The sequence below is a fragment of the Lepus europaeus genome, unplaced genomic scaffold (assembly GCF_033115175.1).
Source record: "Lepus europaeus isolate LE1 unplaced genomic scaffold, mLepTim1.pri SCAFFOLD_491, whole genome shotgun sequence".
Lineage (NCBI taxonomy): Eukaryota > Metazoa > Chordata > Mammalia > Lagomorpha > Leporidae > Lepus > Lepus europaeus.
This window is the reverse complement of record NW_026909367.1, coordinates 1-67,000: the sequence shown is the minus strand read 5'-3', so window position 1 is coordinate 67,000 and position 67,000 is coordinate 1. Positions and strand designations below refer to the sequence as shown.

The following is a 67,000-nucleotide window of genomic DNA, read 5'->3' as shown; positions in this document are numbered from 1 at the left end:
GCGGGCGCCGGGCGGGACGCGAGCAGAGCCGGTGAGGAGGGGGAGGGAAGGGCAGGGGCCCTGGCCGCGTTCCCCCGCGGCTGCCCGCGCACTGTGCGGTCTGGGTCATCGAACCTCCGGGCCTCAGCTTTCCTATCCGCGAAGTGGGGCTGCGGGGAGCGTACACGTCGGACACCCTCTAGTGCGCTCTACACCGTGGTCTCATCAAGGACGCACCCCTGGGGCCGACGGCCGCATCCTAGACTGGGAGCGGCCTCCTGCTCGCTCCCGCCGGCCGGGTGTGACCCCGGGAAGCGGTGTCCGCCTCTGCCCGCCCCTGCGGGCTCCGCGCCGGGTGCCTCGGTCCGCGGCGGCTCGGGCGCCGAGCGGGTCCGGCGGGCGCCACCTCGCGGCCAGCGGCCACCCGCCCGCCCGCCCGCCTGTCCCTATCTCTGTGATAGCGGCCAGCTTTCGCTTTCGCCCCTTTAGCCCTTCCGGCGAGTTGACTCACGTCGTCCCCAGCTCCAAGCTCGTGGCATCCCCGGGCGCACGCCGGCGCCAGTGAGGAAGCCGACGTCCCGAGGGCTGAGCGCCCGGCAGGAGCACGCTTGGAGCCGACGGCTGCGGTCCGTGGGTTGCAGGGCAGGCGCCCCAGAACCGGTGCAGCGGACACAGCGGCTGGAGCCCCGGAGAGCCGCGCGCTTGTCTCTCCGGGACACTTTTTACTGCGGTGTCATTGACACACAGCTTTTCAAACGGACCCACTTAAAGTGCACAATTTGATGCATTTTCGTTTTCTTGGATTTTTCTTTTTCTGTAGCGAAATCCACAGAACACAAGGGTATCAGTTTTGGCATTTTGAGCGCACAGCTCAGGGGCACTCAACACATCCCACGCGTGCAGCCGTCAGCCCAATCCTTCCCAGAACTTTCTCACAGTCCCAGCTGAAACTCGACTCACCCAACAGTAACTCCCCACGCATTCCGGCCCCTCCCCTGGGAACCACTCTACTCTGCGTCTCCGTGAATTTCACTGTTCTAGGTACCTCAAACAAGTGGAACCGTTCAGTATTTGTCCTTTTGTGCCTGCTTAGCTCACTTAGCATGTCTGGTACATTCTGACAAAAGTGTTTATCTGCATAACCACCAATAAAAACATTTTAATGTCCATTTCCTCTCGAAGTTTAATATTTTCAAGATTTTTAAAAGGCAGAGTGACAGAGAGAGAGGGATCTCCCATTTGCTGGTTCACTCCTCACATGCTACAATGGTCGGCTGTGATCCAGACTGAAGCCAGGAGCTCCAAACTCTATCTGGGTCTCCCACGTGGGTGCAGGGGCCCAAGGACTTGAGCCATCTCCTGCTGCTTTCCCAGGCCATAGCAGAGAGCTGGATCGGAAGTGGAGCAGCTGGGACTCGAACTGGTGCTCAAATGGGCTGTCAGCAGGACAAGTGGCTGCTTAACCGGCTGCACCACAGCGCCAGCTCCCAAAGTCTGCCTGTTCCGCTCTGCAGACAATGCCCCGAACTCCATTCTCATGCCCAGCTCACCGGAGATTCGTTTGTTCTAGAATTCCCACATAAATGGAAGGATACTGCGCGTGCTCACTTACGCCTGGCTTCTTGCACTCACATAAAGCTCATCCGTGGCTCCCGGCTCTTTTTCGTGAGCAGTGTCCCGCCGTAGGGAGGCTGAGCCTTATCCTCACACCACCCGATGGGCTCTAGGGCTTCTGCACCCCGGGAGCACTGTGAATAAAGCTCCTATTCACAATTCGTGTACTAGTCTTTGGGTAGCAGTTAGGAACTCTGTATTCCAGTCTCCAGCCCTTTGCTTACTATGGTACTAATAAGCACCGCGATCTGAGAGACACACAGTGTTTAGTTGGTGCTTGGAGGGCTGGGGTGGGGTGTGTGTGTGCGTGCAGGGCACGAGCCTGGCAGGGCGGCTGTGTCTGAGCAAGGGAAGACAGCAAGGTCCAAGGTTGACTTCCGTGCCTTCAAGACTGTCCAGCAGGGGGCAGCAGACACCAGAGCGCAGCTCGAGGGCGGGCGGCCAAAGACCATAGAGCTGCAGCCTGTCAGGGGCCAGAAGGGCCTTTGGAGTCATCGGATCAGCACCTCGGAGGAGGCGGACGGGAACACCGAGGCCCAGAGAGGCCGGGGGACGGGCCCTCCTCCCTCCGGTACTCAGCTCATCGGCCGCTTCTCTGGGCGCCTCCGCGGGCCTCGTCCCCGCTCCCCACCCCCGTCTCAGTCCTGTTTAAACTTACTTCCCTCCCGTGGGTGGAAAGCATCTTTGTGCCGCGGGGACTGGCACGAAGCAGGTGCTCAGTAAACACTAGTGCGCCTCACTGCCACGCTGGGCCTCTCTCGGCGGCTCCGTGGGCCCCACTCTGCCGCGCGGAGGATGGGCGTCGCGGGAAGGCGTCCCACGTGCTCACTCATCCCTCTGTCCGTCCGGCATTGCCTCCTGCTTACCTGCGCCCGGGACTCAGAGCAAATGGCCGCGATCTGACAGCCACCGCTTCTATTAAAGGAACGCCCACACATGCCCAGCCCCTCCGTTCCGACGTTCCTGTGTAGTAACTTAGGTGATAAAAGCCCCTTGTCCTCAAAGAGCCCACACACTAATCGGCGAGAGCCAATTACGCGTTTGTTCTTTCAATAAAGAGCTACACGCAGGCACTTGGGGCTACAACTGTGAACGAAATAGACCAGACTTCCTGTCTAAATATGGAAAGAAAAAAACAAATGAAGCTTACATTCTGGTGCTGGTGGTGGTGAAGGGATGATAAAGGGACGAAATCAGTAAAATAATGAAAAGGAAAATCAGGCCAGAAAAATAGTACAGGAGAGGGGTTAGGGGGTGCTGGGGGTGTGGGTTTTTGGAAAGGTAACCTCCAGGTGAAGGAGGGAGCCAAGCAGATTTCTGGAGGGAGAGCATTCCAGGCAGTTGGAACAACAAATACCACAAGTACAAAGGTCCTGAGGCCACAGCATGGTTCAGCCCAGAAAACAGTGTGGGTGGATGTATAAGACAGCTTCAGCAGGGGTCATATCCCGCAGGGCCTGTTAGGCTGCGGGAAGGGGAGAGGGTGGAGGGGCTGCTGTGCAGGAGGTGGGGAACCATGGGGGGATTTGGAGCAGAGGAGGGATGCACTCCAACTCGGGTTTTCAGAGAATGTGGCGAAGCAGGTTGAACCACTGCCTGCAGTGCCGGCATCCCATGTGGGCTCCGGTCCAAGTCCTGGCTGCTCCACTTCTGATCCAGCTCCCTGCTAATGCACCTGGGAAAGCAGTAGAAGATGGCCCAAGTGCCTGAGCCCCTGCACCGACCTGGGAGACCCGGAGGAAGCTCCTGGCTCCTGGCTTCCACCTGGGTTGTAGCCATCTGGGGAGTGAACCAGTGGATGGAAGATTCTCTCTCTCTCTCTCTCTCTCTCTCTCTCTCTCTCTGCAACTCTGACTTTCAAATAAATAAAAATTAGAAAAAAAAGAATGTGGTGTTGAGAACAGGCAGAGGAAAAGGAAGCAGGGGTGGGCACAGGGGGCCACTCAGGCTGCTGGCGAGCTGGGTGAGCGGCGGCGGTGGCTGGGCTGGTGGAGGCGCCGAGGCGTGGACACCGGGGCAAGGGCCAAGGGAAGGGGTGGGAGGAGTCCTAGAGGCCGCCGCCCGGAGGAATGGGCCAGAGCGGCCGGCTCCCGGGTGAGGGCCAGAGCTGCTCTCCCCTCCACAGGCTGGATGCCGAGGCACTCCCTGCACCCCCCAAAGAGACGCAGTGGCCTGAACGCACAGAAGCCAGGGCGGCCTGTGCCCACACGGCACAGGGCGGGGTGCAGGGTGGCTGGCCAGGGGCCAGGCTGCAAGGAGCAGGAAAGCCCGCGGGGAGAGTGCATTCTTGCTGCTCCCCTTCCCCTCCTGCCAGGCTGGTGACTCTTCCCTGGACGCTGCACCCCTCCGGCCCCTCCCTCGCCCTCCCGGGTCTTACTGTATGTAGGGGTCCCTGAAGATAAGCCAGGACCCCCAGCTGCCCACCCTTTAGCCAGATGCCCCAGCCCCTGCTCCTGGGTGGTCCCTGGTCTGAATCTGCCCACAGGCCCCCCAGCCCCACCCACCCCCGCCCCGTGTCTCCCCCTCCCCCACCCCAGCCTGCCTGGCACTCCCGCTCCCATTCCTCACCCCCCACACACACACACTCTAGCTGTAATCACAGCTCAGCCCGGCCCTCCCTCCTGTGAATAATTGGGGCTGATTTAGGGGCTATCAGGGGAGGGGGGCTAATGGAGTTCGTGGGGGGCCGCCCTGGTGATGAGGGGAAGGTTGAGAGGCAATTAGCGGGCTGACAGCCTCGGGAGTCACCTAATGCGCCTGTCTGTCCACAGGAAGGGCTAGCAAGGGGCCGCCCGCCCTACCCCCACACCTAGGGATGCACTTGAACTTGAGGAGGTCCTGCCCCTCCCTCGGCTTAGGTTGGAGGCTGCAAGGCAGGAGAGCCTTCCAGGAAAACAGGGCAGGGGCAGGAGAACTGGAGAAGGCAGCAAGGGGCACTTTGGGGCTGAGTCGGGAGCTCCTGGGCCCCCACAGTCACGCACCCCAACACACACACACATGTGCGCACACACACACACGTGGCTCCAGCTGAATCCTGTCCCTCGCTGGGGACCAGCTCTGATTAATACCAACATTAGCCCTGAACCCGCGCCCCTCCTGGCCTGCCCGTCATTAATTACCTCCTCTCCCAGCCCAGCGGAGGGATGCTGGCTCCTCTGGGGCCACAGGACCGGAGCTTCTGCCCCCTCCCCGAGAGGCCCCCTGCCCCCTCCTCCCTGCTTCTGAAGAAGGGAAGACAAGAGAAAGAAAGGGGGAGGGGTGGGGGTGAGCTTGTACCTCGGTTCCCATCAGCCCACATCCCCAGCTCCTGCTGCTGCCCCCACAGCTCCCTCAGAGCCAGCCTGGGGCACCCACACAGGGGCCTACCCGGAGCCCCAACCCCCTCCAATGCCAGTTGCGGACTGGGAACAGGAATTCGGACTGACCCAACCCTTCTCCTAGGGGGCGCCACACACAGCAACAAGCAGGTGACCCGGGGCTCAAGTGGCCCAAGGTGGGCAGGATTGATGCCCTCCGCTTCCGCAAAGAATGCCAAGTTCCCGGGAGCCCCTGGGCAACCGGCAGAGCGCGGATCGGGGCTCAGGGAGCGTTTGTGTGAAGCTGGGGTGCTGGCTCAGGAGGGGGCTCCTTCCTCCTTCACGTGGACAGCCATCTTGGATCTCCACGCCCACGCGCGTCGTTTTCCCCCTCCCTTCCTCCTACCTTACAGCAAAGTGCAGGGATCTGAAACCAAGCCCATGCCAGCCCCTCCGCCTCCTCCCACCCCCGTCCCCGCTTCGTCTCCACACGCCTTCCTTGGAGCAGGCCCAGTGCCCACTGCAGGGTAGGGGCCCTCCCCACACCCCCATGTGCCCTGTCAGGAGGCCCAGCGAGCCCAGAGACCCGACAATCAATAGCCCTCAAAGATGAAGACGCTAATAACTTTATCCCCTCTTGTCCTCTCACTCTCGCCTACATTAGCCGTGACCACAGGCCCCAGGCAGCTGGGACCTGCAGCGGCCGGCCTGCAGCTGAGTAACCCCTTCAGATCCAGCGAGGGAGCATGAAGGCAGACTGCAGGAAGGACTTCCAGGAGCCCGGGAATGGAAGCCCCCAGGGACAAGGGTTGCAAGGCCTCGGAAGCACGCTTCCCACTCCTGTGTCAGTCCTACTACAGCTGTGACATGGGGTCCCTGCAAGAATCTGTGGCCCCAAAGCACCCTCCAGGGTGCCAAAGTCGCTGTCCAATCCCTGAGGGCTGCCCAGAGGAGGTAAGCCGGGAGGGAAATTCCCACTAGGGGAAATGAGAGAGTCAGAGCCTGGCCCCGCCCTCCCTAAAGCACACACAGGCTCTTGGTCCAGCAGGGCCTCCTGGGACAGTGCAGAGGCCTGCCGCCACAGGGCTCATGGAGCGGCAGAAGCTGTGTCCGCACCTTGTCCTCCAAGGTCCCAGGAAGCCCCTCCCTCTAGAGCCACTGCAGCTGGCAGGGGACAAGAAGATCCTCTTCGGCAAACACTGTCCCCCCAAAACAAAGCACCTGCCACACCTCCAAACACCAGGACCAAGGCCTAGGCTTGGGGGACCCGGAGGAGGAAGAAGAGCAGGAAGGGGAGGAGTGGAAAGAAGTGGACGAAACCAGCGAGGCTTCAGGCCCTTTGGGGAGCGCTTTGCCTCCAGGCCTTGTAACAGCCCAGCGAGACTAGCCCTAGGGTCATCCCCATTCTGTGCGGGAGAATACCTAAGCACAGAGAGGCTGAGTGACTTCCCCGGCATCACACAGCTCGTCAGTGGCAGCAGCAGGCTCTAGAGTCTAAAAGCTTAACCACCAGGGAGCACAGCCCTGCAGGGTGAGGAATAGGACCCGGCTTAGCGGCAGGTGGGCTGAGCAGCCTTGGGTGCTGGCGGATCCCAGGAGGCGCTCGGCGGGGAGAGCATGGGCCAGGGGGCTCTGCTCCTGCGGGTCTCGGGCTCCATCCATCTGCGTCTGGAGGCTCTCTGCCTTTCCCCCACGCCCTGGGCATGCAGGGCTGGGTGTCTGCACTGCCTTGGGCCGGCTCCTCCCCTGGATGTGGGCTCCCCTGCAGCCCCAGCCCTGCCTCCCGTCTCTCCTGGCGCATCGCTCTCCCTCTAGCCTTGTCTGCTTGCCCTTCCCATCTCGGCGCTAGGTGGGGGCAGGGGACAGAGAGTAGGGGAAGAGGCTGAGGCTAGGAGAAGTGCAGCTGCTTTCCCCACCCCCACCGTGGTCGGGGGAGGCCTGGATTGCCTGGGGGGTCAGCCTCAGAGTAGGCTCAAAGGTGGGGTTGTTGGGTCCTGACTCCCTGGGGAATGACCCCTCCCCAACACCTGCAGGGCAGCAGGGGGTCTGTAGATGGCCCAGGGCCTATGGTTTCTCTAGGGTCCATCTAGGGTCCACCTAGGGTCCGAGGCTCCAGGATGGGCCATTCTCCACCCAGACCATCCCAATGCTCTGCCTGCCCCGATCCTGGAAACCCAAACAGATGCTCTGCTCTCCTGTCAGGAACTCAGTCCCTGAGGGAGGGGGGTGAGAGCAGGCAGGTGGCTCGGGCCCTGGGTTCCTTAGCAAGGCCATCCCAGCTCTGGCTGCTGCCTCCGCTCCAGCGTGCGTGTGGAGGCGCGGGCAGAGGCCTGCTGCAAAGGGGGCTCCTGGCTTCCTTCCTCAACACTGCTGTTCCTCGGGGCCTGCCTGCCGCCTGCTCTGAGCCCATCTTGCCGGCAACACAGCCCTCTCGGAGAGAGAGGATGGAGACAGAGGCCAGGCCAGGTCTCTGGGACCCAGGTGCCCCATCCCCACAGCCTCCACTTGCTGTCCTGGTCCCAGCACACGCCCCCTCCATGAGGTCTTCAGAGCCCCATTCCATCCATCCCCCTGCAGCTGTCCATCTCAGCCCCTGGGGTATATGTGGGGACAGGCCCAGCCAAGAGGTAATTAACAGGGAGGGGGCGGGGGCCACGGCAGGGCGGAGGGCGGCACTGTTAATGGAACCCAACAGTAATGGGGGGGCGTGCGTGTGTGTGTGTGTGTGCCTGCTCTGCGTGGGAAAGCCCAGGGTGCCTGTCCCTGTGCACACCTGCATGTCCCCAGTGAAGGGGAGGAGGGGAGAGGCTTCCAGACCCCGGAGCTGACAAGGCAGGTGCGAGCCCTGTCTCTGTCCCCCAGCACAAAGCCCCTGGTCCACACTGCCCAAAGGGGTTGGCGTGCCACGCCCCAGCTCCTCTTCCAGGTGGGTGGAAGCTACCTAGTACCCTCTCCTCGGCTACCCCAGAATCTTCCCTCCCTGTGAAAACCTGGTTCCCAGAACCCCTCACCTTGGCCGCTCGGCTTTTCCAGCAACACTTCTGGCCATGGCGTAAGAGCTTCTGCCGCCCTGATGCTCTTGACCTTGGGAAAGTTCCATAGGCCCTGGCAGCTCCCTTCTGCTGCCTGACCTCCAGCCCCTCTGCTCCAGTGACGGCCCCAATCCTGCTCATGTGGGACAAACCCGACACCCTGAGTCTCCACTCACACGGCTTCCAAGTCTGGAGGTCCCACCCTCTCCTGGCTCCCGGCTCCAAGGGCAGAGGAGGTGAGGGGGATGGGAGTGGAGGTGAGTGGGAAAGCCACCTGAGGAGTCGTGATGTTCTCCAGGACATACCCTGATTCAGCACTGTCCCACCTGTGAGCACTGATAGCATCATCTGCCCCACTGTCTCCACACCCGTCTACACCTGTGTGTGTCGCTGCTTCTCTCTCTCTCTCATTCGCTCACCTGTTGGATCTGATCCCCAATCTCTGCCTCCCTCGCCACACACCCAAGCCTTCTCCTTCCAACCACTCCACCTGCTTTAAGCACCCTCCCTCACAGGGGTGGTGCAGCACCAGCCCTACCCACCCCAGGGCAGGAGAGGAGGGCCATGAACTTGGCCCTTAGGGACCAACTTTCTCCTCCCCCTCAAACCCTACCCCCCCCCCCCCATCAATCAGCCTGCAGCCCTGGGTCAGATCTCCATTAGCACTAAGCAGCCTGGACAAGAGGCAGACACACCAGCGGGCTAGGCCTAGGGGCGATAAGACCCAGATTGAATCAGTGGGGGCGGGGGAGCGGGGCACCCAGGGACATGAGGCAGCCTTGTGATTAGCCCCGAGGAGCTGTGCGGAGCGTGCGTTATTGCAGGAGCCGGGCAGGTGATTGGAAGTGATGGGGGTGGTGAGGGTGTGGGGAGCTACCACTTCCTGGCTCTAGCCCTTGGGTTGGGGAAGAGGGAAGCAGGGTCCAGATCCCCCTCCATGAGGGATGGACTGTGGCACCCTTACTGGTCTCTGTGCGGTCAGAAGCCTGTACCACTCAATGAAGGCCTGAGGGGCAGCGAGACCCCACCTACTCCTTTGGGCAGAATGGGACCAGGAGATGGTTCTGTCCTTAGGAAGAAGCCACCTTGCCCAGGACTCACTGGCCTCCACGTGCTAATCTCAAAGCATGCAGGGCCAAGAAAAAGGATGGAGAGGAAGCAACAGGGGGTCCTCCATCCTGCACCTCCCCGGTTCCTCCCCCCCACACACACACACATACACGCACACACTCACAATCCATTCGTTCTACGGAGTGTGTGCTCAGTCCTGGGCACACCACTACAAGGAAAACCCACCCCACCACCACTTCCATGCTGTCCACCAGGACTTTTCTCTCCCTTCCCTGAAGGTCTAGGGAGCTTGCCAGTGAGGCTGCCTCCCCACCAGGTAAAACAAGTGGCCCCAGGTCCGAGATCTAAACCACAGCCACAGGGTAGGGGTAACAGCTGCAGGGCATAGGGGTAGACAACGAGGGGGAGCTCAAGTGCAGAAAGACCCTCAGAGAGCCACGCCCCTACCTGCGTGCCAAAGCCCCCTCTCCCAGAACGACGTCATCCCAAGAACCGGCAAGAGACACAGCCAAGGGGTAATAAATATAATTGCTATGACAGAACCTTGTCTGGAGAAGCGGAGCCTCCTCTCCACTCCTGGCCCCTGCCTGTCCCCTCCCGCATGCTGAGGGAGCCTTAGATGCTTTGATGACCCTGGGCTGCTGGGAGCTCTGGGGGCTGTTGAGGGCAGGCCCCGGGGGTGCTGGCTACCCCACTCCCAGCCCAGGCCAGCCCCCTAGCCCAGGACGTCCAGGTAGACGGGTGGCGCCTGGGCCAGGGCTTGCAGTCGGGCATGTACATCTTTGATGCTGTGGCGCTGCTGGGGATCCCACTGCCAGCAGCCCTGCATAATGGCGTAGACCTCCGGCGGGCAGGCACGCGGCCGCTCCAGCTCACGTCCCTTCGTGATGCACTCGATCACCTGGGTCGCCAGAGACACGGAGGAGAGGGCACAGAAGAGTGTGGGCAGGACAGCGAGGCCGGCCCTGGCGCCACCCTGCCCTGCGGAGGCCTCCCAAAGCGGCCGTCACAGCTTGTGGGGGTCTCTTGGTGTCTGCTTGAAATGTGCACGGTGAGCCCCAAGGCTGCTTTGTGCCCTGATGCTGGGAAGTGGGAAGGGTTAAGGTTGGACTCCGGGAAGACTGGACTGGGGCCAGTGTTGCCGCCGGGAGGCTAGAATCAGACCCGAAGGAAACTTGCCACTTGGGTTGAGGAAGGGGAGGGGCCACACATTTGTCAAACCCAGCGGCTTAGGGTTGGAGGAGAAGGGAGGAGGAGCAGGGTCCCCAGCCTCTCGGCTCCAGGGGAAAAGTGGAAAATAGAGCGAAACTGCAGTTGAAGGCTTTGGGAATGGCTGGCATGCAACTTAACGTGGACAGTAACCCCCACTTCTTCCCTCTATGAGAACCAGTCTGAGGGGCCCCAGCTCCTCCAAAAAGAAGCTGCAGCAAGAGAGATCAAAGTCAGACTCCGGGAAGGACGGCTGGAGAAGCTAAGGGATCCGAGGCAGCAGAGAGCCGGTGTGAGGGGGCCTTGCAGTCTCTCCCCCGCTTCCCCCTCCCCATCAGCGAACTTGGGTCACGGGCGGCACTAACTCCAGTGCTCCTCTCAGCGCTTGAGAAAATTAAAATCTATAACCCTCTCCCCCCCGCCCCACCAGCCTCCGGGGACCAGACTGCATTAGGACAAGAAATGGAAACTGACAGCTGTGAGCCAAGGCAGGGTTGGGGGTGCAGCTCTGGGAGACAGAGCACCTGGGACCTGTTCTGGCTGTAGCCAGCCAGCCAGGAGGCTGGCCGAGGAGAGGGGTAGTCCTTCTGACAGTCTAACCTCCAGCCTTCCTGCTACAGAGCCAGGCCCTCTCCCCATGTCTCTCCCTTCCATGCTGATAGTGCCCACCTCCTAGGTCTACAAAATGCAGCTAGGGCTGGGGAGGGGTGGTCCTGAGCTCCAGTTCCAAAGTGCTTTGGGGTTCCCCCAGGGGCTAACAGGGCCCCGGGCACAGCACGGTCAGTGAAGGCAAGACAGGCCAGACGGAGAGAAAGAACAGCGTTGCAGCGAGTAGGGAGCATGGTGCCCGCGGCACACTGGGAGGGCGCCCCCTGCAGACCGCCCCCGGGCAGAGGGAAGGCCGAGCCCCGAGGAGAAGGGAGCGGAGACCGGCAGGGGGCGGGGCTGACCTCGGTGTTGGAGAGCTGGTACCAGGGCTGCTTGCCATAGGTGAAGATCTCCCAGAGCACCACGCCGAAGCTCCACACGTCGCTCTCCGTGCTGAACTTGCGGTAAAGGATGCTCTCGGGCGGCATCCAGCGGATGGGCAGCATGGTGCGGCCTCCCACCTGCCGCGGGGCGCGCTCTGTCACTGCCAGCCCCCCGCCCAGCCAGCCCCCTCCTCCAAACCAGACAGATGTGGCTCTCGGTGACAAGGCCAAGAGGGGAAAACCGATGGTGCTGTTCCTTCCCCCCTCCACCCCCACCCCGCCACCCTGTAGAGGCCCCGGGGGCCAGGGATGGGAGGGGTTAAAAACCGGGGCCACAGGATCTCCGATCCCATCCCGCCCGGCCGGAGATCCTTACGCGGTAGTAGTCGGTGCTGTAGATATCTCTGCTCATGCCGAAATCACCAATCTTGACCACGAGCCCCTGACCCACCAGGCAGTTGCGAGTGGCCAGGTCTCGGTGCACGAAGTGCAGACCCGCCAAGTACACCATCCCCGCGGCCACCTGGCTGGCCACGGCCAGCAGCTGGCCCAGGCGCAGGGGACCTGGGGCCACGTCCTCCCCGCCAGCCAGCAGCTTGGCGTCAGGCCCATGGGAGCTGTGGAGGGACAGGGAGAAGGGTGGGCTGGGAGAGCAGAACCCCCAGGGGGCTGAGGAAGGGGGTGTGGGGGCTGTGCTGGGGGTGGGGAGAGCCTGGGGGTGTGGAAATGGGGCCGGGCTTTGGGCCAGAACAGGTATGCCCCCCTGCCAGGGCTCCCACAGAGCCAGTCCAGAGACCCCATGCAAGCCTGCCTCTCAGGCAACCCCTGGAGCCCCAACCCCGCTGACCCCTGCCCCTCTTGCCACAGGCACTGCAGCCTCTACCCTGGCCAACTGGGCTCAATAGGTTCCACCAACACTGGAACGAGCTGGGAGCCTGACACCAGAGGGTCCTCCTGGACTCCCCTCCCCTCTGCCCTCAGCATGCAGCCCATCTGGCGGGCCCCCCCTTTCCTTCTGGAGCCTCCCAGAATGCCCTTCTCCCCACAGCCCCCACTCCAGGGCATCTCCATTCCCCAATATTCCTCTCCTGGACCTTTGCCAGAGCCCCACTGGCCACCTTCCCCTCCTTCACCGGTCCCAGCTGCTGGTTAGCCATCACCAGGGCCTCTGCCAAGCCCTCAAGCTAAGGTGGACAGCATGATGTAGACAAACAGGCGACAGCGGTGCAGGGGGACGGCCACCTCCCGGACACCAGGGGTGGGGATGGAGGAAGTCAGGGAAGGCTTCCTGGAGAAAAGGACACCCAATGGAGACTCAAATCCCGAGGAAGGGACCAAGTGCGGCACTCAGTGGGGGCCTGGGCAGGGGAGGCCGAAGTGGCTGGGAGGGAGACCAGGGTTACAGGCAAAGGGAACAAAGGCTTGGGGGGAGAAGGAACAGGTGGCCCCCTCCTCGGAGAAGCCCTCCAGACTTGCCCAGGGGCCTTCACGACTCCTGTCTTTGATTCTCCCTTGTTCCAGCCCATGTTTGGGACAGCTTGTCCCAGAGCGAGGCCCTAGATGGCACTATCTCCTGCCTGCCCCATGTCCCCCCAGGGCCCAGCACTGAGTCTGCATCGAGGCTGGCAAGGAGACGGGCACCTCTCTGCCTTCTCATGGCCTGGGTTCCTCCGTGCAGCCCCCTGTGTGCCGGCCCTGGTGTCTGGCCTGTACCCCCTCCTCCACCCCCCAAGTCTGCAGGATGAGCTCAGACCCAGGGGTGTCTCCTGGCTCATCTGTGCGGCCTGACTGCGTGCCCCATCACCCCCAGGGGACTGACCGAGGAACACATTCCCCCTTGCCCTCAACTGGATGACCCCCCGGGCAGAACCCCATTCCTGGTGGGAAAAGTGAGAACTACCAGGCCAAGAAACAGCCAAGAAGTGGCAGCTGCCTACCGACATGGCCCACCCTGGCAGGGACTACCTCGTCAGAGCCAGCCTCAGGGAGCGTGTGCCCATGACATTGAAGTAGGGGCTCTGCCTGGGGTCACATCTCCCCATCTCCCCCACCCCCCACCCCGGGCCATCTCCTACATGTGTGGCCCTGGGCAAGCCACTTAACCCCTCTAAGATTCTTCTGTGAAACAGGCACAATTTCTTGAAATTACTAAAATTAATCAACAAAAAACCAAAGAAACAAATTTCTGGTCACCTTCTTGAAACTGCCATACGTGCTTAGAGACTATGAAAATATAGATTTGGGCGCCGGCGTTGTGGCGGAATGGGGTAAGCCACCGCCTGGAATGCTGGCATTCCATTTGGACACCGGTTCGCATCCTGGCTGCTCCACTTCTGTCCAGCTCCCTACTAATGTGCCTGGGAAAGCAGCAGAAGATGGCCCAAGTGCCTGGGCCCCTGCACCCATGTGGGAGACCCAGAAGAGGGGAGTAAACCAGTAAATGGAAGATCTCTCTCTCTCTCTCTCTTTCTCTGTCTTCTTTCTCTCCCTCTCTGTAACTCTGCCCTTCATATAAAAATAAAATAAATCTTTAGAAAAAGAAAATATAGATCTGTATTACTGTACAAAATATATACGTGCAAGCAGAGTCGCAGCAAGAGTGAATTATAAAGTACCCACAAAGGATCTGATGAGTGTTATTGCTGTCGCTGTCACCATGGCTACCTAAGGGTCCCACTTCTGCCCCCTCTCCCAGCTCGCCGATCCTCAGGGGCAGGCGCTGTGCCTTTCTCTTCTCTTCCTTCTAGGGGTCCTCCCAGGTTTGATGGCCCAGCGGGGACGTGCGGGCGGGGGAAGCGCAGAGGGTGCTCAGAGCCAGGGGCCCGCGGCGCCAGCGGCTCGTACCGGAGGAAGCGGTTGAGGTCTCCGTGCCGCATGTACTCAAAGACCATGAGCAGCGGGCGGCCCTCGGTGCACACGCCGAAGAAGCGCACGATGTGCTGGTGCCGCAGCATGGTGAGCAGCTCGGCCTCGCGCTGGAAGTCCTGCCGCGCGCTCTCCGACGCCTCCTTCAGCGCCTGGGGGCAGGGGCGGGACTGAGCGGCCCAGCCCCGCCCCGCCACACACCCCCGCTCACACCCCGCCAGTCCTGGGCAGACGCCCGCTGCCTCTAGACCCGGGTCTCACCTTGACTGCCACCAGCGTCTTGTCCTGCTCCGGCAGCAGGTGGTGGCACTCGGCCAGGAAGACCTTCCCAAAGGCGCCCTCGCCCAGCTCCCACTTGAGCACGATGTCCCGGCGTTTAATATGATGGACACCTGGAGGGGGCTGCGGGGTCAGGCAGGGCCCAGGTTGGGGCGGCACCGAGGGAGGGTTGGAGAGGACGCAGGGCCATCAAAGGGGTGGATGGGGACTGAAATCCAGCCTGCACTCTGTCACCAAGCCCCACGTGCTGGTGTGGGGCTGCCTCTGCCCCCAAGAGACACGGTGTGGGCCTTGGGTGGCCCCGGGTAGGGTCTGCAGGTGGGAGTCAGGTTGATCTCTGCCTGGGGAAGATCTGATGTTGCTGGGGAAGGAGTAGGGGAAGTGGGAGGCAGGGAGGGCCTGGAACAGGCAAAGACGATGGCCCAGAGGCCTCTGCTACACACATGCATGTTCTCTCTCTCTCTCTCTCTCTCTCTCTCTCTCTCTCACTCTCTCTCACTCTCTGCTCCCATCCTTGACCCAGCATAGCCCCTCACAGGCATCGCTGAAGTACTGTGGGTTCTCAATGATGTGGCCTTGGAGCCCGGAGCCTTTGCCGTCAGTAGGGGACAGAGAGCTGCCACCCAGTGTCATGAAATGCAGGGACATGGCCAGTCCATCTTCTGGAGCCAGCACCGCAGGCCCTGGGGAAGAGACACAGCCGGGTGGAGGGGTCACAGCCCAGGTACAGACCTGGGCCCTCACCCACCTTGTTGGCAGGGTGAGAGGACACCCCCAGCTCCTAACTGGCCTGAGACAGACAGCGGAGCTAGGGAGCGAGTCGGCAGGCAGGGGGAGGGGCGGCATCACAGCCTCTCTTCTGTCTGGCTCCTGTCCAACCCCTGGCCCCATGGGCACCAAAGAACTCCCCCACTGCCACCCCCCCACCGAGCCCAGGCCTCCCAGACCCACTTAGTGCTTGAGTGCGATCCAGCCGCCAATTAGCAGCTGCTCCCGACGAAACTACGGCGGCACCAGCCCCGCCACACACACACTCACATCCACGGGCCCCACAGCCAGGCCCTCGCCTCTACCCCAAACACACCCCCTGGAATGCCACATGCGCAGAGACAGACAGAGGCCTGAGCCAGCAGGAGACAAAGCCTGTAGGACAGACAGACAGACAGACAGCCCTCAGCAGCCCCAACTCACGGTTGATCCCAAACTTGTTTCTCCGTCCACATTTGTTGAGGACAAGGAGCAGCGTGGAAAGGAAAAGGCAGGCAAAGACAGCCAGGCCCACAGCCACCGAGACCTGGGGGCGGGGAGGGGAGCTCCAGGGCCTGCCGCACTCCAGGGCGCACCCCTGCCCCCAGTTAACCCCTTTTCCATCCTGCATAGGAGCGCAGAGCCAAGACCACCACTCCCCGCCCCCAACCACACACCACCTGCCTCCACCCACCCCACCCCCCCGGGGACACAGGCCTGGCTGTGAAGGTGGCTGGCAGAGCTCAGGCCAGACCACAGGTGACCTCTCTGCTCCTCAGCCTCCCGACCCTGTGTCCTAGGCCAGCAGCCACCGCCGTGCTCACCCCAAAAGGCGTTTCATCCTTTTTCTCCACCGGGTCTCCAGAGGTGCTGTTGGCGTCTGTGAGGACACCGGGCAGGAAGGGGGCACCTTGGCACACGCCATGTCCCTTCCAGCAACTCCCCACCCTATCCCAGAGCGCCTCTCTGACCCAGCCTCAGCTCCAGGGATCACACGGCACCTGCCCTCCCCCCCCCCCCCCCCGGGCCTGGGCTACTCACCCACTGGCGAGAAGGAAACTGCAGCAGGAGGACAGGAGAGAAAGCAGTCAGATGGAGGAGGACAGCAGTGAGCCCCCACCCCACCCCTGGGACTCCACCCTGCGTGGGGTGCGGGTGGGGCTACTGGGCCTCAAGGGAGAAGGTCCAGGTGGTCCTTTTGCGGCTGAGCCATGGCTGCCTGGTGGCTCTCTCTGCAGCCCACCCAAGTGGAGGGACCGGCTCAGGGCCTCCGGAGCAGCTCAACACTTCTTTGGGGTACTAGCTATGGCAAGCCCTGGCATGGGGGAGGGGCAAGGAGGCCAGCATAGAGCTGGACACCAGGACTCCAGGCTCCTTTCTCTCTGGGACCAGGCACTCCAACTTCCAAGGTCAGGGTCATAGCCCTGGACACCTGGATCTCCACCCCCGATGGCGTCCAGGAATGGGGTCAGGGTGACTCTCGTACCAGGGATGGGGTCCTCAGGGTTGAACTCGAAAGGGTTGTCCATGAAGGCAGCCATGATGGAGGCGGCGGCCTGGCCCGAGGGGTTGGTGGCCAGCAGCGTGTAGTTGCCATTGTTGACGTGGGTGGGCTGGTTGAGGCGCAGGCAGCCGTGCCGCATGGTCTCATTTGCCGCTGGCTCCAGGAACTCGGTGAAGATGAAGCTGGTCTCGTTGAGCACGGAGCCGTTGAAGAGCCAGTGCAGGGAGGGGGCCGGCTGGCCATCCACGGAGAAGGGGATGCACCAGTGGTGCATCTCCACCGCCGTGTGCAGCTGCACGCTGGCCGGGACTGTGGGCGGAGAGCACATGGTGGGATGCTGGGGCCAGCAGGAGGGGGCCCACCACCGGCCTGCAGAGTCCTGGGGCAGGCGGGGTAGAACTGGAAGTCAAAGGGCCCAAGGGAAGCTGGTGGGCAGGCCCTAAGAAACTCACAAGGAGCAAGGTCTGGAAGAGGTTCACAGTAAGTGCCCAGTGACTCTGGCAGAGGAGGGAAAAATTCTGAGAGTTGAATGCCTTTGGTGAGAGCTTTATACATATAAATGTGTATATATGTATACATGTATACACACACAGTTTGAAAACTTCTTGAAAAAAGTTTGAAATAGACTCAAACTGGAAAAAGCAAAGGCCCTTCAGTAATAGAAAACAACACGAATGTGTGCATAAACCTAAGTTTACACTGGAATTCCAGCCACAATGGAATATTACTCAGCAGTGAGCCAAATGAACCATTATTCTCATTATCAGGGATGAATTTTACAAAGACAAAAGATGATGGCATTCCCATGCGAGTATAATGGAGCTGAGAAATTGCCTGTCACCTGGATTTGGGCTGGATTTTTCTGTATTTAGATCTGGGCGTTCCCTTTGTGTCACAACCGTCCACAGTGTTTAGGACAGTCGCACGCTGTACAGCGTTGCAGCCTAGGTCTGTAGCAGGCTACACCTCCCCGGCTTGAGCAAGCATCTAGGATGTTCACACAATGGCAATCACGGAACAGTGTGTCTCTCAGAAGGCGTCCCACACATTCCTCAGGTGTTGGTGGTGATGCCGCTGTAGACACACCTGCTGCACTGCCTGCCCCGTAGAAGCCCAGCTCACAGGCTCGCCCACACCAGGTGTGGAGTGCGCTGGCCCACCCAGGCTGCTGTGAGTCCCCCCTGTGACATTCAGGTGACAACGAAATCCCCTAACGACGCAGCTCTCAGGCTGCGCCCCCCACCCCGCCCTGTCATTAAGCAACACGGGACTGTTATAATTCCGCTTACGGAATGTACAGCAGGGGAAACTAAGCTGAACTCAAAGGGAAGCGTACGTGAGTACGACTAGTCTGAAAGGCAAGCAAACGGTCATCGCCCAAACCCGGGGGCGGTCAGAGCAAGGCCAGGGCTTTCGGAAGGCGAGGGGCACCTCCCGGGTGGGCGCTGGCCAGGTCGCTACTGTTTTCTGCGCAGATTTCATGTGCATTTCTGATCCATTTCACAAGAGAGGAGAAATGAATGATTCAGAGTAGAAGATGGAAGACAATTTGCTGACAGACTTACAGAAATTAGGCAGCGGGCCTAAAAAGGAACTCAGGAGGGGAGTTGCCTCTTCTAAGGCCTGAGGAGGGGCTGGCATGGAGGGCTTTGGGGCGGTGGGAGCAGCCAGGCAGCTGGCGCGGAGGGCCTCAGGTAGCGAGGTTTGGGCAGGGGGCCAGAAAGAAATCTATCTCGCCCCTCTGGCCCTGACGAGCCCCCAGGACTGTCCCCAAAGGATCGGGTTTTCATGGGAATCTGGAAACAGCTGGGAAGAGCAGCTGTGGAGATCCACATCCCACCCTTTCCTCCAGGCCCCAACCCACATCCTCTTCTGGGGGAAGAAGGGTGGGGGTGGGGCTCAGGGACTGCCATCGGAACTCACAGGAGACGTTGACCTGAACGGAGACCTCGGTCCGGCCCACATCATTCTCCGCCCAGCAGGTCACGTTCTTCCTGTTAAGGTCACTGGTGACATTGGCCAGAGTCAGCCTCAGGGTGGGCAGATCCTCAGATTTCTGGATCTAGAAAGAGAGGGGGAAATTGGGATGCATTTCGGCAGGCTTGGGGCTGGGGCCCCTCTAGCTCCGGATGGAAGGGAGACGAGGCAGGGGGAGAGGGACGAGGGGAGTAATGGAGTGATGATACCAGAGAACAAGCTTCCTCCTTCAGAGCTTGTCCCCAGACTCTCTCCTGGGTCCCAAACGTGACCCATAACCTCGACATAGGCACAAAATACCCTAGGCCAAAACTCAAACCTCCAGCCACCCGAGCAGCGAGAGTGGCGTGGCAAAGCCCAAACACCCAACTCAAAGCACAGCTCCTTGGCAGCCCGCTAGAACCTCGCCAGCTACTCGTTCTGGCTTCACACAGCTCTGTTCTAACACACTTGGACTCAGAGACAGAGAGATGCTGCTGATAGCAGGGCACCGGCAGACGAAGCCAGGGGCCAGGTGACAGAGGCCACGTGTCTCGATTCTGAATCATAGTCAGGACATGGAATCAGGTTCAGTCTCTTCCTAGAAACCGCGATGAGTCATGCGCAAGGTATACAACCCTAAGCCGATGCTCCATCTTGCTGAGCCCTTCGGGCCGTGCCCCCTCTTCCAGGCACCCTGGGGTCTGACCTCCCAACAGCTCTCCCCCATGTGCTGCTCTGCCATCCCTTACTCTCCTAACAGGGTGGGGGAGAGACAGGCAGCCTCTTGTCCTCTCCACACAGTTAGGGTGTGGCTTTTCTGTAGGAAATTTCTAGAAAATGCAGGTGTTGGGACTGGCGCTGTGGTGTAGCCGGTAAAGCCTCCGCCTACAGTACCGGCATCCCATTTGGATGCCAGTTCGAGACCCGGCTGCTCCACTTCCTATCCAGCTCTCTGCTATGGCCTGGGAAAGCAGTGGAAGATGGCCCACGTCCTTGGGCCCCTGCACCCGCATGGGAGACGCAGAAGAAGCTCCTGGCTCCTGGCTTCAGATCAGCTCAGCTCCATTGCGGCCATCTGGGGAGTGAACCATCTGATGGAAGACCTCTCTCTCTGCCTCTCCTTCTCTCTCTGTGTAACTCTGACTTTCAAATAAATAAATAAATCTTTAAAAAAAAAAAAGGAAAAGAAAAGAAAATGCAGGCGTTAGGAAACATGCAAATCTCCCTAAGAGAAAACAAAACCCTGGCATCTCCTCAGAGTTGATCTACGAGTAGGCTTGGCCTCTGCCTTGTCCCGTTCCCATCACTCTAGTGGCCTTGACCTCTGGACGAGGAAGTCTGCCTGGGGCTCCTTTGAATGTCCGGCCCCCAGGCTCAGTGCTCCAGTGCTTCCTTCTTCTACACCGCACCAGGGCCTCCAGCAATTCTGGGGTTGGTTCCCCTCCAAAAGTGAGGGCCTCCGGACTGAAGGCCTCACTCTCTGCCCCACCGGCCCGTGCCCCTGCTCCCTGTGTTGCCACCCAGGTGAGGCCAGTTTTCTTGGTGGGCAGAGCCCCTCGTCAGCCTCTGCTGGCCTTGTCCACAAACTGGGGGGCGACTCCTGGCTGCCCATCACCAGTCTCAGGACAATGGGCAGGGCTCGGGAAGGTGCCCAAAGGCGCATCTGGGTGCCAGAGAAAGAGGCCAGAGGATGCCCAGGGGCAGGCAGGACATCAGAAGGCCGTCATGTCCACCTCGGTCTACAGATAAGAAAACCAGAGTGCAGGCAGACTTCTCTGAGAGCCACTCCAAGAATTAATTAGCGAGACAGCTGGGACCAGACCTGTGCCTGCTTCGCTAAGATGCTCATCACAAGGATGCTTCTTCCAGAATCTTCAGAGAAAAAAAAACCACTCCAACAGACCCCAAGAACTCCCCCTGAGCCACAGATACTGCCCCCTCCCTGGGCCTCAGCCTCCTTATCTGGAAGGGGGTGGGCTGTGGGTCCCTCTCGGCTCCAGCCCAGGGGCCTGGGGCTCTCTTGCACCAGCAGTCTTCCCAGACAGGGGCCTAGGTTCTGAGACACCCAGCAGAGCTTGGGGATCCTGAGATACCCATGCGCCCTGGGCTTCCCCCAGCATGCACCTGAGCCCAGGGGCCCCCACCATCTCCATCCATCTCCCACGCCTGGTGCTCTCCTCTCCGTGGTCTCCTTCCCTCTGGGCCCCGTGCCCTGTCCCAGCCTCCTGGGTGAGAGGGGCCGGGAGGCTGAAGGGCTTCTCACCATCACTGTGGCCAGCTCCTCCAGCTCCGTGAGGCTCCAGCCAGCTTTCTCCAGGCCCTGCCCCTCCACCTGGCACTGCAGGAACACACTGTCCCCTACGTCCACCGAGCCATTGGGCATCTGGACCTTCAGCGTGGGCACACCTGGCACCAGGATGCCCAAGGGGGGTTAGAGCTGGGAGTGACCCTTGAACACCACCCCCAGCCAGGCTCCTGCCCCGTCCTCCTCCATGACCCTGAGCCCCAGCAACACCCCCTCCCTTAGTTGCCCTGAGCCCTCGGCCATGCTGTTCCCCAGCTCCCTTCAGTGCTTGCTCAGTGTCCCCGCCCCACACAGGGAGCTCTCTCTCCACGCCCCCTTACGCCACATCCAGCACCTACCGCAGCTGGCGTTGGGCATGAGGGCAAGGGGCTCTGACTCGGAGCACCGCAGCTTCTGTTCCTGCACGCCGGCCAGCCCCTCCTCCTCCCAGCGCTGCAGCCAGCGCAGGGCACAGGAGCAGCGCAGAGAGTTCCCCGACAGGACCCTGGTGGGGGTGGGGGGGGTTGAGTACCACGTCAGAGAACGGGCAGGAGTTGGGCCCGAGGAGCCACAGGGACCGAAGGACCTAGGATAAGAGGGAGCTGCCCGGGGCAGAGAGGAAGGCTGGGGACACTGGAGCAGGGGGCTCCCCTGGAAGACCCCAGCAGCAAGATGTCATTAAAAGAAATAGGGTGCAGAAGGTCACAGCCAGCCAATGGCAGGGCTGCCTGGGGCTCCCCTACCCCGGGGCCCCAGGGGCTGACAAGCTAGGGAAGAGCTCTCAGTACAGTGACAAGGAGGGAAGGGCATAGCTTCCAGAGGATCCCAGAGACCCTCAGTGCCCACCACATACTCACAGACCACTGCTGTCCCACCCATCCCAGGTGTACAGTGCCCAGGCACATGGGCCCATGTGCCTCTGTGCGCACCCAGAGAGCCTGTGGTCGGCTCTGCACAAGCCCCGAGCATGGTGCCGACCCACAGAGGACTGGTGGTCCAGGCCAGCTCCTCGCTCCGCCCCACGCTCCAAGGACAGAAGCCCCTCGGTGGGGGAGGAGGATCACGAGCATACACCGTCCTCAGACTCAGCTCACAAACCAGGGTCCCCAGAGAGGCCCCCAGCCCACTCCTGCCCCTGCACAGTGACACAGCGACATAGCCCAGCACAGAGACACAGTGCACGCAGGTGCACACACACACACACAAGCAAGCCCCGCACTCACAGTTCCTGTAAAGGGAGGCCCTGCACGGTTTTCCAGGAGAGAGACTCCAGAGCATTAAAGGAGAGATTCCTGTGGGAGTTGACAGGGACCCCGTGAGCGACCCGACCTCACTGTGACGCAGCGGGAGGGGAGGGGCTGAGGAGACGTTGGCAGCTGGCTCCTCCTCCCCAACCCAGCCACCAGATCCAGCCCTGGGACAACAAGGGTTAACCCCACTTAACCCCCTCCTCAGACCCCAGAGAGGGAGATCTAAGGCAACAGCCGCTCCTCCCCCAGCCTTTGGTCCCAGCTGGCAAAGTGCTGAGGCCACAGCTGGGGGAAGGGGCTCCATCTGTACTCCCTGCCCCACAGAGCCCAGGAAGGGCCGGGGGTGGGGGCGGCCCGAGGTTCCACACTCCTCTGCCCAGCAACTGAGGACAAGGGTCTCAACGGACTTCCTATACCCCCTCCTGCCCTTCCTCAGGGACTAAGGACAAGCAGGAAAGGACCCGGGCTCCCAGCTGCCCAGTTGGAGAGGTGGAGAGAGTGAGCCTGCAAGGGGTCTGCTCCAGGTCATGGCTGGGAGCGGGGGCTTGGTTTGGGAGCCCCAGTGCTCTGGGCCCTATACTAGGCCACAGCGTCGGAGACCCCTGAGGAGCTGCCTGGACCCTTCCTCTTGCCCATTTGTTTTTTTGTTTGTTTGTTTGTTTTTGTTTTTGTTTTGTTTTGTTTTAGATTTAAAAAGATATATTAGAGTCAAAGACTTCCAGCCAGAGTGGCATGGAGGGGGACTTCCAAAAGAGGAAAAAACCCAAAAGGCCCCGTAGTATTCAGGTTTTTAAGTACAATCTTGGAGACCAAACTGTCAATCAACAAGGTGGAGATAAACTCAACAAGAGACCTGGTTTACAATTCTCCATCCTGCGAGCTTCGTCCTGCCACTTCCAGCTGTGTGACTTCAGCTCGGAAACTGACCCTCTCTGATGCCGAGAATCCTCCTCTCTAAAAGGAGCCACCGACGGCACCTCTCTAGCCAGGTGGGTTGAGAAAGTTCAAGGACGTATGTGGTGACATGGCACTGGGCACACATTAGCCGAAGCCCTGGTATACACTTGGTGATGTTTCGCTTTTTCTCTTCCCTTACTTATTGTTGAATCACAACACGGCTCCATGAATGGCCCGAGCCATGCATCCCATCTCTGCCTGCTCGTGGTAGGGCCAGCGGAGCTGACCTCCTGCCCTGGGGAGCCCAGGGAGGGACAGGTAGCTGCCCATGGCATGCCCTTCTGCGTCCTCCAAGGAGGGGTCCCTGCCACTCCCAGCAGGGGGCGGTGACCATGGCCAATCTGACACCCCCATTCCCAAGAGCCCAGCTGATGATTCGCCACCAGAGAGGGGTAGGAGACAGCGCTGCAGCCAGAACCCAGAAGTCCTGCCCCTGCCCCTTGCTCCCTTGGGACTGGTGTGGGTCTGAACCCTGGACAGAGCCTGGCAGGCACCCCTGCAACGTGAGGGCTGGAAATGAGACAGCAAGAAGAACTTCCAGCTGGCAGGAGCAGCTGAGAACACTGACAACCCTGAAGCCCTTGAGAAGCCCCAGGGGAGAGGGGCGCACATCTCCCTGCCCAGGCTGGGGTCTGCCTCAGAACAGCCCCCTGGGGAGGGCCAGACCCATTATCGGCCCAAGTCTGGGTGCCTCCCACCCCCACCCCCACAGCCCAGCCCCAGCCACTCACAGGCGACTCAGCCGGGGAGTGAAGCGGAAGGCATCTGTCGCCACGGATCGGAGGCCACTGTTCACGATGGTGCTGGGGGGCGCGGGAGGATCGGCCCTCAGGCCTCAGTTGTCCCAGCCCCCAAGTCCCCAGTGGTGAGCCCTGGACCCCTTCCCACCCTGTCCTGCCCCCCCCCCCCAGCTACCCTGGATCTCTCAGACCCTGAGCTTCCTCAGCCGCGCCCACCCTTCGGGCCACAGCCTGAGCCCTCCCTGACCCCTGGTGCCCCAGCCCCGTGCTGAGCCCACGTCCGCACAGTCCTGAGCCTCTCACAGGTTTCTCAGCTCCCGCAGGCCCCTCAGGTCACCGAGCGTCAGATGCTGCAGGTTCTGGTTCTCCAGGTAGCTGCGGGGAGAGGGAGGGGCGTCACAGGGGCAGGCGGCCCCATGCCCACCATCCACCTCCCTCCCTACCATGCACATACACATGCCCCCGCTCACACACAGACCAGCTCGCACAGGTACACAGGCACATACATGCACATGTGCACCCATATGCACACAGACAGAGCTCCTCACGTGCCACACACAAACACATGTGTGCAGGAACACAGATGCACACACATGCATGCTCACACATGGAGCTATGTGCAGGCAAAACTCATGTGTCCCATGTGCGTGCCTTCACACACATGGGAGTGTATGCACACGCATTCACAAACAACATGAGCGCATGCTCAGCGGGGCATTCTGCTTTCATTCCAGACCTCCCCTGCGTGTGCGCAACAATGGGGGTCATGCTGAAACACCTGCTTCCACAAGGGGCTGGGCTCAGCCCTGCCACTGCCCCACCCAGCACGGAGGAGAGACCCTGTGTTCCTGCAAGTGTGCGCTCCAATCACACCTGCCCAGGGCCCACTCATACCACTACATGCACACACACACACACATGCATACACTCCACCTTCTCCACCCCCTCAAAACCTCTGGCCCCTTCCCACACTCAAGCATCCACCCCTTCCTCCCTCCACCCCTGCCCATTGGGCAGAGCAAGCAAGAAGCATAGAAGCTGTCAGGCATGGACCCCCTGGGCCCCTCCCTGCCCCAGGAGGGGCCCAGGCATGAGGAGAAGGGGAATGAGAGACTGGAGTGGGAGTGAACTGGCTGGCTCACATGGCGAGAGAGGGATGGGAAGGGAAGGCAGAAAAACAAAGAGGGCAAGACAGAAACAGAGACAGCGAGAAAGAGAAGCTGATAGGGGGAGACTGGGGGGGGGGGGAGAAAGACAGATAAGGAAAGGGAGACAGAGTCAGAGAGATAAGGACAAAGAGGCAGAGAAGGCCAGATAGGAAGACAGAAAAGAAAGCAGAGCAAGCAGGCACCTGGGCTGGGGGCTGGCGGGAGCCCTGGGCCCAGCAGCTTCTGCACCCAGTACGCCAGGAAGGTCCTGAGCATCCTGAGCACGGAGCTATTCTGCAAGTTGCACATCAGTGTGTCCCTCACATGGGCACCCGGGGCCCTGACTCACTGCCACTTCTCAGAATGCTCCCACCCTACCTCTTACTTTTCCTAAGTAAGGACCAAATAAAGGAACCAAAACTAGCTTCTTCCTCCTCCCAGCCCCCCTTCCCAGCCTTGGTCCCAAGAGGACAGGCAGGAATCAGGTCCTCCGTGCCCTGAGGCTCAGGGAGCAACCTCTAGAGACCCAGAAGGAGGGCAGCTCCTGGTCCTCTCCACCCTACGGCACCTGACCACAGGGTTTCAGGCTGCAGGGGCCGGGGAGCTGGGAAGCAGCGGTGGCCGGCTGGGTGTGTGCAGGCTGTCAGGCAGTTTGCACAAGGCTGCCTCAAGGCTGCCCCATTCGTTTGGATTCGTAATCAATCTGTCTATTCGAGTCCATTATCTCCTCGTTAGCTCTGAGGGTGAGGGAGGAGGGAGGGGGCTGCTGGTCCACCCAGGGGGACATCTCAGCTCACCCCCTGCATGCCTCCTAGTCCCGGCCCTGGACTGTCCACCCCTTCCCCCAGGCGTCGATTCTTCTTGGGGCTTGGACGGGCACTGGGAGATGAGAGCAGTGACAGGGAACCGGGGCCCCGCTGGGACGCCTGGGGCGATGACTGGACAGGGTTGAGGCCTCAGGTCCCCTCCCAGCATGCAGAGACCTAGGCCCAGACCAAGACAAGGCCATCTCCTCTGCTCCTAGCCTCCCCAGGGCCATTAGAGAGAGCTATTGAGTACCTTCCCGTTAATTACCACGAGATGCCCGAGCAAGTCCGTGCCAATTATTGCAGGCTGCTCAAGTAACTTCCAGACAGTGGTGGTAGTCCCCGCCTCGGACACCTTCCAGCCCCTCCCTGCACAAGGCCAGGCTCCCTTGTCCACCTTCTCAGCCCCAGGCCACAGGAGCAGGATTTTTCTAGCAGCTTGTCCCTGCTGCCAGGAGTCCTGCTGGCAATGCTTGAGTATTTTCCAGCCACTGTTCTGCGATGCTTCAGTACCTCGGGGCCAGTTATTACGGCATACTCCCATAGGTTTCCCCAGCCGCTAGAAACTAGCAGAGTATTTGGTAGCAAATGGCTGCAGGATATCTGAGCAGTGCAAAACGCTGCAGATGCCCCTGGGCTGCGGGCAGCAAAGGGAGCAGGCAGAGGGGGCTGGGCGGGGGGCTCTTAGCAAAGGCCTGACTCTGCCCCAAGTCGAGACAAGGATGGAAAGGGAGATGGTTTGGGGGGGGGGGGGCGACTGGAGAAGCCAGGAGGGATCCCATTCCCACATCCAACCCAAGGCATCCTGGATTCAAGGGATGGTGGAAACCGGGAGAGGAGCCACTAGGTTCCGCCAATCCCAGCTCAATTCCCAGTCCCAGGGCAAGAGCCTGGAGGGCCCGGTCATGACAAGGGCGTGGGGGCTAGCATGCCCCCTAGAAAAGGGAAAGATGGTAGGGGTGCCAGACTGAGAGCGTCTCCGCGACCAATCCCCCGCCTCCAATGGAGCAGAGCTCGGGCTCCTGGCTGAGCTCCAGAAAGTGCCGTAAGATAGTGGGCTCTCTCAGACCTGGTCCACGGAAAATGCGCTCGCTCTCCCCGAACCTGGCGCCCCAGCTGCCCTGAGCCCTAGGCGGCAGCCAGGTAGTGACGGCGGGGCTAGCAGGGGCGGCGGCGGCGGCGAAGGACCGCCGAGACCCCGCCAAAAGACACGCAGGGCCAGCCTCCCGCCGCGCCTGACCCAGCAGGCAGGCGGTGAGTCCGCGCCCTCGGGGCTCGGCGACGCCCGCCCGTCCCCGCGCGCCCCCTCGCCCGCCGGACACTCACAGCTCTGTCAAGTTCTCGATGCCCGGCAGGTGGCGGAGCCTGTCCAGGGCTCCAGGACGGGTGCAGAGCAGCCCCGAGGGGCCGCGGGGGCAACAGACTTCGGGGCAGAGCGCGGCACCTGCGGACGCCAGCATCAGCCACGCCAGCAGGGTGCCCGGCCCCGTCGCCTGGCTGTGCCAGCCGAGCTGCCAGCGCCGTCCGCCTCGCAGCATCGCGGCGGCGCTCGCCTTACCCCGGCCCGGCCGCCGTCTGTGAGCTCCCAGCTGCGGCTGCCGGGCCTCCCCGCACATGTGCGCGGGGCGGTGTTAAAGACCCAGCCGCCAGGAAAGGGCGGAGCCAGCGGCCCCCGCCCGGCCCCGCCCCGCCCCTTCTCTCCAACTCCCGCACCTCCGCCGCCTCGGCGTTCGGGAGCCCGCAGCGCCAGCCTTGTAGCCCAAGATTCCCCCAGGTCTGGGAGGGGCGGAGGGGCCGCGGCGGAAGGTCTCAGCGGTGTTGGCTGGCCGTGGGGGCACGGGGAAGTTGATACCTTATTTTTCCCAGCCTCAAGCAGCTGCCTTTTGACATTTTGGGGGGAGGGGAGATGACTGAGCCGTCCAGGTCCGCGTAGACAACCCCCAGCCTCGCGGTGTGCGCGTCTGTGGGAGTGACGTCATTTGGGGTAAATTGGGTGAAACGCTCTGAACCCTAAGAAGAAAAGGAAGAAGAGCCCCCCAGAAAAGGACCAATTGCAAAACAGAAGGGACAGAGAAAGGGAAGGGGTCAGGGAGCCGAGGCCCTGCCGTCCAGCAAAGGCCACAGGGTGGCGCTAGAAGCCTGCGCGCTGAGGTGCAAGCCCGGGGCCCAGGTTGGGTGGTTGGGTGCGGGGGCGCGGTCGGCAGCCATGCCTCGGGTCCCAGCGTCAGCCCTCGGTGCCCGGCCGGCAGGACCAGGCCGAGCAGAGCTGGCATCGATCGCCGCCTTGACAAGAGCATCGATTGCTGCGCGGAGAAATTAATAGGTCTTCTCTTAGCCCTTCGGCCGCGGGAGCCGCCCGAGGGTGGAGCTGGGGACCGGCCGGCCCTCGGAGGCCGGCCGCGCACCTGGAAAGTACCGGGATCCCCAGCACCCAGGGTTTCCTGCGGGCCTTGGTGGCCACAGGGCCCGATCTCTGCCGAGGGGAGAGGCAAACAAGGGCCCCGGGGCGCGAGCGCAGGCAGCACCCGTGGTCTCCCGATTCCCTGGGTCTGGGGCACACAGGAACCGCTGAGCAGTCCGGGTCACCAGGAAGGTGACCAGACAGGCAGATCCCCGCGGGGTGATGGCGTTCCTCAAGGGGATCCTGGCCAGGACGGGGGTACGTGGCGAAAACCAAGGCTCGCGCCAAGGGACCCAGAAAGAATGGCCAGGGGGGGCCTCCTGGCCGAGAAAGGCTCCAAGACACTGCCCACGTTCCGGCCAGGTTTCTAGGAGCTCGCTGCGCTAGCCAAGGCTGCCAGAAGTTAGCTCGCAGGTGTCAGAGCTCGAGTGGCCGCATCCAAAGCCGCCGCCACTCCGCAGAAGAGGCGAGCAGCGGGCGCGGGGTGGCGATGGCAGAGGCCCCACCGCGGCCGCAGCGGGGTTGGGGAGCTCCGTTCTTGGCCTCTCCTCCCCTCCCCCCGCGTTCTGGCCTTATTTCCCCAACAGACCTGTCCACCCTCAGTTGTCAGGCTAAATATTTTGGCTAGCCGGGAGGGGCGGAGAGAACGGAGAGGGCCCCGCAAACCAATCCATTTCGAATGGGGGCGGGCAAGGCGCGAGCTGGGCGCGGCCCCTGCGTGCCCGCCCCGGGAACGGCGGCAGAGAGCCCTGCCAGCTGGCGCTTGCGAGCCGAGCGCGCCCCGCGGGGTCCGGGGAGTGTCTCCGAGTCGTGTTCCCCGCGCCCCGGGGCTGCTCTCGGCGCTCCCCGGGAGCGCACGCGGGGCTTCTTTCTGCGCCGCCTTCGGGGTCGCCAGGCCTTCTGGCCGCCTCTGGCTCTGAGCCCTGTGTCACTTTCTTCCTCCGGCTGCCCTGTCACCGTTTGCATCTCTGTCCCACCTCTGTCTCCGGACTCACACTGAGTCTGTGTCCAGCGGCACTGTCTTTTTTCTTTCTCCGGCACTCTGTGTGGCATTCCTTGTCTTAGCTCCTGGCCTTTCCCTTCTCTCTGTGGCCTGGGTCTCTGTGTCCCTTAGGAACTGTCAGGTCCTTTACCTCCCCGGAGCCACCTGGAGGACAGCCAGGACTGGGCACCAGCCAGGCGGGGGACCATGGCAGTGCTCAGCCTGTGGCCCTGGGGAGCATGCCTGCTTGGGATCCTTCTCTCCTTGGGATTTGGCCTCGACACTCTAGAGGGTGAGTCCCCAGCCCTGTCTCCCACACCCCCATCTGCCTCCCAGCCAACTAGGAGGCCAAACTATGCCTGCAGCGTGCAGACTGGGGTTAGCTCTGGAACCCCCTCCCCTCCCATCCCCCGGCCCTCTCCCCTCTTCTCTCTCCCCCTTCCTGGGGAGGAACAGCTAGTCCTCCCCACCTGAACGTGTTTTCTCCCAGCTCCTATGGAGGTGAGGACTTCAAAATGGGCTTGAGTGGGTGTCGTCCACTCTGCCGCTGCTGCTCGTGCAGTCCTGGTCCCAGCAGAGGCTGAACGGGGCTTCGAGTGAGCTAGAGGTCACTGCTAGGGAGGGGCTGTGGGGCAGGTGGCCGAGCACCAGGCACTGCGGAGTAGCTGAGTTCATTGTACACCTTGGAAACTGAGGCTCGGATGACTGAATGGTAAATGAGGCTGCGGCCTGAGCCCTGCCCGGTGGTCCCCACCCTCCGCGCTGTGGCTTCCGGGCAGGGGGTTGCTGTAGCAGGAAGACTATTTCCCTGGCTGCCTCAAGGCCTGTCTCCCGGGCTCCAGGCTGCCTCTGAGTTGGATCTGGGGAATGAGGTGGGACCATGGAGACAGAAGGACCTTCATGGGAGCTTGGCTGGGAGAGGGAGAAGAGCTGAGGGAGGAAGGTTCAGAGGGGGAGGGGGTAGGCTGTGCCCCCTCCCCCATTTCCCCTCCAGACTGAGAAACTCAGGAATCCAGTGCTGTCAGCCTGGGGGGGGGGGGTGTCCCACCATGCCCCTCAGACTGGGAGCTTGCAGGGACAGGGCAGGGTCTCCCTTCCTGCAAACAGAGTGATGCAGATGGCTTGGAGGAGGGGGTTCCTTGATGGGTGCTAGTCACGGAGGGTCTGCCCCTCCCCCCAACGGAACCCGCTCAGCCAGGACAGGGCACAGCAGATGCCAGCTAGGAGCACAGTTGTCAGGACGGAAGCGTTGTCCTGCGGCGGGGGTGGAGGGTTGCTGTTTGGTCAGGGCATCCAGATGTCGCATTCCCAGTGCAGCTCTGTACAGAGGCAGGTTCTGAGGGAAGTCAGGGGTTAATTTGCTGAGGTCTTAGATTTGTTTTTCCAAATGACTCCCATCAGGGGAGCCCTGGAGAGGCAGGGGCATGATGGGAAGTGGGCGCCGGAGAGAACCCCCCATCTGCCTCACAGAGCCTGATTGGCCTTCACATGGAGGGCATAGAAGTGTTTTCTCATTCTCTCTTCTCTTTTGTGTGTGTGTGCGTGGGCACACACACACACGCATACACACACACAGAGCTGCTGCACAGGGCCAGGCTCAGGACCATGACTGACAATGGGGGAAGGTGTGAAGGAAGCCCTGGGGAGCCAGCCTTGCCTGCCCAGAGCCCTTCTAACAAACCACGGGGGGCAGAGGGCGGGGACGGGGCCTAGCCTGGCCAGGGTGGCTGGAGCACTGGATGGGAAAGAAAGGAGTAGAGGCTAGGGGAAGATCAGCAGAACCTGAGCGTCAGGCTGAAGAATTCAGACTTGAATTTTCTGCCGTGGAGAGCTGTGGAAGGTCCCCTTGGGAGCAAGTGAATCCGGGCATCCAGCCACCTTCAGGGGAAAGAAGAGGAGGTGGAGCTGGGCCGTGAGTCCGAAAAATCCAGGCACACATGGGTCCCCCCGGGAGTCATGGACTTGGAAGCCTGATGAGCCCCTGAGTGCCCAGTGGTCGCAGTGCTGGCTATGTAGAGACCCCCGCCTCCCTGGGAGAGGTGACACAGATAGACAGCAGTGTTGGGAGTGAGCACTGTACCCGGGACAGCCAGGCCTGGAGGAGAGCCGTTAACTCAGCTTGGCCTGGGGTTTGCAGGATAAGGACTGAGGGGTCCTTCTGAGGCTGGAGATACGATGGACACCAGCCTGCCTACGCCCCAGAATGTCAGGCTGAGGGATCGAGGCACAAGCCTAGGGCAACGGGGAGTTGTGACGTCCCTTCCGGCTCCCGTAGGACTGGGGGAGGAGCAGGAAGCTCAGATCACTGCTTCCCAGTCACGGGCTTCATTCATTCATTCATTCATTCGATACTGACTGAGTACAATTTTGTACCAGGCACCACACTGGGCATCAGGACACAGCAATGGAGCTAACAATCAACAGAAGAAATAAAGTGAATTATTTATTAGCCAGCTTCAAGAATTACAGAGAAAAATAAAGCAGAATTTTTTTAAAAAATCTTTATTTATTTATTTGAAAGACAGAAATAGAGAGAGGAGAGAGAGAGAAAGAGACAGAGGTTATCCATCCACCAGTTCACTCCCCAAACGGCCACAGTGGCCCATGCTGGGCCAGGCCAATGCCAGGTGCCAGGAGCTTCCTCTGGGTCTTCTACATGGGTGGAGGGGCCCCAGCACTTGGGCCATTCCCTACTCTCCTCCCAGGCACATCAGCAAGGAGCCAGATGGGAAGCAGAGCATCTGGGACTCGAACCGGCACCCATATGCAATGCCACGCTGCAGGTGGAGGCTTAACCTTCTACACCACAATATGGGCCCCAAGTAGAAAAATTGTTTAAAGATTGCTTTTATTTATTTGAAAGACAGAGTTGCACACACACACACACACAGAAAGAGAGAGAGAGAGAAATATCTTCTATTCACAGCTTCACTTCCCAAATGGCCAAAAGAACCAGGGCCGGACCAGGTTGAAGTCAGGAGCCAGGAGCTTCTTCCAGGTCTCTTAGGTGGGTGCAGGGGCCCACTTGGACCATCTCTGCTGCTTTCCCAAGTTCATCAGCAGGGAGCCAGAAAGGAAGTGGAGTAGCCAAGACTCGAACCAGTGCTCATATGGGATGCAGGCACCGCAGAGAGCAGCTTTATTGGCTACACCAAAACAGACTCCAAGCAGAAATTTTAAGTAGGGCAATGAGAGGAAGCACCATTGAGCAGGTGACATTTGAGCACAGCCTTACGAGGGTGAGTGAACTCTGCAGAGGAAAAGGTGATCCTGAAAGAAGGAACAGAAGTCCAGAGACCCTGAGACAGGAGCTTGGCTGGCGTGTCTAAAGGACAGCACAAGGCTCTATGTGGCTGAGGAAGGGAGACTGGGGATAAAATCAGAGAGGTTCCTGGGGCCAAAATTGTGCAGGACCTCCCTGCTGGAGTAGGGGCTACAGCTGGGACAGACAGGGGGTCCGTTTCAGGGAGGGAAGGATGTGACGCAGCCATGTTTGGGGTGAAGATCAGAGGGGATGCAGGTGGCAGTGGGGAGACAGCCTGAGTGAAGGCAGGAACGAGGGCTTAGACTCTGGATGTGCTTTAAGACAGGATGCGAAGGTCAGAGAAGGGAAAAAGTCAGGATGACGCTAGGTTTGGAGCCCGCCTGCAAGCATGACATGGCAGGAGCTGAGATGGGGAAGCAGGTTTAGGAGGGAATGTTGGGGGCTCCCTGTTGCAACAGGCCCAGGGAGGAGGCCACCCACCCAGCAGAGCCCAGCTCCCCCACTCAGTGTCCCCTCCCCTCCCTGTGTGCCCGCAGTGTGCCCCAGCCTGGACATCCGCTCCGAGGTGGCAGAGCTGCGGCGGCTGGAGAACTGTAGCGTGGTGGAGGGCCACCTGCAGATCCTGCTCATGTTCACGGCCACGGGGGAGGACTTCCGCCGCCTCAGCTTCCCCCGCCTCACCCAGGTCACGGACTACCTGCTGCTCTTCCGTGTCTACGGCCTGGAGAGCCTGCGGGACCTCTTCCCCAACCTGGCGGTGATCCGCGGCGCCCGCCTCTTCCTGGGCTACGCGCTGGTTATCTTCGAGATGCCGCACCTGCGTGACGTGGGGCTGCCAGCATTGGGGGCCGTGCTGCGTGGGGCGGTGCGTGTGGAGAAGAACCAGGAGCTCTGCCACCTCTCCACCATCGACTGGGGCCTGCTGCAGCCTGCGCCCGGTGCCAATCACATTGTGGGCAACAAACTGGGCGAGGAGTGTGCCGACGTGTGCCCGGGTGTGCTGGGGGCCTCTGGCGAGCCCTGTGCCAGAACCACCTTCAGTGGGCACACCGACTACAGGTGCTGGACCTCCAGCCACTGCCAGAGAGGTAGGCACTGGCACAGAACACGAAGGGGGAGGACCTCAGGGAAGACAGGGCCAGATGGGACCGGGTACGTGTGGAGTAGGATAGTGTGGGCACGTCCTTTGCTACCACTGGTTTTTAACCGTCACTCATCCTATGGGGCATAGCCTATTGTTATTCCCATTTCGCAGATGAAGAAACTGAAGCTCAGAAAAGTTAAATAAATAATGTAGCATAAGGCAGCCAAGGAGTAGGCACAAGACAAGCTGAAGTAGTCATGGAGTAGGTACTCCACAGGTACAAGGTGGGCGTGGAGGGAAGAGGGCAGGAACAGATGGTGGCGCCAGAAACAGTTTAGGGCAGCAGCTAAGCGCAAAGTCTGATGGCCTGGGTTCAGGTCTCAGCTCTGCTGCTCCTTGGCTCTGTCCCTTGAGGGGTGGGTACTGTCCAGCCTGTGGGCCCCACAAGGCCCACAAAATCATCTGGACTGGCCCTGCCAAAGCAGCCACAGGCAGGACTCAAAATTCAAGAAGTCTATAGCAGGTGCTCATTTCGTATGGCCCACAGAGTGTGTTCTAAGTACCTGCCCTGGGCAGATAAAAGCTTCCCCACCCCTGTGTGCCTCAGCTCCCGCCTCTGTAAAATGACCACAGGGTGGTTGTGAGCAATGAGTTACTCCACAGGGCATCAGAGCGGTACCAGAACCACGGCAGCAATTCCTCTTTTAGTTTTTTTAAAATTTATTTATTTCATTTGAAAGGCTGTGTTACAGAGAGAGAGAGAGAGAGAGAGAGAGAGAGAGAGAGAGACTGAGAGAGAGAGAGACTGAGAGATCTGCCATCTGCTGGTTCACTACCCAGCAGAAGCTGTGCCAATCCAAAGCCAGGAGCCAGGAGCTTTTTCCAGGTCTCCCATGTGGGTGCAGGGGCCCAAGGACTTGAGCCATCTTCTGTTGCTTTCTCAGGCCATTAGCAGAGAGCTGGATGGGAAGCAGAGCAGCCGGGACCCGAACCAGTGCCCATATGGGATGCTGGTGCCGCAGGCAGAGGTTTAACCTACTAAGCCACAGCGCCAGCCCACAGGGCAGCAATTCTATGTTCCTAATAAAAGTGGCCACAGTGCAGGTGGTCCGAGGTGAGCTGGCAGTGTTGGAATGGGGAGGTGGTAGCTGCATGGGAGAGGAAGGAGGAGGCAGAGGATGAAGAACAAGAGAGGTGAGGGCAAGCGTGTGAAGGGCATCTTCCCAGGGACGTAAGAGGCATGGGGAGAAAACGGAAGGAAGGGAGGGGGCAGGTGTTTAACAGTTAGGACACCCCCAGGTTAAGATGCCCGTGTGCCAGATGGATTGGAGAGCCTGGGTTCAAGTCCCCGCTCTGCTCCCAAGTGCTGCTTCCTGTTCATGCATACCTGGGCAGGCAGCAGGTGGTTGGGTCCCTGCCACCTGTGCGGGAGACCTAGCTTGAGTTCCCAAGCTCTTAGCGTTGGCCTGGCCCAGTCATAGCTGTTGGGGGAGGGGGTGAATCAGCAGATGGGAGATGCCTGCTCACTGCCTCTCAAATACAGAAAAAGAAAGGGAGTGGAGGAAAGAGATGGTTGGAGGCAGAGGAAGTGAAAGTTGGGGAGGAGGAGAGGAAAACCTTTCAGAAACTGGGAGCAGATCTGGGGTCTCCCAACCTGAGGTCTTTTGCACAGAGCTCCTGGTGGCCAGCTCTCCTCCCATCCCGGGCCCGCAGCAGCAGGAGGGGGAGAGGGTAACCAGATCCCTGGTGTATCTGCTGGGCCCACCTCCCCGAAGCCTCCCTGTTGGCTGTAAACACAGCTGCTGCACGTCCTCCTGTGTGCAGTGTCAACACACCCGGCCGACCCCGCCCCACACTCGTCTCCCGCAGACGTCCAGCTGCCGCTGTGCAGTTTCCAGGCTACTGGGCCCCCAGCTCCAAAACCCACCTGCTGCTGCTGCTGCTGCTGCTGCCGCCGCCACTACCCGGGGCCGCCTCCCGCCCAGAGCAGGGAGCTAAAGAGGGCCGCAACATGGCAGGCCAGTGACTGGAGGAGGCTCCTCCCGCCACACATCCCCAGGCCCACCGTGCCCTGGACCTGGCTGCTCAGGAGAGGCCGGCTGGCCCAGCCTGGCATCGTGCCCAGCCGTGATCTGGGCACCAGGCCTAGACAGGACAGCAGGCAGCAGAGCAGCAACCCTGATGGACAAGGTCACTGTGCTGTCCTGAGCCCGACTAGGCACTGTGGGAGGCAGAGAGCTACAGAGAGGGCCACGGTCCTTGGCAGAAACAGTGGGCAGCCATGACCTGGAGGGACTTGGGTTCAGACGGATTGCGTCACGGCAGGAGGAAGGGCTCGGGGCCAGGGTTGGAAAGGGCAGACCTGACCGAGGGTTCATGGGCAAGGCCTAACCCAGCACTCTGCCCACAGTGTGTCCCTGCCCCCAGGGGCTGGCCTGCACAGCAAGGGGCGAGTGTTGCCACGCCGAGTGCCTGGGGGGCTGCAGCCAGCCTGAAGACCCTCGTGCCTGTGTAGCCTGCCGCCACCTCTACTTCCAGGGTGCCTGCCTCCGCGCCTGCCCTCCAGGTACCTACCAGCATGAGTCCTGGCGCTGCGTCACGGCCGAGGACTGCGCCAGCCTGCGTGCCGTGCCTGGCCGCACCTCCACCTTCGGCATCCACCAAGGCAGTTGCCTGGCCCAGTGCCCCCCAGGCTTCACCCGTAATGGCAGCAGGTGAGCGTGGGGTGGGGTGGATGGGGGAGGCTCCCTTTGGAGCAGTGAGGAGGCCCACACTGGTCCGAAGCTCACGCCATCTGCTTGCCCCTGCTAGCATCTTCTGCCACAAGTGTGAGGGGCTGTGTCCCAAAGAGTGCAAGGTAGGCACCAAGACCATCGACTCCGTCCAAGCAGCACAGGACCTGGCGGGCTGCACCCACGTGGAGGGAAGCCTCATCCTCAACCTGCGGCAGGGCTGTTAGTACCCACTTCGGGACCACACCCTTTCTGAAGGCCGATGGAGCTCCGCTCCCCCCAACCCTGGGTCCCACCCCCGAGGCCCCACCTCCTCTGGGGCCCTCCTCACCCCCACCCCTGCCCTGTGGGCCCAGCGGCTTCCCTGCTCCTGCTTCAGCCCTGTCTCCCTCCCCTCCCCCGCCCCCCAGACAACCTGGAGCCGGAGCTGCAGCGCAGCCTGGGGCTGGTCGAGACCATCACCGGCTTCCTCAAAATCAAGCACTCCTTTGCCCTGGTATCCCTGAGCTTCTTCAAGAACCTCAAACTGATCCGGGGGGATGCCATGGTGGACGGGTAAGGGGTCAAAATCAGGCCTCCGACCACACCCCTCCCCCAGCTGTCCCAAAAGAATGTTAAAGAGAAAGGGCTCTGGGACCAGTTCTGTGTACTAGCTGTTTGGCTATGGGTAGGTTACTTAACTCCTCGGTTTTCCCATCTGTAAAATGGGGCTAACATGACTGCTTTCTTAGGGCTTTTGCGAATCTTACTTGGAATGCAGTAGATGCAACGTAAGTTGTGGTTAAAGGTAGCTGTAAAAGTGGGCTACAGTCGCCCGATCCCCTCAGCTGCACAGTGACACTGCCAGAGTGTGAAACCCGTTCCTACTACCCACCTGTCAAGGCCCACCCATAAGGTAGCCGGGACTTTTCAAAATCAAATAAACGTCTTAACCACCCAGTCAAGTGGTTTCCGTGGCTTCTCGTGGACACCAGTGGTGCCCACACCCTGGATGGAGAGGCATGACCCAGACAAAGTACCACCACTCCATGGTGGTGTCCCCAAACCAGCACAGCCTGGCACCTCGCAGGTGCTCAGTTAAAGCGAGATGAAGGAAGGAAGCAGCCAGGGAGCTTACTGACCCCATGTCACCGATGAGGAAAATGGAGAGGGTGGGTGGCTTGCCCCACATCACAGAGTGTGTGCACAACGCCTTCTGGCTAGAGACTGAGTGCCCCCCTCCCCCCAGCACAGCCCCTCTTGGAAAGAGCCCATAAGCATCCGCGTGGCTGCCCCCTGCCCCCACCTCCCTGCAGAGCAAGGTCCCCTGGCCTCCCCCCAGGAACTACACTCTGTATGTGCTGGACAACCAGAACCTACAGCAGCTGGGGTCCTGGGTGGCCACTGGCCTCACCATCCCGGTGGGCAAGATCTACTTTGCCTTCAACCCGCGCCTCTGCCTGGAGCTCATCTACCGCTTGGAGGAGGTCACAGGCACGAGAGGGCGGCAGAACAAGGCTGAGATCAACCCGCGCACCAACGGGGACCGCGCCTCCTGTGAGCCCGGGGACCCTCCCCAAAGCCCGAGCCCCGCACACATTCATCAAACACAGCAGCCACTTGGGGGCGGGGGACAAAGCCTCTGTGGGGTCGGGGCGGGGTCCCCCGCCGGAGACAGGGTCGTTACGAGCAGGCGTTCACCTCCCGGCCCGCCCAGGCCAGACTCGCACCTTGCGCTTCGTGTCCAACGTGACGGAGGCAAACCGCATCCTGCTCCGCTGGGAGCGCTACGAGCCGCAGGAGGCCCGCGACCTGCTCAGCTTCATCGTGTACTACAAGGAGTCGTGAGTACCGGGGCGGGGCCACTCGGGGCGGGGCCAGAAAGGGACGGAGCCAAACCAATTCTGCCCCGCCCCCGCCCTCCCTGGACAGGTGAGGGCAGAGCTCAGCAGGGCCGTGCAAAGCCGAGGAACCAGGATGCCCAAGCCGCATGCTGGCTCTCTGCCCTCATCCTCCTCATTCCTCAGAGCCTCAGTTTCCCCGCCAAGTGGAATGGAAGGGTCATGGCTTCTGGGAGCCCAGGAGAGCCATTCTGCTGGGAAGGCTCTGATAATGAAGCTCCAATTCACTATGCTAATGCTCCTACTGACCACATGCTCCTGCCCCAGCAGCGGTTTGGGGAGTGCCCACTAATTTGGCCAATTTTATGAGTTTTGCCATTGTTTCATTAAAGCCTGAAGGAGGGAGGGCACAGGGACTGGTGGGGGCCAGCTGCTCTTTTTCTTTGGAGTGGACTGACCCTAGCAGGAAGGATAATGGTTAGACCACAGGAAAACGTGGATAAGAATCAAAAGAGGTTTCCTTAGGGAAAGTAAGTGGCCTCTGGATGACCAGCTAGAGGGCAGGCATGTTCACCCTGTATGTGGGTAAAAGATGGGGCCACCTGACTTGGAAGAGAGGTCTTAGCTGACCAGTAGCCCAGGGCTTGGCCCTGGAGGAGGGAGGACGGAAGCCGGTGGGTTGAAGGCCCACTTGAATGGCCAAGGCTGACCTAGGCATCAGTGGTAAGAGAAGGTCTCTATGGCCGGCGCTGCGGCTCACTAGGCTAATCCTCCGCCTGCAGCGCTGGCACACTGCGTTCTAGTCCCAGTCGGGGCGCTGGATTCTGTCGCGGTTGCTCTTCTTCCAGGCCAGCTCTCTGCTATGGCCCGGGAGTGCAGTGGAGGATGGCCCAAGTCCTTGGGCCCTGAACCCACATGGGAGACCAGGAGAAGCACCTGGCTCCTGGCTTCAGATCAGCGTGGTGCAACGGCTGCAGCAGCCATTGGGGGGTGAACCAACGGCAAAAGGAAGACCTTTCTCTCTGTCTCTCTCTCTCACTGTCCACTCTGCCTGTCAAAAAAAAAAAAAAAGAGAGAGAGAAGGTCTCTGCCATGGGGAGCAGGAGCACCTGTTGAATGCAGATTCCTGGGCCCCACTCCTACAGAGTCACATTCAGCTAGTGCTGAGTGGGGCCCAGTGATCTGTGTTTCTAACAACTCCCAGGTATTGCCGAAGCCGCTGGTTCACAGATCACACTTTAAAAAAGCAGTGTGACACCCTCCAGTTTGTGCAGTTCACAATCTGGGCAACTCTACAGAGCTGCCTCGGGGCTCAAAGGGCAGAGAGCATGGGGAGCCCTCCTACCATCACTGCCTGGTAGTGTAGCTGTGGCGGGGCTCTCGCCGAGACACACCCCGTGCATGCTGGCTTGATGCTGGCTCTGAGCAGACCCAGATCTACTCAGTGTGATGCACCCCATGGCATCCACTCTGCACTCCCCTCCTGCTCCTCAGCTATCTTGCTTCTGGGCCTCAACGAGGACGCATTTCCAGGCAAGCCTCAGCTCCGCACCACCACAGCCTCCTTCTGTCCCTGGCTCAGCCTGAACTCCCCTCCCTCCAAAGAAACCAACAAGAACATCCGTAGAATGTTCCGCTGTTCCCCATGTTCTACCTTGGTCTCTCCCCTGTGGGCTCCACTTTTGTCTCCCCCAGGGACCAGCCTCCTCTACCCCTAGTGCCACTGGTCCCTCCCCAAGCTCTGCCCTCTGTCCCTGCCCTGGCCTCCTTCACTGGTGGCTTCTGGCCCCAATCATTTCTCTGTGGCTATGGATCTCGGTCTTTTGGGATTATGTACATGTGTGAGAAGCTCCTAGAAGCTAGGAACCCTCTCTCTAGAGAACCACACACGTACAAAACTTTGTCTATAGTGTTGGAGGCTTTTTGACTGCCAGAGCCCATTCATGGGCCCAGGTTAAGACACGGTGTCCTTGGAAAGAGAGTAGTCCAGCTTGTGGTTCCAGGCAATCCACTTGGGATGAGTTAGGATAACCCCGCTACTTACTGTCCCTAGAAAGGAGGCCTCTTATTGTACCAGCTTTCAGAATATTTACTGAGACTAAAGTTCGACATTTCCTGCCGGCGATGGAGAGATATTTCATCCCCAATTCGGCTGGCAGCACAGATGCCACAGAGCCCCCACAGGGTCTCACAGGTGGCTGGAGTCGTGGCTGTGCCCTCATGCATCCCAGAAGGATGACAAGGACATTCTGTGGTGACCAGAGAGGAGGGGGTGCTGAGTCCTGGGCCTGGGGTGGAGCTGCCCCTCAGCTGCCCGTGCTGGGGTGTCTTCAGCCCATTCCAGAATGCTACGGAGCACGTGGGTCCAGATGCCTGTGGCGCCCAGAGCTGGAACCTGTTGGATGTGGAGCTGCCCCTCAGTCGCACCCAGGAGCCAGGGGTGACCCTGGCCCCCCTCAAACCCTGGACCCAGTATGCAGTGTTTGTGCGGGCCATCACGCTGACCACCGCAGAGGACAGCCCCCACCCGGGAGCCCAGAGCCCCATCGTCTACCTCCGCACCCTGCCTGCAGGTAGGCAGAAGGCAGGAGGCAGTGAGAGTCAGGCCCCCAAGGCCTGGTGAAGCTGCGGGACGCTGGGCACCAGAAGTCGGGCTGCCGGGACAGTGAGTGCCTGGCGCTGGGGGCTGGGGGCCCACCTGCTTGAGTCCTAGAAAGAAATCAGGGCATTTGCCTGGGTCCCTGGGGGAGTCTGGGCTGGGACACAGCAAGAGGAAGAGTTACAGGAACTCAGAGGCCTTTGGTGACAGGAAAGACAGAACTGAAGACCAGGTTCTGGAAGTGGAGTTTAGGGCCACCTGTTCCGTGGAAGAAGGGGAGAATTGGACCCCAGAGAGAGAGGATCCTGGCAGACAACCCTGAGCTCTACCGTCCTCCCACCCCCAGCACCCACGGTGCCCCAAGAGGTCATCTCCACGTCCAATTCCTCCTCCCACCTCCTGGTGCGCTGGAAGCCACCCACGCAGCGCAACGGAAACAACACCTACTACCTGGTGCTGTGGCAGCGGCTGGCGGAGGACGCCGACCTCTACCTCAACGACTACTGCCACCGCGGTGCCGGGGCCGGGGCGCCAGGGCAGGGCAGGGCAGCGGGGAGCCGGGCGGGGAGCTCACCTAACTGTCCTCTTGCCCGCCGTGTCGCCAGGCTTGCGGCTGCCCACCAGCAACACCGACCCGCGCTTCGACCGCGAGGACGGGGAACTTGAGGCCGAGACAGAGCCGGGCTGCTGCCCTTGCCAGCACCCACACCCTGGGCAGGTCGTGCCCCCGCTGGAAGCGCAAGAGGCTTCGTTCCAAAAGAAGTTTGAGAACTTTCTACACAATGCCATCACCATCCCCAAGTGCGTGCGACCCGGCGAGGGCTGGCGGGGAGGGGCCGGAGAGGGGGTGGGGCTTTGTGGGCGGGGCCTGGCTTGCGGGTGGGTCCGGAGGCTGTGGGTGGCAGCCGAGGGTGCAGGCCCCGTCCCGAACGAGTTCTGATGAGGACCACCCCGGCCTCCCTAGATCCCCTTGGAAGGTCACGTCCATCAACAAGAGTCCCCAAAGGTGAGCTAGGACGGGGCGGGAGGCTGGGAGGCGGGGGGCGTGGCTCCGGGACGGGATCGCTGCTCTGACCCGCGCCCTCCCCAGCGACTCGGGGCGGCACCGCCGGTCCGCCGGGACCCTCCGACTCGGGGGCAACAGTTCGGATTTCGAGATCCAGGAGGACAAGGTGCCCCGGGAGCGAGCGGTGCTGAGTGGCTTGCGCCACTTCACCGAATACCGGATCGACATCCACGCCTGCAACCACGCGGCGCACACCGTGGGCTGCAGCGCCGCCACCTTCGTCTTTGCACGCACGATGCCGCACAGTAGGTGACACCCGCACCCCCGCCACTGACCCCAAGGACCCGGTGCAATGAATGCCCCGCCTGGCGGGTTTGACCTCCCGCTGGCTCCAGAACCCCAGCTTTGCTTGCCCCTCCTGGTCACCATAATCCCAGAGCTGCCCCAAACCTCTCAGTTTCGCCCAGTTTCGCTTGGGTTTGAGTATGGAGGTGAGAGGAACTACTGTGGCCTGGCTGCCAGATGCCCCTCCCGCAGGAGAGGCCGATGGTATCCCCGGGAAGGTGGCCTGGGAGGCTGCCAGCCGGAGCAGCGTCCTCCTGCGCTGGCTTGAGCCCCCGGACCCAAACGGACTGGTCCTCAAGTACGAGATCAAGTACCGCCGCCTGGGAGAGGTGGGTACCCCGGGGCACCCGCATCCCAGCCTCCTTGGCATGCCCCCATCCCTTCCCTTCCAGCCACCTGTTTCTTGTTCCCCTCAGGAAGCCACTGTGCTGTGCGTGTCCCGTCTGCGGTATGCCAAGTTCGGTGGTGTCCACCTGGCCCTGCTGCCCCCTGGCAACTACTCTGCCCGGGTTCGAGCGACCTCACTGGCTGGCAACGGCTCTTGGACAGAGAGTGTGGCCTTCTACATCCCCGGCCCAGGTATACACAGCCTCTGTCCCCACACTGCCCACAGGGGACCCCCCTGCATCCCCCCACCCCTCCGTTCCCCCCCACTACCACAGGCCCTTGCTTTCCAGCCTCCCTAATCCCCACCTCCCAGTGTGGGAAATCCTGCCCTCTGCCGCCCCCTAACTCTGTCCTCCGACCAGCAGAGGAGGAGGACTCCGGGGGCCTGCACGTGCTCCTCACCGTCACCCCCGTGGGCCTCATGCTGCTCATTGTCCTCGCCGCCCTGGGTCTCTTCTACGGCAAGAAGAGGTGATGACAGGGCCCCTGGCTCCCGCCCCCTCCCTGAGCCCTCCTCGTGAGGTCAGTGCATGCAGGGACAGAGGAGAGACCTCAGAAAGGACTTCCTTACAGTCAGCCGCCGTCCCCTGGGGGCTGGCGTGGGGACGTGCCTCTCGGCCATGGTGACCAGTTCTTCCTGCTGAACCTGGGACTCTGCTGGTGGGCAGAGTCCAAGTCCCGCCTCCTGGGAATCCCCAGTCTGAGCCCCCTGGGACGGTTGGTCACCTTAGGCTCTGTCCCAGGATGCCCCATGTCAGCCGTCCAAGAGGCAAAGGGCGGCCTGGCCTGGCCCCCCGACCTCTGCATTCTCCCTGTTCCCTGCCTGGGGGGCTCCCCGGGCTCACCCCGACCAGGGCTGGGCTGTGGCCAGTTCTCCTCCTCCCTGAGGTCCTGCCTCCTTGTCCTCTGACATTGCACATTCCTTCTGGACCCTTCCGGCCCAAATGCCTCGCCTCCCACTGCAGAAACAGCACCCTGTATACTTCTGTGAACCCGGAGTACTTCAGCGCCTCTGAGAGTAGGTCTGGGTGGGTGGACAGGTGGGCGGGACAGGGAGACAGGAGAGAAGTGGGTGGGGGCGTGGCGCCAGTGGCATCCTGCCTCCCCTCAGTGTACGTGCCTGACGAGTGGGAGGTGCCTCGGGAGCAGATCTCCATAATCCGGGAACTGGGCCAGGGCTCCTTCGGGATGGTCTATGAGGGGCTGGTGCAAGGCCTTGAGGCTGGGGAGGAGTCCACGCCCGTGGCCCTGAAGACGGTGAATGAGCTGGCCAGCCCACGGGAGCGCATCGAGTTCCTCAAGGAAGCGTCTGTCATGAAGGCCTTCAAGTGTCATCATGTGGTAAGGGAGGGTCGGGGCACTGCCAGGGTCATCACTGGGGCAGAGGTCATGTATAAGGGAAAAGACCACCTGTCCTCCAGGTCAAAGCTGGGGTGAGGTTAGGACCCTCACTGGGGCAAAGTGTATGGTTGGGGGTTAAAGTCAAATGGGGCACGGCTAGCTAGGGCTGAGCTCAGTCACGGCTCGGGGGTCAGTGCTGAGGGTCCAGATAATATTGGGTTCATGACTGGGGTCTAGGTCTATGTTGGTCCAAGTTTATAACTGTTATGATAGTCAAATTTGACCAAGGTCATGTGTTAAGGTCAGGGCCATTGTGAGGTCAGGATTAGGCTTGTGGTCATGGTTGGGGTTAGGGTCAGGGTTGGTGTCTGGGTCAGGTTATGGTCACAGTGGGTCAAGGCTTTGGCCCTGTGGGTCAAGAGGAGCTGAATGGACCTACAGTCAAACTCTTTGTCCATCCTAGGTACGTCTCCTAGGTGTGGTGTCTCAGGGTCAGCCAACTCTGGTCATCATGGAGTTGATGACCCGCGGAGACCTCAAGAGCCATCTTCGATCTTTGCGACCTGAGGCAGAGGTGGGGACCTGGACGATCAGGGCCAAGGGGCTGGGGAGTTAGAGGAGACTTGGGCACTTGGGCACGGGGTGGGCAGAGGGGACTCATCCTTGGCCAGGGATCCGGCCTCTGCACTCCTCCTCACCAGCTCCCTCTCTCGGCTTAGAACAACCCAGGGCTCCCACGGCCAGCTCTGGGCGATATGATGCAGATGGCCGGTGAGATCGCAGATGGCATGGCCTACCTTGCCGCCAACAAGTTTGTGCACCGAGACCTGGCAGCCCGCAACTGCATGGTGTCCCAGGACTTGACCGTCAAGATTGGGGGTACAGTGGGTACCAGGCAGATAGGGGCAGCCTGAATAGTATAGAGAGACGCCCCTAAGCCAGGCATTAAGAACCCCAGGCTTGGCCCACATCTCCAACCCTGACAGCCTGCAGGTCACCCCCAGCCAGGCTCTCAGTCTCCCTGTCCCAGGGAAGATGGGTTCCTATGGGGTGATCTATGAAGACAGAGGGGAGGCTGGGAGAGGTACCCCCGGGGCGGATGCTGTGGGGGACTTCTCAGGCCCACGCCCTGCTCTGCCCTCACTTTGCAGACTTTGGGATGACTCGGGACGTGTATGAAACAGATTATTACCGCAAGGGTGGGAAGGGGCTGCTGCCTGTGCGCTGGATGGCCCCCGAGTCCCTCAAGGACGGAGTCTTCACCACCCACTCGGATGTCTGGTGGGGCTCTGCGGAGGGGCCTAGAACGTCCCAGCCTTGGGGTCCACGGAGCAGCGTGACGGGTGCTGAGTGTGGGCCCTCCTGTGTGTGCTCCAGGTCCTTCGGTGTGGTGCTCTGGGAGATCGTGACGCTGGCTGAGCAGCCCTACCAGGGCCTCTCCAACGAGCAGGTGCTCAAGTTTGTCATGGACGGCGGAGTCCTGGAGGAGCTGGAGAGCTGTCCCCTTCAGCTGTGAGTAGCCTCGGCCAGGCCCTTCCTCGTCCCTCCACCCCGCCCACCTCCACTGATGGCCAACAACGAGGTCCCCAGTTCTAAACGCCCCCTCCGCCGCCAGCCGCTCCCCCAACTCGCACTGACAGAGGCTGGGGGTCCAGGCCCCCTGTGACTCTGCTCCCACGCCCACCAGGCAGGAGCTGATGAGCCGCTGCTGGCAGCAGAACCCGCGCCTGCGTCCAACCTTCACCCACATCCTGGACAGCATACAGGAGGAGCTACGGCCCTCCTTCCGCCTGCTTTCCTTCTATTACAGCCCAGCGTGTCGGGGTGCCCGGGGCTCCCTGCTGCCCACCGACGCAGAACCCGACTCCTCACCCAACCCCAAAGGGCCCTCCCTGGACTGCAGCCCCCAAAACGGGGGCCCAGGGCATTGAGGGGCACCCCTTCCCCAGCTTACTGGCCTCCCATAGGCAGAGAGGAAGAGACCTGACCTTTGTGGCCGGGAGATACCCGGATGTTCACACACTCCACCACCCCCCAGCCCCTACTCACATGGGATGGGATGGAACCTGGGTTGGGGAGGGGGCAGCCAAGAGCAGGAACAGGAGGGAGGGGACCAGAGCAGGTCTTCTGCCGATATCTGATTTCACGTGCTTGAAACCAAAGGAGCAGCCAGACCCTGGCTGGGGCACCCTGGCCAAGTCAGGATGCTGGGGCAGGGTGTCTCTGAGACTCACCTGCTTACCATGGCCCTTCACTCATCCCTCTGCCCCTGTGCTGCCTGGCCTAGGGAGAATGCCCAGCCCAGCCACTTCCTCTCCTCTTGCCCCACCCAGGGACCCCCAGCTTGGTGCTCCTCCCCCTCCCCCAGGGGCATCCCTTGGTTGCATCCACCCCCTTTTCCAGCCCCTTCCCCCTCAGTTATTAGCCTCGGATTATTAAGGATTTAAGAGCCCGGCTTCCTCTCTCCCCTCCCCCACCCTCGCCCCCCCACCCCCTGCCTCCCACGGGAAGAGTGGAGAAGGCACAATAAATGCTGAGGTCTGTTTGTACCCTGGTCCTGGGCAGCCCATTATCTCTCCATCTATATGGCGTTAACACTGGATGAACTTCCTGTCTCCCTCCTGGGGGACTTGAGGTGGTGACCCTACGGCCGGGATACAGGATGAATCGGCTGCGGTCCACCAGCACCTCCGTGAGGGCCCAGGCAGCCGGGGTTGCCATGGCAGTGACACGGGACAATCTTGCTGCTGTCTCCGGCTCAGGCCAGAAGTGGCTGAACTCAGCAGGGAAGCGGCTTGGTGTGAGCGCCGGGCCCCCACTCTGCCTCTGGCTTCTGTCCTCTGCAGTGTCTGTCCACAGGCAGCACAGGCCGAGGGAGGGGTGCTGGTGACGTCTGCTGCTGTGCAGGACACACTGCACATCGGCTCCCTGTGCTCACACTGGGAGCTAGCCTCTGGCCCCGGGGCAGAATGCCTTGGGACATGCTGACATGGCCCCGCCGTCTGTCCAGGCTTTTTTTTTTTTTTTTTTTTTTTTTAGATATATTTATTATTTATTTGAAAGAGTTACCGAGAGAGGAGAGACAGAGATCTTCCATCTGTTGGTTCACTTTCCGAATGGCTGTAACATGCAACAGCCAGGGTTGGGCAGGGGCTGGACGGGAAGTGGAGCAGCCTGGACTGGCACCAGCCACTATGAGATACTGCGCCGCAGGCCGTGGCTTCAGCAGCTGCACCATAGCGCATGCGCGCATACACTTTCCTGACTTTTATGTCAGTGCCATGAGGGCCTTTGAAGGGGAATTTGCCATCGAATGGCCAAACCTTGGTGAAGGGAGTGGCAGAAGGAGGGGCTGGGTCACACGTGGCCACACCAAGCACATTTGCTCACTCCAGTAGCTGTCCCGCAAACCCCAGTTTTTTTCAGGCAGGGCCTGAGCGTAGTGCGCCAGTCTGTGCGAGCCGCTCTGTATAACAACAATTACCCTGTTACCTTGTCGGGGTCGAAGTGGGCAACTAGGACCTGCCTATGAGGACCGCACCCTTCCCCTTCCCTAGCCTGGCCGTGGAGACTGGGGCAACAGTGACCCCTGATGGCTACCATGGGAACTGCAGCTAAGAGAGAAAAGCGTCCACGAGGCGTCTCGCCCCTTCCTTGTGTTCTGGTCCCTAGAGGGCTCCGGGAGAGAGGAGGAGGGGACACTCCCCTCCGGAGCCCTGGCTCTGAGACCTCACACTCACACCAAGCCCGCAGGCACACCTGCACCTGCACACACATGTTGGGGGCAGCAGTGGGGTCACTTGGTCTCCCATCCACTGGTACCCGCCACCCTTCATGGGGCTGGTCATCTGGATGGGGAGGAGCTTCAGGAAGGTATTGGGAATTGAAGGAAAGACAGCTCCACCTCCAGAGATGAGCAGCAGGTGGCTAACCTGGAAGAACCTTTGGTATAGGACATCCTAGGAGAGAGGAGGCTTTGATGAGGCAGCGAGAGGGGGAGGTTGGCCTTCATAGGGACTTCCCAACTGTCCAGGCAAGCTGTGCAGAAGCAAGATGAGTCTGCTCTCTGGGAGGCAGCTGGAAAGTGACAATAGGTCGATCTGTATGGGAGGAAGGGACACTTGCCACAGAGGCAGAAGGGGATGGGCAGGGTCTCTGATGTGATCCTGCAACACCGTTCTGGGTCCTCCCCTCCCCCCAAACTGAGACAGAACTCAAGCTGGTAATAACAATAGTAATAATAGCTTGCAGGTGGCAGGGGCGGGGTGCGGAGCCCTGAGTGAAGACAGATGAAACTTCAAGAACTGCATGTCTACCACCCACTTCTCCACTGCCCCATGGCCTTGCAACAGGTCCTCCACCTGGGCAAAGGGGTGCTGGGGCTGTGAGTCTCGTGTCCGAACCCCTCCAAGCTCAAGGACCAAGTGAGCCATCTTTGTAGGGGTGCGGAGCACAGAGCGAGGCTGTGTAGAAGGGGTTGGGAGGGGTCTGCACCAGCTGAGCTCTTCATTGGAGCCAGGACCCAGGTGGAGGCGCGATGAGGTGGGGTGGCCACAGTGCCTCTCCCTCAAGGCTCCTATCACAGAGCAGAGAGGGCAGCCGAGCTGGTGCCTGGACATCACCATGTGAGAGCAAGAGTCGGGTACTAGGATGTGAGCTACCACATCCTGGCCCTGCTGTAGCAAGGTGGTCTCTGTTACCCGGCGACACTGTGCTCCCTCCGTGCCCCAGGGAGCTGGGTTGGATGCCCAGGTAGCAGGAATCCCAGAGGGAGACTACAAACTCACCCCTGGCCTAGTGTCGGCTGCAGAAGCTCCCTCCACCCTGGTCCATGCACTGTGCTGGGGCCTACGGACAAGGGGAGGTAACACAGAATCAGCCCATGGTGGGTTCTTCCTCTGGCAGCCAGAGGCCCCGTGCACAGCCCCGCAGACCAGCACTGCTGGCCCATCCTCATGAGACGGACAGTGGGGAGCCAGAGGGCCCGAACTCCTGAGTCCTCTCCTGGCTTCCTGCCATGAACCTGGGCACCTCTGAGCCACTCAACACGGGCCAAATCAGGGATCCCAGTGCGAGGGGCTGGGCATAAATTCAAAGGACAGGGAGCTTGGTGGGTGTCACAGTGGAGAGTGCCGGGTCGGCCCCTGTATGCACAGTGGGAGCAGGGGCCCCCCAACAGCGAGCAGTGCACAGTGAGAGCAGAGGGCACCTGCTGCCCTCCCAGGTGCAGTCAAGCTGGAACCACGTCCTCACCTGCACCTGATACCTGACTGCAGCACAGCTCTGCCAAGGAGCCACACGGCTCAGACTTCTGATGTCCCACCTGCCGGAGGAGGCAGGAGAGCACGGGCCCAGCGCTCAGAGCGGGTGTGGCAAAGAGTGGGGTGACCCTTGGCCTGGAATCCGGAGCCCCCTAACTCTAGGACATTTGCCATTCTCTAAGGCCAAGAGGTGCAGCCCCCACCCAGCCCCAGCTGGATCCGCACCTCGGGGAGCTCTAGGTGCCTAACTCAGGAGACTGGAAGTGGCTCTTGCCATGGAGAAGAGACAAAGGGCAGGAGGGAGACACTCACAGGACAACGATGGCGATGGAAGTGCCAAGACAGAAGGGGACACGTGACAATGCTGGCTGCCTCATCCTCCCCAGAGTGGGCAGCCCTGAGGCAGACAGGGAGGATGGAGGAGCCAGGGAGGTGAGGAGGACCCGGAGCGGCAGGCAAAGGGCAGTGAAGAGAGGGACGCAGGGCACAGGGAGCTGAAGCTGGGAGAGCTCTCCACGCAGCCCCGGAAGCTCTGGAGACGCCCAGCACTGCCTCCCCGCCCTGCCCCTGGGATCCGTGTGGCTTTGGCACCCGACCCACTCCGCCTATCAGCCACAACAGGCAGTCTGCTTGGTCACTTCTGGGGGTGGAGGGGGGGGTCCCATCCCAAGGGAGCACCCACTCAGGACCCCACCCTCTCGGTTGGCTCAAGCTGTGTCCTCGTAGAGAACTGGACAGGAAGAGGGACATGGTGGCAGGAGCGGTGACACAGAGAAGTCTGGGGCAGCCGTGGGGAGGAAAGTCTGAGACTTACAGGGAAGGCCTCAGGAGAAGGATGGACAGAGAGGACAGATTGACAGCTGGGTCAGACGGAGGAGGGGCTGGGGGAGGGGCTCCGAGGCTCCAGCTCTCCAACCTTCACCCTAACCCTAACGCTAACCCTGGGTAGACAGACGGCCGCTGAGACAGGATGAGCAGGGTTGGGACTGGACCGGCTTTGGGGTGGGGTGGGGGGGAATGCAGGGAGGCACAGGTGCGCAGGAGGCGGGCGGCCTCTTTGGAAGCAGGATTTCCTAAGGGAGAGACCTCCACGGGGGAAGGTCAAGGGCCGCCATAGATAATGGATGTCTTCTAAGCTGTGGAGCACTGTACGCATTATGGCCGCTGTTATCCAACTGTGACAGCATTGAAAACGCTGCCGCAGACGCGCGTTGAGTGGCCTGGGACGTTGGCGGCGAGCAGCAGCCCTGGGGGACAGGGCAGGCTGCAGGCCGCCACGGGCACCTTCCGGCCGCAAGTCTGGACGATGGGGCAGAGGGTGATTTACAGCCTCCTTTTGCTTACCTGTCCCCTACGGTGTTTACAGAGCATGCATTATTTCCATAGTGGGAAACAAGCAGCTTGCTCCTAAAAGAACCCTTGCTCCTGTGCAGAGGGTTGAGGGGAGCCTCCTAGGAAGGCTGAGGCCAGGCCCTGCTGGGGCCCCTGCGATTGCCCTCTCTCCTCCTGGGGTCTGTCCCCCACACACTCTCCTCTCCAAGAACATGTTTTCCAGTGTGTTCCACCAGGGGTGAGCACTAGGTCCATTCTCCTGAACCCAGGATCCGTATGGTGTTTCCCCACTAGGGAGGTACAAAACAGGGTGTTAGGAAAACAGTCACTTCTCAGGGCTTCCCAGGCTCCGGGCTCACAGATGGCACCTGCCCCTCCCCACCCTGTGACGTGTGTGTAATGACTTCCTTTCTCACGCAAACCCTCCCCGCCCAGCCTGCCTGCCTTTTCCACCTTGTCCCTCCTCCTTTGCCCAGCCTCACCTCCCAGCCTGACGGGGATCATCACCCCCATGGAGGCCCCCCTAAACTCTTCCCCAGCACCCTCTTCTCTTTCCGGAATGGAAACAATGCCAAGAGTCACCCCTCTCCTGAGAATAATACCTACTATCAGTAGTTCCTTGCGCTGGCAAAGAACTTTCAACCGTCAAACAGAAGTCAATCTATTATTATTATTATTATTATTATTATTATTTTAATCTGTTTCAGAAAAGACAACATGTATGATCTGAGAGGGAAACGACTTGCCCAAGCTCACCCAAGGGTCCAGTCGAGAGGACAGCATGGTCCTCCCTGGCCCACCAGTCCCTGTCTTTAACTTGCCTCTTTCCCACACTCAAACCCTGGCTTTAGCTGCACCTGCCTTCTATCACCTACAAGTGGCCCTGCCCAACGCAGATCCCATGGTTCAATCCCGACTGCCAGCGTGCACCACACCGCCCATCAGGAGGCCTGGCTCTTGGGTCTTCTGAGACTCTCCTCCACATCTGACCCCACCTCCTACCCCTCCTGATCACTGCACCATCTGCACAGTACTCAGTCCCCCTGCATGCACGGCCGTGTTGCTGGTGCTGGGAGTCCCGATAGAAAAGCAGAAACCCCAGCAGGTATTTCTGCAGAGAGAACTTAGTATAAAGGATTGATTTTCCTGCTGTGGGAGGGCTGAGAAGCAAAGAGGGAACACCAAGGTACCCAGAGACAGTGCAGGAGGAAGCCACCACTTCTGGGCTGGGTGAGGCTGGACTCGCTGGAATCTAGAAACACAGGGAAGGGGCACCAAGGTGGGGGCACCTGGGCCTCAGAGGAGGTGAGGCTGCAGCGGCTCTGACGGAAGCCAACAGGGCCAGGTGAGCTCCCTGTCTCCCTACAGGGCAGTCCGGGGAACGCCATCTGCAGAGTTTCGGCCTGGGTCGGCCAGAGCAGCGCAGGGGAAGGAAGACTGAGCTGAGCCACGGTGGGTAAAGGGCCAGCTCCTGTGGTCCTTACTGCTCGCGGTTACTGTATCTAAGATACCCTGTCTGCTGCTAGTCTGCACCTGACTTCCCTCTGGTGGGTTTCACACCGTCGCTGGCGTTCCCAGACTAAAGGAAGTGAAATAACTTGCCCAGGGGCCCACGGCTGGAAAGCGGCAGAGCTGTGATTCGGTGCCAGGTCTGCCCATGCTTTTTGCACTCACATGCTGCACCTGCACGGTGCTCCATGCTGGGTCTAGGGGGCCCTGGATCTGGGTGGGCCTAAGTGCAGCAGGTGACACAGTCGCATTGCAGGCCGCCTGTGCCATGTAAGAACCACATGCAGAGAGCACTGTGGAGGAGTGAGAGTAATGGAACTCAGATCTCAACATTTCCTGGCTGGAAACTCCACGGCTCCCCAGTGCCGGCGAGCTAAAGACACAGCTCGCAGGCAGGCAGCCTCTCCCACATCCCTCACCTCCTGCCCTGCATGCCAGCCCCAGAGGGCTTTGCAGCACCAGGCATCCACACTCTTGGTCACTTCCTCCTGCCACCCAGAGCACCTCCCCACTCCTTTTCCTTTATCCTGAGGACCACCTGCTCCACCCACCTTAAAAAAGATATTTATTTATTTATTGGAAAGAATGACACAGAGGGTAAGATAGAGAGAGAGAGGGAGGTATTTCTATCTGCTGGTTCTCTCCCCAGGTAGACAAAAAGGCCAGTATTGGGCCAGGCTGAAGCCAGGATCCAGGAACTTCATCCGGGTCTTCCACGTAAGTGCAGGGGCCCAACGACGTGGGCCATTTCCACGGCTTACCCAGGCCATTAGCAGGGAGCTGGATGGGAAGCGGGGCAGCTGGGACTCAAGTGGTGCCCATATGGGGATGCCAGCATCACAGGCGGCGGTTTATCCCGCTACGCCACCACCCCCGGCCTTTGAAAAAAGCACAAACCCCGGCGAATTCCTGACAATTCAGCTAAGGGCAGCGGGCACAGAAAGGAGAAAGACACGACCTTCAGAGTGACTCTTCGGTAAGTACACTCACTAGCGCACTTGAGCAAAGCAGTAACTGACTTCTCCAATCTCAGTTTAACTCATCTGTCAAATGGGAACGTGCCAGGCCATCGCGGGGCAATGCCTGACTCCAAACTCTGCAAGGCCACCTGCCTCCTCCTCCAGGCAGTCGGGAGTGCTGGTCAGACCCCGGTGAGGACCTCAGCCCCTAGGGCTGCAGCAGGGCGGCTGCAGGCCTGGCTGCCCCGACTCCTCAGCCGTCTACACTCGGCACACCCTGGAGGTGAGAAGGTGGGTGCCAGAGGTCTCCATCCCTCTCACCCTGGGGCAGCCTCCATATCTGTGAGACCTGAATCCCTCTCACATCTCCCTGCCCCCCCCAACCTCTGGATCCTTTCACACCCTCGGATCTACAGGTTCCCTGGTTCATTGAGAGATTCCTTGAGCCACCTGAGGTCCCTCGAGACCACCACAATCTTCTTACTTCTCCATGGGCCTCTCCTCCCCATCACTTCCAAGCAGTCCTGACTCTGGGGGTCACCAACAACCTCTCTCCCAGCCTCTCCTGGCTCCCAGGATCCCTCGTTCTCTTCATCATCCCTCGCCACCCCCTCCGGGCACTGCCAGCTCCAGCCCTGGCACCATCTGGACACACAGCTGCCCGGCCTGGACTCCAGCTGTGACGAACTGCCCCTCCCGCTCCTGCCGCCCAGCTAAGCCTGGCCTCTGCTGTTCTGCAATTCACTCCAACAGCAAATTCAGCCTGAGGAAACTTCTGGCAGCAAAGCAGCCACAGCAGGGGAGAAGGAGGAGAGAAGCAGGGAAGGAGAGCAGGCTGACCCAGGGTGCTCTTCTTTTTTTTTTAGATTTTGTTTATTTACTTGAAAGGCAGAGGTATAGACAGAGAGGAGAGACAGAGAGAGAGGTCTTGCATCTGCTAACTCACTCCCCAGAGGGCTGCAATGGCTGGAACTGGGCTGATCCAAAGCCAGGAGCCAGGAGCTTTTTCTGGGTCTCCCACGTGGGTGCAGGAATCCAAGGACCTGGACCATCTTCCACCACTTTCCCAGGCCATAGGAGAGAGCTGGATCGGAAGAGGAGCAGCTGGGACTAAAACCAGCACCCAGATGGGATGCCGGCATAGCAGGCAGAGGCTTAGCTTACTGTGCCACAGCACTGGCCCCCCAGTGTGCTCTTACCAAACTCCCACAACCACTCTGCCTTAAGTCTCTCCCAGGTTGTTCTTATGCCAGGACACCCTCTCTACCCACAATACCTCCCTCTCCCTCTCCCTCTCCCCCTCCCTCTCGCTCTCCCTCTCCCCCTCCCCCTCCCTCCCTCCTTCCCTCTCTTACTTATTTCTGTTTAATTTGAAAGGAAGAGGCAGAGAGATCTTCCATCTGCTGGCTCCCAGATCTACCAGCCTCTCCTGGCTCCCAGGATCCCTCGTTCTCTTCATCATCCCTCGCCACCCCCAAATGCCTGCAACAGCAAGGGTGGGGTCAGGCCAAAGCCAGGAGCCTGGAACTCCATCCGGGTCTCCCACCTGGGTGGCAGGGACCCAAGTACCTGAGGCATCGTTTGCCACCTCCCAAGGGGCACATTCGCCGGAAGCTAGGATGAGAAGCAGAGCCAGGGCTCAAACCCAGGAATTCTGATCCGAGCCGCTGATGTCTCCAGCAGCAGCCTAACCACAGAGCCAGGCTCTCACCCATACCCAGGACTTTATACTGGAGCCTGTTCAGCTTCTAGGGTCCAGCCCAGATGCCCCAAGCCTGTGCTCCCCTCCCTCCCCCCAGTCAGAGGAGAGCCCCTTCTGTATTCCTGTCTGACAGGAGGGCACCGGCTTAGACCTCTGAAAGCCCAGCAGCGGCGGAAGGGAGCTGGGGGCAGGGGCCAACCCAGCAGAGGGACCGCATGGGGGCTGACCACCACGGGAACTTCTCCCTGGCACTAGACCCTTGGCCGGCGGCTTCTGGAGCGGCGTCCTGCCCCAGTTCCAGACAGACAGCCGGAGCTGCAGAGCTCAGCCAAGTCGCCCAGTTCACCAAGGCGCAGCGGGAGGGGCTGAGGAGGTGGACAAGGTGAGGGCCGGGCCACAGCCTCAGGGCGCTCGAACACCAGAGCCTGGGCGCCAGGTCTGCACACGCGCACTGGGTCAGCACCTTTGGCGCGGCGCGGCGTTCCTGGGCCTTTCAGGAACTATCTGACCCGGACTGCTGGCCGCGGCCCAGGCTTCATCACCGAGGGAGTGAGCCACTCCTTTTCACAGGTGAAAATGCTTCCACTGCAGTCACCACACCGCGTTGTCAAAGCGCTGGGCACGGTTTCCAGAAGCGGGCTGTGCAAAGCGGCGCTCCAGCCATGCAGAGCCGGGCCAGCCCGGGCGCTCGTCGGCGCTGCCCCCAGATGGCGCTGGGCTCGGCTCCTGGCCATCAGCAGCTTCTGGAGAAGATGGCCATCAGGTATTTGAGGACTAGTGCGCAGACATGCTGGCCTCCTTGTATCCCTTTTCAAATGGACAAGGAGAACTGATCTAAAGGGAAGAGTGGGAGGGATCCTGCAGACCAAGCTGTCCTGGTCCTCACAGCGTCCCCACAGCCAGAGCTGGAGGCACAGAAACAGAAAGTCCACCTCTCGGGAACTCCCTGTCCAAAAGCCAGGAATCTGGAACTCCCCGCAGACTTCTGGGCTGGAGGGGGCCCAGGGACCCCCACGCTCCTTCCCCTGCCCGTCTTCTCCAGCACCTACCAGCCCTTCTCCGCCTGCTCCCAGGCCTGGTCCATCCCTCCATACTTCCTGGAGGGAAAAATATCACAGTGGCAGGAAGCTGTAGGGAACAGGTGCTCCTGTGGCTGACTCAGACAAAGGGGCACCTGGGAGAAACCCGCACGTGTGGCTCAGGCTGAGCTCTGCGGCTAGAGGGCAGGCAGCTTGCTTTGGATGCTGAAAGAGGGGACGTGGGGACGAGGGACTGCAGGGAGCCTGTGACTGGGCTGTGTTGCTCCAGGCTGTGCTGCCCACCTTCCCCAGACTGGCTGAATGGTGATGGCTGCCCCCCCCCCCCACACACACACCTGGTCACCGCCTCACCTTCCGCAAGCAACAGCTGCTCGACATCCAAGTCCCTGAACAATAGAGCATCTTTGTAACTTAAATCTCGATCTGGCCTGGCCTTTCCTATCATTTATTTGTTTTTCATTTTGTTTGAAAGGTACACACACACACACGCACACCAATGGAGAAAGATCTTCCAACCGCTGATCACTCCCCAGATCCAACAACTAGAGCTGGGCCAGGCCAAATCCAGGAGCCTGGAACTCAATCTGGGTCTTCCACATGGGTGGCAGGGACCCAAGTGTTTGAGCTGCCAGGAAGCTGGATTGGAAGCAGAGGGCACTTGAACCAGGCCCTAGAGATCTGGGTATTCCAAGCAATGACCCCACCCCTGAATCAAACACCTGCCCCGGAAATCACCTTTCTTGTTGCCTCCTGATTCTACTTCTGTCTCCCTCTGCAGAACCAAGGCTCCCAAGGAGCAAGCTCTGTGCCCCACTTGCTGGCTGCTGCCCCCTAGGGCCGGGATCTGCCACAGCGGGGGAGGGCTCAGCTCTTGAATTAGCTGACCGCATAGACGTCCATTTCTCCCATTACTCTTTGCTATAATAAGCATAAAGATGATAACAATCCCCAACCTGAATGCAGTCACCTTCCACTGCTGACAAAGCCCTGCGCTGAGTCATCGCTCATTGTCTGTCTACAGTGACTCGGTCTGGGTTATTCCCATTTCATTCCTGCAGGATTTACCCCAGGTCAAAGGGCCTCACTGGTGGCGGTGCCCGGGCTCAAACAGACCCTGATTCCTATTCTCTTCCCACAGCCACGTAGCCATTCATATAGTGGGAGGGTAGACTGTCCCCTCTGCCTCACATTCTGTTCCATGCAGGTGCTCGTGCAGGCACGGGGGGGGGGGGGGGGGTCACGTGTCTGCTACATCAGAGAGGCTGTCAGCATGAGTGTGACCAGATGCACCTGCAGGAGGCGGGGCCGGGGGCAGCCAACACCGAGCCCTCTCTGCACAGAGGGGCTGCTACTCTCTAAAGCCTCCTCTTCCTTTCTTTTTTCCCTCGAAATGTCAGTGCATAACCGCTCAGACTCTCCTGGATGCCAGCATTTTGCCAGGCACTGGGGATTCAATGTCAGTAAGAGCAAGTCTCTACCTTCGAGCGGAAAGGAGTGAGGAAAGTAAACCCAAGAGCATCACTGCTGTTGGTTCATTGTCCACAAGAGTGCATCAGCTGACCTTTGAGCCCTCCCATATATTAAAAACCAATCAAATGATCTAGTTCATCGATATCAACACAGAAATGACATTTACAAATGAATGGATGGATTATTATATTCTGTATTATTTTATGAAGGAGTTCTTTTTCATATCTTCATAAAAACAAGGACTCATTTCTCTAGGCCTGCCTCATAAATCCATGCACAAATTCCATAATAAACCTGTGGTTTAGAAACACAATCAGGGGCCGGCACCATGGTATAGCGGGAAAAGCCACCATCTGCAGTGCTGGCAGCCCATATGGGTGCTGGTAAGCAGTAGAAGATGGCCCAAGTCCTTGGGCCCTTGCACCCGCATGGGAGACCCAAAATAAGCTCCTGATCCTGGCTTCAGATCAGCCCAGATCCAGCCATTGCAGCCGTTTGGGGAGTGAACCAGCAGATGGAAGACTTGTCTCTCTGTCTCTCTGTCTCTCTCTCTCTGCCTTTGCCATTGTAACTCCACCTTTCAAATAAATAAATAAATCTTTTTTTAAAAAAAAGAAAGAAACATAATCAAAGACATGCAGACTCGTGGGGAGAAGTCCGGGCCAAGGGCTGACTATTTCAGCTTCACGGCCCCTCACTTCGCATTGACTTTTGTTACCTGCCAGTTTTCAATCAGAAATCAGAGGCATGAAAAGGATATGATGGGTCTCTCTTTTCACCTCAATATACAGTCTCAAAGAGGAGGAAGCTTAGGGCCAGGGCTGTGGTGTAGCAGGTAAAGCTGTCACCTGCAGTGCTGGCATGCCATATGGGCGCCAGTTCGAGTCCCAGCTGCACTACTTCCAATCCAGCTCTCTACTGTAGCCTGGGAAAGCAGTAGGAGATGGCCCAAGTCCTTGGGCCCCTGCACCCACATGGGAGACCCAGAGGAAGCTCCTGGCTCCTGGCTTCGGATCTGCGCAGTTCTGGCCGTTGTGGCCAACTGCGGAGTGAACCAGTGCTCTCTTATATATATCTCTGCTTTTCCTTCTCTCTCAGTTTAACTCTGACTTTCAAATAAATAGATAGATCTTAAAAAAAAAAAAGAGGAGGGAGCTGGGTTTTCATTTACTTGTGCATGCCTAGCCCCTAGCGTGTTGGTGTGCCATAGGCACAGAGTCCCTGTTGACTAAGTAGACATAGGAAGAGTCACTGTCCGTAATGACTAAGAGCCAAATGTTGTTTTGGTTCTGCGAATGCCTGGCGCTGTTCAAGGAAGAGGAAGTGTGTGGAGTCTGCATGTCACTTTCCTTCCGAGGTGACGTGGGAGTGGGTTATGTTTAGGCAGAAGACTAAGGGCCGGTGCCGCAGCTCAATAGGCTAATCCTCTGCCTGCGGTGCCGGCACACTGGGTTCTAGTCCCAGTCGGGGCTCCGGATTCTGTCCCGGTTGCCCCTCTTCCAGGCCAGCTCTCTGCTATGGCCCGGGAGTACAGTGGAGGATGGCCCAAGTGCTTGGGCCCTGCACCCCATGGGAGACCAGGAGAAGCACCTGGCTCCTGCCTTTGGATCAGCGCGATGTGCCGGCCACAGCGTGCTGGCCGTGGCAGCCATTGGAGGGTGAACCAACGGCAAAAGGAAGACCTTTCTCTCTGTCTCTCTCTCTCTCTCACTGTCCACTCTGTCTGTCAAAAAAAAAAAAAAGAATAAGAAGACTATGTGCAGAGATGCGAGGGTTCTACAGATGAGCCCATGTTTTGGGTTAAAATGGCTGCAAAGCACACATTATTAAAAAGGGAGAGTTTGAGCCAGTGGGGAGGAAAGTGTCCTGGATTCTGGTTTTCTTTTCTTTTATTTAAGATTTACTTGTTTGGAAAATGTCCACACTTTCAAAAGCAATTTACAGATTCAATGCAATACCAATCAAAATACCAAGGACATTCTTCTCAGATATAGAAAAAAGTGATGTCAAAATTCATATGGAAACACAGGAGACCCTGAATAGCTAAAGCAATCTCATACAACAAAAACAAAGCCAGAGGCATCACAATACCATATTTCAATACATACTACAGGGCAGTTATACTCAAAACAGCCTGGTACTGATACAAAAACAGATGGATAGACCAATGGAACAGAATAGAAACACCAGAAATCAATCCAAGCATCTACAGCCAATTTATCTTTGACAAAGGAGCTAAAATCAATCCCTGGAGCAAGGACAGTCTCTTCAACAAATGGTGCTGGGAAAACTTGATTTCTATATGCAGAAGCATGAAGCAAGACCCCTACCTTACACCTTACACAAAAACCCACTCAAAATGGATTAAAGACCAAATCTATGACCCGATATCATCAAATTATTAGAGAACATTGGGAAAACCCTCCAAGACATTGGCACAGGCAAAGACTTCTTGGAAAAGACCCCAGAGGCACAAGCAATCAAAGCCAAAATTCACAAATGGGATTACATCAAATTGAGAAGCTTCTGTACTACAAAATCACTTTCCTTCACTCAGGAAAGTGAAGAGGCAACCAACAGAATGCGAGAAATTATTTGCAAACTATTCAACTGATAAAGGATTAATAACTAGAATATATAAAGAGATCTTGAGACTCAACAACAACAAACAAACAACCCAGTGAAGAAATGGACAAAAGGCATAGGCAGACATTTTTCAAAAGAGGAAATCTGAATGGCCAATAGACACATGAAAAAATGCTCAGGATCACTAGCCATCAGGGAAATGCAAATCAAAACCACAATGAGGTTTCACCTCACCCCAGATAGAATTGCTTTCACACAGAAATCTATAGAAGTGAAATTGGCACTTTGAGAAGCAATGATTTGAACAGCCCTTGTTTTGACTGTTGAGGAACAGTTTTTTTTTTTTTTTTAATCACTTTAAATAGCACTCTGACCTCAGAATCAGCCCTTAAGGCATTCTGGTCTGGCTGAAAAGCTGACAAGAGCATTTCAGGCATGGAAAGCCAAGACACTGTGGCAAAAAAGTGTTCTACATGGACGGCGCCATGGCTCACTAGGCTAATCCTCCACCTGCGGTGCCGGCACTCCGGGTTCTAGTCCCAGTTGGGGTGCAGGTTCTGTCCCGGTGGCTCCTCTTCCAGTCCAGGTCTCTGCTGTGGCCCGGGAAGGCAGTGGAGGATGGCCCAAAGTGCTTGGACCCTGCACCCGCATGGGAGACCAGGAAGAAGTACCTGGCTCCTGGCTTCAAATCAGCGCAGCACGCCAGCCATGGCGGTCATTTTGGGGGTGAACCAACAGAAGGAAGACCTTTCTCTCTGTCTCTTTCTCTCACTGTCTAACTCTGCCTGTCAAAAAAAAAAAAATGTCCTACATGAAGGACCTCGGTTGGTGAAACCACAGTGGAAAGAAGTGGTCATCAAAGAAGGAGGTACTTTTCTCTGAAGGGAGGAGAGAACTTCCACTTTGCTTATGGCCCTGTCTAAATACTGACAGAGTTTGTGGATTCAAAAGGCTTCCATAGCCTAGGCAGCTCATGTCAAGAGCCTCAGATGATCATTGATGTCATACATAAGACTGTTAATTGTTAAATTAACAATAAGAGTCACCGTGCACTAACTTCCCATGCAGGACCTCTGATCTCAAAGAGTTGCATTATAATTATGTCTAAGTGCTCACAAAAGATTATCACTCTTGGGTGCTTTTTTAAAGTTAATTAAGTTTCTAGAGGGGAAAAAAAAGTGACATTAACTTCAAAATACAATGACTTTGAACAACCCTTGTCTCAACTGTTGAGGAACAATTTTTCCTTTTGTTTTGTTTTTCATGCAAATTATTGAATCTTTACTTAGTATAGAGTTGGTCTTCTGTGCATAAAGTTAATCAAAATGGATCTTAGTGGACAATGGGAGAGGGAGGAGGAGAGGTGGGAGAGTGGGTGAGAGGGCGGGTATGGTGGAAAGAATCACTATATTCCTAAAGTTGTACTTATGAAATGCATGAAGTCTGTATTCCTTAAATAAAAGGTTTCTTTGGGGGAAAAAATTAATTTAAAAAAAAGATTTACTTGTTTAGAAAGCAGAGTGACACAGAGAAAATGGGAGAGACAGAAAGAAAGTGAGAGATTCCATCCTCTGGCTCACTCCCCACGTGGCTGCAATGTCCAGGGCTGGGCCAGGCCAATGACAAGAGCTAGGAACTCCATCCAGGTCTCCCATCCAGGGTGGCCTGGACCCATGTATTTGGGCCATAGTCCACTGCCTTCCCAGGTGCATTAGCAGGGAGCTGGATCAAAGCAGGAGCAGCTGGGCTTGAGCCAGTGCTTGGATATGGGATGCTGTTGTCGCTGGCAACAGTTTAACCTCCTTTGTCACAATGACAGCCCCTAAGATTCTGGTTTTCTTGAAGCCTGAAACTGATCTTCCCAGGGAAAGCCACACAGGGCTCTTTTGCTCCAGCAATAGTTAAAGGCGTTGAAAGCCCTGCTCCTTTTCTGCTCTCCTCAGCTGTCATCAACATGAAAGCAGGGGCGGCGCTGTGGTGCAGTGGGTTAAAGTCCTGGCCTGAAGCTCCAGCATCCCATATGGGCGCCGGTTCTAGTCCCAGCTGCTCCTCTTCCTATCCAGCTCTCTGCTATGGCCTGGGAAAGTAGTAGAAGATGCCTGCAAGCCCTTGGGCTCCTGCACCCGCGTGGGGGACCCAGAAGAAACTCCTGGCTCCTGGCTTCGGATCGGCACAACTCCGGCCGTTGCAGCCAATTGGGGAGTGAACCATCAGATAGAAAATCTCTCTCTCTCTCTCTCTCTCTCTCTCTCTCTCTGCCTCCCTCTCTCTGTGTAACTCTGACTTTCAAATAAATAAATCTTTAAAAAAAAAAAAAAAAAGAGGCCGGCGCCGCGGCTCACTAGGCTAATCCTCCGCCTTGCAGCGCTGGCACACCGGGTTCTAGTCCCGGTCGGGGCACCGATCCTGTCCCGGTTGCCCCTCTTCCAGGCCAGCTCTCTGCTGTGGCCAGGGAGTGCAGTGGAGGATGGCCCAAGTGCTTGGGCCCTGCACCCCATGGGAGACCAGGATAAGCACCTGGCTCCTGCCATCGGATCAGCACGGTGCGCCGGCTGCAGCGTGCTACCGCAGCGGCCATTGGAGGGTGAACCAACGGCAAAAGGAAGACCTTTCTCTCTGTCTCTCTCTCACTGTCCACTCTGCCTGTCAAAAATTTAAAAAAAAAAAAAAAAGAAATCCCACATGGAAGCCTCATGTTCAGATTAATGTTCTCATTGTATGACTAAAGCTGAGTCTTTGTAAAATTATTTACTATTTTCAGGGACTACTTCTGTGGCGTAGTGGATAAAGCTTCCGCTTGCAGCGCCAGCATCCCATAGGGGCATCTGTTCAAATCCCAGCTGCTTCACTCTGATCCAGCTCCCTGCTAATGTGCCTGAGAAAGCAGTGGAAGATGGCCCAGGTGTTTGAGTGCCTGCACTCATGTGGGAGACCCAAAAGAAGCTCTTGACTCCTGGCTTCAGATCAGCCCAGCTCCAGCCACTGAAGTCATCTGGGGAGTAAACCAGGAGATGGAGGATCTCTCTCTCTCTCTCTCTCTTTCTCTCTCTCTCTCTCTGCCTTTGCCTCTGCCTCTCTATAACTCTGTCTTTCAAATAAATAATCTTTAAGAAATTTTTAAAAATAAAATTATTTACTATTTTCTATTTATTTGAGAAACAGAGAGAGAGAAAGGCAGCACACTCACATCCACTGGTTCACTTCTCAAATGCCTGCGACAGCTGGCTGTGGGCTGGGGCCGAAGCTGGGAACTCAAAGCAGGAACAAAACCTAGGTCTCCTGTGTGAGTGGCAGGAACCCAGTCAGTTGAGTCATCATTGCAGAAAGCTAAGTCAGGAGCCAGAGCCAGGAATCGAATGCAGATACTCTGATGTGGGGTGTGGGAGTAGTAACCACCAGCCTAAACACCTGCTCTCGGAATCTGTGTGTCAGTCCTGATTTCAGAGATGCCGCCTGTAAACTGGTGACAGGGGATCCTCACGTAAGACCACGCCAGGCCCTGGCAGTTATTTACCAAATCGTAACTAATTAGACAAGGCAATGGTGGGCTAGGGGTCAAGTCTGCACACATAGGGTAGGAAGGTAAAAGGAAAAACTCATCAGTTTGTCCCTTTACTGCAACGGGTAGAAACAGGGACAGGCATTGTGGTGCAGTGGGTTAAGCCATCTATTGGGGTGCCTGCACCCCACATCAGAGTGCCTGGTTAAGACCTGGCTCCTCTACGCTTCTGATGCAGCTTCCTGCTACTGCGCCTGGGAGGCAGTGGATCGTGGCCCAAGGACGTGGGTCCCTGCCACCCACACGGGAGATTTGGATGGAGTTCCTGGCTCCTGGCTTTCGCCTGGCCCGACCCTGACTGTTGCAGGCCTTTCGGAGGAGCGAAACAAGCAGATGAAGGATCTCTGTCTCTCTCTGTCACTCTGCCTCTCAAATAATAAAGATTTTTTAAATGATAGGAGTAATAAAATTTTTAAAGATATGTTTTGCTCCATTGTGTGTGTTATCTCCTTGGATTCCCACATTCACCACCTTCATTCCAAAATCCCTGGCTTGGAGTTAGCTATACAGGACAAGATGTTGCTCTCTGTACTTCCTAGCATGAAGGAAAAGGCATAGGGGCCAGCGCTGTGGGTAGCTGCTAAAGCCTGCGCCAGCGATACTGGCATCCCAAATGGGCGCCAGCTCAAGTCCTGGCTGCTCCACTTCCGATCCAGCTCTCTGCTGTGGCCTGGGAATGCAGCAGAAGATGGCCCAAGTTCTTGGGCCCCTGCACCTGTGTAGGAGACCCAGAAGAAGCTCCCCATTCCCACTGCTCAGAGCAGAACGAGAGCCAGACCGGGAGGTTTCCCAGGAAGAAGTCAGAAGCTGAGACAACGAAAGAAAGAAAAGGAAGTCCCAGCCTGGGCTTGGGGAGCAGAGACAGAATCTGGAGGGGTGGAGAGCAGACATCAGCCAGGACCTCCCAACACGTCAACACCAAGTGACAGGAACAGCAGCCCCACCAGGACACTGCACCACCGTCAGCTGCCCCACTTCCGGGGGTGGGGCACCTGCCTCAGTGCTTTCCGTGACGCGAGTCTTCTGCCGGGCGGGCGCGGGCTGTGGGTGAGGCGACATTTCCTGTCCCGGGGGCTAGGGCGAGGGGAGCAAGGAGTTGCTGAGCATGCACACCTCGGGTGAGCACAGACACCCGCCCTGTGTTGGGGGCCCCTCATAGGCTGCCCCATGGAGGTGCCCCTGGCCCAGATATGCCCCCAAGGTAAGTGCAAAGTTCAAGAGCGGGGCTCGGTGTGCGGGGACAGACGTCAGCACCACCACCACCCTTGCTCTCTCTCCTCAGCCTGAGCGCCCACCTCAGGGGTGAGAGAGCTCACCCCCCTCCCTGTTCCCTTTTGGGGGAGCTTCGGGCCCATCCTCCCTGGGCGCAAAGGCAGGCAAGGCGAGGGAGCGAGAGGACGAAGCGTACGGTAGGTGAGGATCCCAGGCCCAAACAGGGCCCGCTCTGAAGGGAGCTACCTCTCCACCTGGGGGACTCCCAGCCTTGTTCCCAGCCCTCCCTCCTGGCACCCCGCTTCCCTGGCCGCCCCCTCTGATAGCCTCCATCCCTCTGTGCCCCCTGGGCTCCTTACTCCTCAGGGTTGACAAATCCCCTGCACGTCTCCTAGGTCTGCCTGGCCCCTGGCTCCCAGGCCTCTGCTCAGAGGAATGTGGGGTTCCTCCGTGCCTGGCGGAGAGGGGTGGGAGGCCCAGACAGAGGCAACACCCCCTGAGCACTCCTTTATGCTAACAGGGAATCACGGAGCCCCCAGCCCAACCTTCGGCACGTCCCAGACCATGGACTCGACCCGCAGGAGCTGCCAGGGCCTGGACTTGCTCCCCAGGCCCAGACTGCAGGCCCTGAGGGGCGAGGAAGCCCAGCCCAGCCCCAGCGCCCTGGCTGTCCACACCGTGGTGAGTGGGACCCTGGGGTGGGTGTGCAACTCCCTCATCTCCTCCCACCCCTCCATGGTGAGGACTTGCAGGTGGACAAGGTCAGCAGGAGAGGAAGCTGGGATGAAGTGCAGGTGCCAATAGGCTAGGGGTACAGAGGGAGACAAAGATGGCGGGCAGTGCCTCCTTCCCACGCCGGGCTGGCCCCGCGCCACTTCTCTGCTCCTGGGAAACTCAGCCGGCCAGGTGCAGAGCCCTGCGTGGCAGGAGCAGGTGTCTTGGTGTGCCCAGCGTCTCCAGGTGCCGCCCCAGCCCTTTCCATCCACACAGTCCTTGGGAACTCTCGCTCAGCCAGGCCTCTGGGGTGACTTCCTGCACGGGGTGACTCCCTTCAGCCCCATGGCTTTCCGTCCCACAGGAAGACCTTGCTGCTTCTCAGCCCTTTGGAGCAGTGAACCAGCCCATGGTTCCAAGTGCCCCCGGGACCCAGAGACAAGGCAAGGGCGAGAGTCTGGGAAGCAGGCCGCTGGAGTGAAGTTTGAGTCAGTAGTCTCAGGAGGCTCCTCTGGCAATCAGGGCCTGAACTAGCCAGGAGGGACCGGCAGGAGGGCGAGGGTGGCTGCCGGCACAGAGGCAGCAGACGGCCCCTCCATCGTGGCCACTTCCCCTCCTTCCCCTCTTCCCCTGTCCAGGTATCGCCCCAGACCCCGGGGGCTGCCCCCACCCCAGCGCCAGTGGAGAGAGCTGAGGAGGTGCCCGGAGAAGGAGGCCTGACCCTGCAGGCCGAGGCCCGGGCTTGGTTCCAGAGGACCCAGGCCCACCAGCTCCTGCAGGACGGGGCCGCCCCTGCCTGGTTCCACGGCTTCATCACCCGGAAGTGAGTCACAGGGGCGGAGAGAGGCCTGAAGAGGGGCAGACCCAGAGCAGAGTCTCGGGTCTTCAGGCAGGAGGAGACGGAGGCCACCAGCCCAGGCTCTGGCTCCCAGGGTCTCCTGGGCTTGCATGGAGGCCTCTCTCCTGGGGAGAGCATTGGAGCGGCTCCAGCCCAACACCGTGCCCGTGCCTCAGTTTCCCCTCTCTAGGCTCCAGTGTACCCTCTCTCTCCAGGCCACCCTTGGAGGATTAGGCTCCTGGAGGCTGCGGGGCTCAGGGGTGTCCGGAGTGGGATCCCAGCCCCGTGCACGCCGACCTACGCCCCCTCTTCTCCCCACCTGCACCCTAGCCCTTGCTCAGGTTAGGGATCCCTGGTGAGAGCAGGGAGACAGAAGAAGCAGATGAGTCAGAGCAAGGCTCCGCCCCCTCTCTCTGACACCCACAGGGAGGCCGAGAGGCTGCTGGAGCCCAAGCCTCCTGGATGCTACCTGGTGCGCTTCAGCGAGAGCGCCGTGACCTTCGTGCTGACGTACAGGTGCTGAGGGGGTGGAGGCGGGGCTCCGGGATAACTGATGCCAGGGAGTGGAGGTGGGGGTGGGGTGGGGGAGTGAGGGGGAGGACTTGGTGCGGACCTCGCCGCAGGAGCACAGCTCTTTGCCCAGCCCAAAGGCGGCTGATGGTAAGAGACCCTATTGCAGAGTAGGTAGGGGCTTAAGGGTCACACTTCCAGCCGCTGGCCTTGGCAGCAGAGAGGGAGAGCGTCTAACCCCAAATGGTACCGTCCAGGAGCAGGACCTGCTGCCGCCACTTCCTGCTGGCCCAGCTTGCAGACGGGCGCCATGTGGTCCTGGGCGAGGACAGCGCCCACACGCGGCTGCAGGACCTGCTGCAGCACTACACGGCCTGCCCACTCAGCCCCTACAGAGAGACCCTCACGGAACCCCTCGCCCGCCAGGTACGCTGCCACCCCCCAGCCCCGCCCCACACACACACCTGACCCAGGGACCCAGGCCCGTGATCCTCCCCACCCAGAGCCCAGGCCCAGGGCTGTGGCCCCAGCCATACCTCCCCTGCCTACTCACCACCATGGGAAGTCGTTGGAGAAAGAACGGGGCAGAGGAGACCCTGAGAGACCAGCCCAGCCACATGGACAGGAGGGGAGGG

General features: G+C 59.4%; 3 protein-coding genes across 4 annotated transcripts; 2 read left to right on the top strand and 1 right to left on the bottom strand.

Moving 5' to 3' along the window:
• Positions 1–9,707: 9,707 nt before the first annotated feature.
• LOC133755457 (high affinity nerve growth factor receptor) lies at positions 9,708–27,249 on the bottom strand. Of its 2 annotated transcripts, XM_062185567.1 has the most exons (17): positions 27,038–27,249; positions 24,061–24,132; positions 23,749–23,820; positions 22,034–22,102; positions 21,170–21,315; positions 20,790–20,932; positions 18,491–18,623; positions 16,550–16,876; positions 16,105–16,122; positions 15,888–15,943; positions 15,508–15,610; positions 14,853–14,999; positions 14,299–14,429; positions 14,017–14,189; positions 11,549–11,789; positions 11,152–11,310; positions 9,708–9,893 (listed from the first exon to the last, which is right to left on the bottom strand). In XM_062185567.1, exons 1-17 carry the CDS (start codon positions 27,247–27,249, stop codon positions 9,708–9,710), a joined length of 2,388 nt encoding a protein of 795 aa, XP_062041551.1. The 2 variants fall into 2 exon arrangements, with proteins under 2 accessions (XP_062041551.1, XP_062041550.1); XM_062185566.1 differs by lacking the exon at positions 16,105–16,122.
• Positions 27,250–29,301: 2,052 nt separating this feature from the next.
• LOC133755456 (insulin receptor-related protein) lies at positions 29,302–45,604 on the top strand. Its single transcript, XM_062185565.1, has 22 exons — positions 29,302–29,386; positions 32,896–33,447; positions 35,854–36,157; positions 36,255–36,397; positions 36,586–36,730; positions 37,497–37,711; positions 37,872–37,998; positions 40,330–40,568; positions 40,941–41,108; positions 41,200–41,395; positions 41,559–41,600; positions 41,685–41,905; positions 42,138–42,274; positions 42,362–42,524; positions 42,698–42,803; positions 43,298–43,350; positions 43,444–43,673; positions 44,137–44,247; positions 44,393–44,552; positions 44,825–44,954; positions 45,051–45,185; positions 45,361–45,604. The coding sequence occupies exons 1-22, from the start codon at positions 29,302–29,304 to the stop codon at positions 45,602–45,604; spliced, it is 3,906 nt and encodes a 1,301-aa protein (XP_062041549.1).
• An 18,654-nt stretch (positions 45,605–64,258) lies between these two features.
• On the top strand, positions 64,259–66,791 carry LOC133755458 (SH2 domain-containing protein 2A-like; the record flags this gene model as incomplete). Its single annotated transcript, XM_062185568.1, has 5 exons — positions 64,259–64,292; positions 64,824–64,905; positions 65,649–65,840; positions 66,282–66,371; positions 66,623–66,791. Coding segments are annotated over exons 1-5 (567 nt in total), but the record flags the coding sequence as incomplete, so codon positions are not given.
• Between the last annotated feature and the right edge of the window lie 209 nt (positions 66,792–67,000).

Bases quoted from the DNA above. Each gene is read 5' to 3' on its own strand.
- LOC133755457 (XM_062185567.1), bottom strand. From the start codon at position 27,249: ATGCTGCGAGGCGGACGGCGCTGGCAGCTCGGCTGGCACAGCCAGGCG. The intron at 24,133-27,037 runs GTGAGTGTCCGG...CTCTCCCCGCAG, and splicing joins ATCGAGAACTTGACAGAGCT to CTACCTGGAGAACCAGAACC. The intron at 18,624-20,789 runs GTGAGAAGCCCT...TTCTAGATCCAG, and splicing joins AGGAGCTGGCCACAGTGATG to AAATCTGAGGATCTGCCCAC.
- LOC133755456 (XM_062185565.1), top strand. From the start codon at position 29,302: ATGGCAGTGCTCAGCCTGTGGCCCTGGGGAGCATGCCTGCTTGGGATC. The intron at 29,387-32,895 runs GTGAGTCCCCAG...GTGTGCCCGCAG, and splicing joins TGGCCTCGACACTCTAGAGG to TGTGCCCCAGCCTGGACATC. The intron at 37,712-37,871 runs GTGAGCCCGGGG...CGGCCCGCCCAG, and splicing joins CAACGGGGACCGCGCCTCCT to GCCAGACTCGCACCTTGCGC.